This window comes from Phocoena phocoena, chromosome 5 (assembly GCF_963924675.1).
Source record: "Phocoena phocoena chromosome 5, mPhoPho1.1, whole genome shotgun sequence".
Lineage (NCBI taxonomy): Eukaryota > Metazoa > Chordata > Mammalia > Artiodactyla > Phocoenidae > Phocoena > Phocoena phocoena.
The window spans coordinates 102346100-102413671 of record NC_089223.1 but is presented as its reverse complement, the minus strand read 5'-3'; the positions used below and the strand labels follow the sequence as shown (position 1 = coordinate 102413671).

At 52.0% G+C, this 67572-nt stretch overlaps 1 protein-coding gene across 1 annotated transcript; it reads right to left on the bottom strand.

The window, feature by feature from the left end:
- Positions 1-31514: 31514 nt before the first annotated feature.
- MSX1 (msh homeobox 1) lies at positions 31515-35720 on the bottom strand. The gene is made up of 2 exons (XM_065877725.1): positions 35018-35720; positions 31515-32673 (listed from the first exon to the last, which is right to left on the bottom strand). Exons 1-2 carry the CDS (start codon positions 35484-35486, stop codon positions 32231-32233), a joined length of 912 nt encoding a protein of 303 aa, XP_065733797.1. The 5' UTR covers positions 35487-35720; the 3' UTR covers positions 31515-32230.
- Between the last annotated feature and the right edge of the window lie 31852 nt (positions 35721-67572).

The following is a 67572-nucleotide window of genomic DNA, read 5'->3' as shown; positions in this document are numbered from 1 at the left end:
AGCCAGTCAGGTGATCACCAGGGGCCTCAAAGGCATTGTTTGGGGGCAGGGGCTCCAGAGGGGAGCCACTTGGATTCAAACCTGGCTCTGTGTCTCCTTAGCTTGTGTGACCTTGGGCCAGTTCTACAATCTATCTGGACCCTATTTTCCTTGCCTATAAAGTGAGAACAATGCTAAGAGCTAACCTGCTGGTATGAGAACTCACAAGTTAAGGCCTATAAGCTGCTTAGAACAGTTCATGACACACAGTGACTCCTGGGTCACCGTTGAGGGTAGTTTATGAGGACTCTGGTCTCTGGCGGTAACTCAGGGAGACTGCTGGGGTTGCGGAAGAAGGCAGTTCATAGCTAGCACTGAAAAGAGGTCTCTCTTGGTTTTGGAGTCCCCCGAGAGCATAACCCGAGAAGGGTAGTTCACTGGGGGTGACCCAGGATGCAGGGGGAGGAGGGAGACAGTGGGACAGGGGAGATGGGGAAGCTGCTATGAGCATAACCAGAGTGGCTGCTGCAAGCAGCAGGAATTCCATTCCTCCAGGACCTCCCGAGAAGGGTACAGAGGCCTCCAGGCCGGACTGAAGGGTGTCCCCAAAATTCATGCCACCTGGAACCTCAGAATATGACCTTACTTGGAACTAGCGTCTTTGAGATGTAATTACTTAAGATGAGGTCATACTGGATTAGGATGAACCCTAAATCCAGTGACTGGTGTCCTCATAAGAGGCCACGTGAAAGCACCCAGAGAGCAGAAGGCATGTGATGACAGAGGCAGAGATTAGAGGGATGTGTCTGGAAGCCAAGAAACACCAAGGATTGCCAGGAGCCACCAGGAGCCAGGAGAGAGGCTGGGGATGGCTTCTCCCTCAGAGTCTCCAGAAGGAATCAACCGCACCAAAACCTTGATCCCCAACTCTGGCCTCCAGACTGTGAGACAACAAATTTCTATTGTTTTCAGTCACTCAGTTTGTGGTAATTTTTTATAGCAGCCACAGAACGCTAAAATAGTCTCCCAGAACTGCCCACCCCTGGGGACAGGAGACAGGGCATCTCTGCAGAATTCCCCACTCTCCCTGGGTGAGTGGGGCTGATAACTTTCCTGCACCTCTGGTTTGCACTGCAACAGAGCCAAGGGAGGTGCCAGGACACTGGAGAAGGCCCTGGATGGATGCAGAAAGATTCCCAGAGCTGACCGGAGCAGGGATGCCTCAGAGCGAGGTGAATCTGAGCTTGCAGAGAACTGGGGGCTGTGGACAAAATCAGGAGGCCGAGGGCAAGTGATGGGACTAGCCATCCGCCATAGCCACCACCATGACTGAGCGGCTGGGGAGGAGCTGCCCCTCCTCGTCCACTCATACCTCCTGCCATGACTTGTCCAACCTTGTCCGAGATTATTTTCATTCACTCATTCAGTGAGCACAGACTCCCTAAACTTCTGCTCTGTATTAAGCATGGGAATATACAGATGGACAGACAGATCCAGTCCCTCAGCTCAGTGAGCTCCCAGTCCAGTGAAGGAGATGTTCAGACCTTCACGACACAAAGGGATAAGCCTCGATTTATGGAAGTGGAGTAGGTGGTGGGAGCACGGAAGGCAGACCCAGCTTGGCCAGGGCTGGGGGCTGCAGGCAGGGAGAGCTAGGTGGGGATGGGCAGAATGGCTTCCAAAGAAGGCTGTGGAGGCAGAGGGAAGAGCATGTGACAGCATGAAGGCTTTGGGGAAGGACACATTGGTGTGGTGGTGGAGAGTGCAGTAGGACAGACAGCAGGTGAGTGATGGGGTCCTATCATCTGCAGCCCTCCAGCGCCCCACCCAACCCTCCTTCCAGAAACAGCAGCCTCTCTTCCCTTGCAGACTGTCCTTCCCCTGCTCCACAGGGTCCTCGTGGGGCTTGAATCCTGGTATCCCACACCCCTGGCTAAGGGGTGGGCCCAGGGATAGACACTTGACCCAAGATGGGCCAATAGAATCCTTGCCTGAGACCTCATCTGGCTTGCCAGAGAAAATCTCTCTCCCTTTTATCTGACATGGCTGGAGCTAGGAGTGGCCTGTGACTCTGCTTTTTCCCTCCTACTTAGAGGAAGCATAGGAAGGGGCCAAAACACAGAAAAAGGCAAAGGAGAGAAAGAGAGAGAAGGGTGTTGCCCCACCATGTCTGAGGTCTGCTCTGCTCCTGGCCTTCCCAGTCTTATGTCAACTCTTTTTTTTTTTTGCAGCACAGAAAGGCTTATTGCAGGGCCAAGCAAGGAGAATGAGTGGCTTGTGCTGAAAAACCAGAATTCCCCGATGATTTTCGGGGAGAATTTTTTTTTAATTTTTGATTTTATATTCACCTTGTTGTGTTATAATTCAAAAAGAGTCATGTATCACCATTTTCATTGCAGCTCTATTTACAATAGCCAGGACATGGATGCAACCTAAGTGTCCATCGACAGATGAATGGATGAAGAAGATGTGGCACATAGATACAATGGAATATTACTCAGCCATAAAAAGGAACGAAATTGAGTTATTTGTAGTGAGGTGGATGGACCTAGAGTCTGTCATACAGAGTGAAGTAAGTCAGAAAGAGAAAGACAAATACCGTATGCTAACACATATATATGGAATCTAAGAAAAAAAATAGAACCTAGGAGCAGGACAGGAATAAAGACGCAGGTGTAGAGAATGGACTTGAGGACACGGGGAGGGGGAAGGGTAAGCTGGGACGAAGTGAGAGAGTGGCATGGACCAATATATACTACCAAATGTATAATAGATAGCTAGTGGGAAGCAGCCACATAGCACAGGGAGAACAGCTCGGTGCTTTGTCTCCACCTAGAGGGGTGGGATAGGGAGGGTGGGAGGGAGACGCAAGAGGGGGGAGCTATGGGGATATAGGTATATGTATAGCTGATTCACTTTGTTATGAAGCAGAAACTAACACACCATTGTAAAGCAATTATACTCCAATAACAATGTTTAAAAAAAATGTTGCATTAGTTTCAGGTGCACAGCAAAGTGATTTAGTATACATATTCATATATTTATGCTTTTTCAGATTCTTTTCCCATATAGGTTATTACAGAGTGTTGAGTAGAGCTCCCTTGTTGATTATTTTACATTCAACTCCTTTCCTATGTAAGTGAGTTGGTGTTGGACTTCAGACCCCTAAAACAGAAAATGTCCAGAGAAATTTTTTAATTTTTTTTTTTTTTTTTTTTTTTTTAGTTTTTTGCCATACGCGGGCCTCTCACTGTTGTGGCCTCTTCCCGTTGCAGAGGACAGGCTCCGGACGCGCAGGCTCAGCGGCCACGGCTCACGGGCCCAGCCGCTCCGCGGCATGTGGGATCTTCCTGGACCGGGGCACAAACCCGCGTCCCCTGCATCGGCAGGCGGACTCTCAATCACTGCGCCACCAGGGAAGCCCCAGAGAAATTTTTTAAATGAAAGAGTAGTGGGTTGGATGCTGGCCCATAAAAGACATGGCATGGGGCTTCCCTGGTGGCGCAGTGGTTGAGAGTCCGCCTGCCGATGCAGGGGACGCGGGTTTGTGCCCCGGTCCAGGAAGATCCCACATGCCGCGGAGCGGCTGGGCCCGTGAGCCGTGGCCGCTGAGCCTGCGCGTCCGGAGCCTGTCCTCTGCAACGGGAAGAGGCCACAACAGTGAGAGGCCCGCGTAACGCATAAAAAAAAAAAAAAAAAAAAAAAAAAGACATGGCAGCCCAGAATGTCAGAATGTGACCTTATTGGGGGTAAGTGTCTTTGCAGATATAATTAAGTTAGGGATCTTGGGATAAGATGATCCTGGATTAGGGTGGGCCCTTACTCCAATGACAGGATGATACGTAGAGAGAAACACAGTGGGGAAGGCCCTGTGAAGTCAGAGGAGTGAGGCAGCCACAAGCCAAGGACTGCCTGGAACCACCAGAAGCTAGATGTGGCAGGGAAGGATGCTCCCTTGGAGCCTTCAGAGGGAGCACGGCCCTGCTGACACCTTAATTTTGGACTTCTGGCCTCCATAACTGTGAAAGAAGAAATTTCTGTTGTTCTAAGTCCCCCAGTGGTGGTATCTTGTTACGGCAGCCCCAGGAAACTAACACAGTGGACATTATGCAAAAAAACAGGGAAGGACGTTGAGCAGCTGAGGGCAGGACCCAACTGGTGTCCTCTGTCCGCCTCCCCCCCCACCCAGGGAGTCTGGTTAAGGCTGTGCGAACAGCTACCAGACATCACGGTTAGCGATGGGGAGGACGACGATGGAGGGAGGACGGACTTTGCTGTGTTGACTCATCTCCTCTACTGATGTTCAGGGCCCCTCCCGTGCACTTGAGATGCTCGTGACTCCCCTGCCACTGATCCCAGCCATGGCTGCATGGGCTCCGCCCAGCCTTAGGATGCAGAGACCTGACCGCCTCTGACCCCAGGGGTTCTCTATTGATGCTGGGCTCTTGATGCCACGGGAGCACCCCCTGTGCCCACACATTCCAGCAATTTGAGGAATTAACACCGCATGGGTTAACCTTTGGCCAAGGCGGGGTCAGGTGCCAATGGAAAATTGCTCTGCTCTCTTTCCCCTGGGAGATCCTTCTCACAAAATAGTTGGAGTTCGGGTCACCAGTCACCCTTAATGTGGTCAGCGCATCTTTCCGCCCAGCTTCACTCGCTGCCCCCTGGGATCACGCTCCCCAGCAAAGTTGTCACACAGAAGCCTTTTGTCTCAGGTACTGTTTTCCGGGAATCCAGGCAGAGGCAGGACTTACGCATAGTTGTAAACAGAGACTGCATTTAACTCATCTCCATATGCAAGTGTTCTTCACAGCGAAAGCCAGTAAATAGCCAAGTATTAAATAAAATGCTGATGAAGCCATTTTAACAAGCAAGCTTCAAGTACAGTGACTTCAAGAAGAAGAAGTTTAGTTTTTGCTCTCGTAAGCCTCTGGGTAGAGAGTCCAGGGCTGGTGGGTGTCAGGAGCCAGGACCCTTCTGTCCTGTTCTCTGCCATCACAACAACCTGTGGTCAAATTTGCTCCCATCACCTTCCTGCTGACAGGAAGAGGGAAGACGGACAGGAGGTATGCCTGCTCCCTATGACGGCATGCAACCCGTCACTTCTGGTCACATCCGCTCGACCAGATTTGGTCACATGGTCATTCTTGCTACAAGGGGCAATTTTAAAAAGTGGTTTTAGCTTGGCCATTAGGTCCTCAACTGCTATGGACTGAATGTGTCCCCCCCCACCAATTCATATGTTAAAACCCTAACCCCCAATGGGACAGTATTCAGAGATGGAGCCTTTAGGAGATAATTAGCTTAAGATGAGGTCATGAGGGTACGGTATCCAGGATGCCCTTACAGTGTCCTTGAAAGGAGAGGAAGGGACCAGGGCTCTCTCTCCACCAAATGAGGACACAGCAAGAAGGCCATTGTCTGCAAACCAGGGAAAGGGCCCTCACCAGGAACTGAATCAGCCAGCATGTTGATCTGGGACTTCCCAGGCTCCAGAACTGAGAAGCCCCCCATTCTCTGGTAATTTGTTAGAGCAGAACACACTGCTTAAGACACCAGCCGATACTGGGAGACTCCAGCAGCAAAGGGAGTCAGGGAGGATGGATGCTGCGAGACAAGGTATCCTCTGCCACAGATAAAACTGCTTTCTGGAAGAGACTACTATAGACCCTCGACCACACAAAACCAACCAACATTTAAAGGGGACCCAGTGAACACGAGTGACATTGATTTAGGTTCTCCTGGGCTAAATCAATGACACGGCTATGTCTTTCAAGTTCTGGATCAACTAGAAACCTCAGAATAGTTCTACGAGGCTAGGGCTCCATCATCCCCATTTTATGGGCGAGATAAATAGGCTTAGAGCACTAAGCAGCTTTTCCAGGACCAGGAAGTGCCATAGTTGGAATCTAACCCAAAGCAAAGTTCTCAGAGCCAATGCTTTTGATTCTCACATCACACTGCCTCCTTGGAGTCATCTCCATATCATCTCTTGTTTGTTCTTTGTGGAGAACAAACTCTAGGGTGCCCCATGATCTGATGTTCATGCTCTTGTGGGAGCCCCTCTCCTCGAGTGTGGGCAGGACCTGTGATGCACTTCCAGACATAAAGACTGTGGAACAGGTGATGGATATGTGCGGTTAGGCCCATGTGATTACATTACATAAGACTGTGACATCTGTCTTGCTGTGTGTGAAGAAGCAAGCTGCGTGTTGTAAGCTGCCCCATGGAGAGGGCCACGTGGCCATGAACTGAGGGCAGCCTCCAGCCTCCAGCCAAAAAGAGAACGGGCCCTCAGTCCAGCAGTCTGCAAGGAACTACCAACAGCCACAGGAGCTTGGGAGCAGGTGCCCTCCCCAGTCAAGCCTCAGATGAAGCAGCCCCAGCCAATACCTGGATTGAGAGATCTGCAGCAGAGGACCCAGCCAAGCCATGCCGGACTCCTGACCCACAGAAGCTATGAGATAACAAGTGTGAGTTAGTTTAAGCTGCCAGTTTAAATGAGTTGGTAATACTGTTACACAGTTATACACAACTCATGCTGTCTTAGTTCCTGCTCTGAAAATGGGCACATACACCACCTCTCAGATGTTAATCTCAGCCTGCAGGAAAGGAAGCCCTTCCCCTGCACCCAGCTATATTACTTTTCCATGAACGCATAACAAAGTTCCTGGCTGGAAACAACGCGAAGTTATTCTCTTACAGTTTTGGAGTCAGAAGGACAAAATCCGCCTCACTTGTTCCTTCTGCAGGCTCTAAGGGAGAATCTGTTTCCTTGTCTTTTCCAGCTTCTAGAGGCTGCTGCGTTCCTTGGCTCATGACCCTCCCTATATCTTCAAGACCGTCGGCTTTGATCAGAACTGTCTCAGGCTTCCATCTTATGCTGTTTCTCTCTTTTCTGCTTCCCTCTTCCACTATAAAGACCCTTATGATCACACTGGACCACCCAGATCATCCAGGATCATCTCCTCATCTCCAGGACACTAAGGACCTTAATACTATCTGCCATCTGAACTCCTCATCTTAATGCCATGAAACCTGACACAGTCACAGATTCTGGGGGTTAGAACATGGACATCTCTGGGTGCCATGATGCTACTTACCACAAGGTGATACACCCGGTGCTAGCATTTTGAAATATCATCTCATTTCGTCCTCAGAACAACCAAGTAAAGTAAGTACTATTATAATTCCTATTTTACAGATGAGAAATGGGGGCAGGGAGGGTTTAAGCAATTTCCCCAAAGTCTCGCAGTTGGCAGGAGTAGTATTTGAAAGTAGAAAGTTTGGATTCAAAGCCCGTTCTCTTGGCCATTGCACTGCATTGCCTCACAATAAATGCCCAGTGTGTGTCAGGCACTGTGCTATATATGTGTTGATATAAAGAAACCCTGAACTCTCAAGATTGCAACGATGGGGAGAGAATCTCCATTGCCGGATGGGGTGGGACTATCACAGTCCCAGTGCTCCTTTCTTCACAGACCTTGTGCTGGTCTCGGCTGCTCCTACCCTGGTCCACCTCTCTGGTCTGGCAGAGGTTGGGTGGGCAGTGTCCCCCTTAGACACACTCACAGAGCCAGGCTGAGAGCCAACAGCTGAGCACTTTCCTGAAGCCCACCCACAAGAGGGGCCAATCATCCCTGGGGCAGTAAGATGGAGGGAATTGTGTTTACAGAACATCCCTCAAGGGAGGAGGGTCTGGAAAGAATCCCCACGTGGGCTGAGGAATAAGACCCCCCACCAAAGGTAGGCCCGAGGACTGACAGATGGTTGCTAAACTCTAATCTAAGTAGGGCCCAGTTATCTGAAGAAGTTTTGTTTTACTCTGTGAAGCCTGCAAGTTTGGGCCAGAGCAGAATTGTTCTGACAGCAGAGGCGATGTCAAGACAGCCACCAGGGGCCTCCTTCTCCACGCCTGCCACCCTCTCGCCAAAAATATTTACAAAGTAAATACTTAGAGAACATCAGTTTGAAAGGAAAATTGTTAGCCTGCTCAGGGGTCCCACACATTGTCACCCTCTTCACAGAAGTTCTTCCCTTGAATATCCAGTAGCCGATTTCTATCCAGATTTTTTTCCCTAGAGACTGAAGGATTTCAAAACGGGAATAAATATGGGGAGTAACATATTTTCTCAGCAGGCTACGTCATCCTGGCTTCTGACCTGCTTCCATCTTGGTACCCACTGCCTGGAAGACCACCCTGCCATCTACACCTGCCCTTCCTGAATGATGATCTGAAGAGATACGGGCAGTCTCTTCCCCCATCTTCCCAAGGCTCACCCTCCAAGGTCCAGCTTCCCAGCTGAGGACCCAGCTCACACCACACTCACACACACACACACATACACCAGAAAGAAGAAAGTGAAGACCAGAAGATGATGTGATTTGCCCAATCCATGCTACAACCGGTAACAGGGTCACAATTTGAATAAATGTTTTCACACAGCAGAAACCTCACTGCCTCCCTATCAGAAAAGAAAAAAATAAATAAAAATAAGCACATACAAGTTTTCTTGGCCTGGCTGCCCCACACCCTTCTCATGTCACCACTTAATATTCAAATGTGGAGAATTTCCACGCTGGAGAATAAAAAGTCAAAAGATTTTCCCTAGAAGGCCTCGGAGCTTGATTTCTCACAAATGGCCCCAGGGATGGAAAAAGTCTCCCAAATTGAGACTGGCAGGAGAGCAGGGCCCACTTTGTCTGATATTTCTTCTCTCCTTTCTTGGCACCAGTAGGCTTGACTTGCGCCAATGGAAAATTCCCAAGTGCCAAGCAGTTCTCAGATAATCTGCATGCAAGAAAAAAAAAAAAAAAAAAAAGCCTTTCAACTGAGACAGCTCATGAGGGATTAAGGTGGGGCTCCAGCCAAAACATTGTTTTTTCAGATTCCTGACATTTTTTTTATGTCCATCAGGAGGTTTGCACCCAGCCTCAGTCTGTCACTAGGACCAGCACTGGGTCACATTAGAACCTGGATTACAGGCTCCCAACGTCCCCAGGCCTGGGCTTGGAAATGTCCCTGGGGAGGAATGGAGGATGCCTGGAGGACCAAGGAGGAGGGTCCCTGCTTGCTCCCATCAAAACTGTGGCCAGGAGAGGTTATGGGCAAGCTTGGAGATGATCAGACCAAGAAAATGCCAGTGGCTCTGGGCCTGCCGGAGAGGTCAGACTTGAAGACGGAAGGATGGACAAAGGTAGAGATTCAGAGAGGGTGGGAAAGAATGAGAGAGTTGGATACGTAAAATATCCTAGCGCATAAAGACAAAATCTAGTACGTAAGGCTCTATCCGTAAGACAAAAGATTTTTTTTGAATCCTACATCATGCCACCTCATATTAACAATAGTGTTAGTATATTCATTTAGGCACTATTTATTAAGCACCTATGTGTCAGGAATCATGTAGAAATGGAGGATTCAGCAGTGAAAAGAACAGCCACAGCTGGCCACTGATGGCAGGGAGTTTTTATCCCAAGGATAAAGACAAGCATTAAAACTAACAGTAATAGAGCTAAGAGGTGCTGCTAGAGCTCTGTGAGTGCGTGGGACCAGGAAAGCTGCTGTTTATTTGGCCTTGATGATTTTATGACGTATGTTCACCCAGGGTCATTTTCAATCTTTTAAACAACCTTGCGAGGTAGGGATGACTGTTATAATCAGTAGGTTTTCCATGTTAGCAATGAAGAAACAGACTCAGAGAAGTTAAGGAGTTGGCTGGGGGTCACACAGGGCAGCCCAGAACGCAGATGGGCCTTCCCCAGGTCTGAGATGCTCTCCCTTGGAGCAGGGCTGGGGGGGCCTCTGCTTCCAGGCAGATCCAGGTGGAGGTACAGGCCTGCCACAGCTGGGGCTGGCCGACTCCACTATGTGGAGAGGCTGCCTACCTGGCACCCCCTTACTCAGGCTTCTGCTGGCCCCAAGACTTTAGCAAGTTCTGCCTTTTCTGGGCTCAGTGTCTCAGTAACAGGGCTGGGTCTCTAAGGACCCTTCCAACCCTGACCTTCTCTGAGGTCAAGAACAGACCAAGACTTCCTCCGGGCCCTACTGCATCTCTCTTGGACATTGGGGGGTGCCAACTCTGGTTTCAGAGCTGTGATTCTTCAGGGACTGTGTTACCTGAGTCTTGCATAGAACCTTGTTTAAAATGCTCGTGCTTGAGCCCCATGTCAAGAGAGGTAGCTCTGGGAAGGAGACCAGGTGACTACCTACAGTGAAAACTACAGAACCTGCAAGAAATGAGCCAAGCCTGCAGTGCAAAGAAACGTCAACCCGAGACTGGTGTGCGGGTCTCCGGAAACCATGACCTGCTTCCCGAGATATCCACTTCTTTATACATGGGAGAATTCTGAGGCGCTCTAAGTGATACTTTCACTTAAAAAAATTTTTTTCCAATGGCATATATTAGTTTCCTGTGGCTACCATAACAAATTACCCACAAACTTGGTGACTTTAAATAACAGAAATTTGTTCACTCACGGTTCTGGAGGCCAGAAGTCTGAAATCAAGGTGTTAGTAGGGCTCAAATAACAAATGCTGGAGAGGGTGTGGAATAAAGGGAACCCTCCTACACTGTTGGTAGGAATGTAAATTGGTGCAGCCACTATGGAGAACAGTATGGAGGTTCCTTAAAAAACTAAAAATAGAACTACCGTACGACCCAGCAATCCCACTCCTGGGCATATATCTGAACAACACTATAATTCAAAAAGATACACGTACCCCTATGTTCATAGCAGCACTATTCACAATAGCCAAGACATGGAAACCACCTAAATGTCCATTGACAGATGAATGGATATAGATGTGGTATATATATACAGTGGAATATTACTCAGCCATAAAAAAGAATGAAATGATGCCATCTGCAGCAACATGGATGCAACTAGAGATTATCATAGTAAGTGAAGTAAGTCAGAAAGAGAAAGACAAATACCATGTGATATCACTTATATGTGGAATCTAAAATATGGCACAAATGAACCTATCTATGAAACAGAAGCAGACTCAACAGACATAGAGAACACATTTGTGATTACCAAAGGGGAGGGGGAAAGAGATGGACTGCGAGTTTGGGGTTAGCAGATGCAAACTATTACACTTAGGATGAATAAACAACAAGGTCCTACTGTATAGCACAAGGAACTATATCCAATATCCTGGGATAAACCATAACGGGAAAGAGTATAAAAAAGAATGTATATATGTGCATAACTGAGTCATTTTGCTGTATAGCAGAAATTAACACAACATTGCAAATCAACTATACTTCAATTAAAAAAAAGAAAAAGAAAAAGAAGGTGTCAGTATGGCTAAGCTCCTTCCAGAGATCCTAAGAAAGGATCCTTCTTGTGTATTCCAGCTCCTGGTGGCTGTGGGCATCCCTGGGAGTATGGCCACATCACTCTAATCTCTGCCCCCATGATCACATTGCCTCCTCTGTGTGCCTCTTATGAGGACACTTGTCATTGGATTTAGGGTCCACATGAGTCATCCAGAATGACCTCCTCATCTCGAGATCCTTAACTTGATCATATCTGCGAAGACTATTTTTCCAAATAACACCCCATTCACAGGTTACAGGGATTAGGACATGGACGTATCTTTCTAGTTTTGTTTTGTTTTGTTTGCGGTACGCGGGCCTCTCACTGCTGTGGCCTCTCCTGTTGCGGAGCACAGGCTCCGGACGCGCAGGCTCAGCAGCCATGGCTCACGGGTGCAGCTGCTCCGCGGCATGTGGGATCTTCCCGGACCGGGGCACGAACCCGTGTCCCCTGCATCGGCAGGCGGACTCTCAACCACTGCGCCACCAGGGAAGCCCAATGGACGTATCTTTTGGAGGGCTTCCATTCAACACTGTATGTGGCATATTTGAGTTTTCAACTGCTTTTATACTTTATATAATGGAATTGTACTGGAGTGGACCCTCCGTGATGCCTCCATTTTTAAGATAGGGAAACCGAGGCTCAAGAGGAGACTTGATATACCCGAAGTCACATGGCTAAAAGTTGTGGAAATTAAAGCTGACATACATGTCCCTCCATAGGGAGTGGTTAAATACATTTTGGTAGGTTTTGTTGTGGAATATTGTACTCCCGTTAAAAAGAATGAGGTTGCTCTAATGGGCTGGTATAAACAGATGTCCATGACTGATGGTTGGATTAGAAAAGGAAGCTACGGAGTAATGCTCACAGCCCGATTGTGTGACATTCACCCATTCCTGTGTGTCCTTGTGCACACAGGGCCGGGAGGATCTGCACAGGGCGAGGTTAGGGACCAGGCTCCAGAGACAGACCTGGTCCTGAACTCCTCCTCTCTACTCATCAACACTGGTTCTGGGCAAATTACCTGCCTAGCAGAGCTTCCCTTTCCTCATCGGTAGTATGGGGACAAAATAGTGCTCAGTTCCTGTGTCATTATGAGACAGCGCCTACAAAGCACTTCAACAGTTTGAGTGATGGACAGTAGTTATTATTATCATCAATGGATTTATTATTATGTAAATGTCTCAAGAAAGGTTTCTATTTCCATATAAACACTGCAGATGAAACACATTTATTTCCACTTCCTCTAACAGTCCACTACAATAACAATAAAGGGATTTTTTTAAAGGCATTCATCTATGAGAACAAAGGGTGCAGGAATCAAGAGATGTCCATAAGGTTTGGGAAGATGGTGAATGAATGGGCAAGTGATACACAACCTGGCAGAGCCGGCTCAAGTGAATTCCAAGTCTTAGAGGAGAAAGTCTACACATGAGCTGGTCATACCCAGAACCAGAGGATAAGAGCTCAGAATGAGAGGCCCACGTGCCTCTAGAGATTGGGTGAGGGACGGGTGGAAGCAGAGGAGGACTGGTAGAAAGTCCTCCCTCACGTGCATCAAGATGTACACTCGTCTCCCATTCTAGTGAACCACTAGAGCTTTCTTTAGAGAAATGGACCCAAACCGGCTCTGAATTCCAAGATATCAGATACATCTGAAGGAGGCAGGCTGACACCTGCCTGAAAACAGCATGAGGAGAAATTCTGCACTTACAATAATAAGACCACTTGGTGCCTTCCCTACTCAGCTCTCAGAAACCTATTGGCCAGGCTCTACCCTCGAGGTCTTTCCCAGGGAAGAAACTGAAGTGATTCTCTCTGGGGAAACCCACCAGTTTAAGGGGAAAGATCCACAGAAACAGTCATTTGGGCTGGATCACTGCCTTACTGCCCACCCAGGTAGCCCACCTGTCCACAAGACACGCCCATGCCCACAGAGCCTGTGGTCAACTTTTTTGTGCAAAGATGACCATCCCTTTGGGAAACACCTCTTAATGGGAAAGAAGAACTTGGAGAAAAAGAGAGACAATGCAGCAAGCAGAAGAAAAATTTTAAAATATAATTCAAAGCCTCAAACAGAGAAAATACTGCATCTGTGAAATAAGAACACAGTAAGATGCTATAAAAAGGGGACATTCACAGAACACAGAAGCGGTCTTAAATATTACATGCATAACACAGGAATGAAAACATCAAGGAAAAGAATGAAGGATAAAATAGAAGAAATCTCCTAGAAAAGCACTGTAGAACCTAGGTGAGGAAAGATTAAAAAAAGATTTTTAAAGTGTTAAAGTATCTCTACAGTTATCAAGACAGTATAGTACTGGCACAAAAACAGAAATATAGATCAATGGAACAGGATAGAAAGCCCAGAGATAAACCCAGGCACGTATGGTCACCTTATCTTTGACAAAGGAGGCAAGAATATACAATGGAGAAATGACAGACTCTTCAATAAGTGGTGCTGGGAAAACTGGACAGCCACATGTAAAAGAATGAAATTAGAACACTCCCCAACACCATACACAAAACTAAACTCAAAATGGATTAAAGACCTAAATGTAAGACCGGACACTATAAAACTCTTAGGAGAAAACATAGGAAGAACACTCTATGACACAAATCACAGCAAGATCCTTTTTGACCCACCTCCTAGAGAAATGGAAATAACAACAAAAATAAACAAATGGGACCTAATGAAACTTAAAAGCTTTTGCATAGCAAAGGAAACCATAAATAAGACGAAGACAACTCTCAGAATGGGAGAAAATATTTGCAAACGAAGCAACTGACAAAGGATTAATCTCCAAAATTTACAAACGGCTCATGCAGCTCAATATCAAAAAAACAAACAACCCCATCCAAAAATGGGCAGAAGACCTAAATAGACATTTCTCCAAAGAAGATACACAGACTGCCAACAGACACATGAAAGGATGCTCAACATCACTAATCATTAGAGAAATGCAAATCAAACTACAGTGAGCTATCACCTCACACCAATCGGAATGGCCATCATCAAAAAATCTACAAACAGTAAATGCTGGAGAGGGTGTGGAGAAAAGGGAGGGAACCCTCTTGTACTCTTGGTGGGAATGTAAATTGATACAGCCACTATGGAGAACGGTACAGAGATTCTTTATAAAACCTAAATATAGAACTACCATACAACCCATCAATCCCACTACTGGGCATGTACCCTGAGAAAACCATAATTCAAAAAGAGTCATGTACCACAGTGTTCATTGCCACTCTATTTACAATAGTCAGGACATGGAAGCAACCTAAGTGTCCATTGACCGATGAATAGATAAAGAAGATGTGGCACATAGATACAATGGAATATTACTCAGCCATAAAAAGGAACGAAATTGAGTTATTTGTAGTGAGGTGGATGGACCTAGAGTCTGTCATACAGAGTGAAGTCAGTCAAAAAGAGAAAAACAAATACCGTATGCTAACACATACATATGGAATCCAAAAAAAAAGAGGTTCTGATGAACCTAGGGGCAGGAAAGGAATAAAGATGCAGACATAGAGAATGGACTTGAGGACTCAGGGAGAGGGAAGGGTAATCTGGGACGAAGTGAGAGAGTGGCATGGACTGATATATGCTACCAAATGTCAACTAGATAGCTAGTGGGAAGCAGCCACATAGCACGCGAGACCAGCTCAGTGCTTTGTGACCACCTAGAGGGGTGGGATAGGGAGGGTGGGAGGGAGATGCAAGAGGGAGGAGGTACAGGGATATATGTATACGTATAGCTGATTCACTTTGTTATAAAGCAGAAACTAACACACCATTGTAAAGCAATTATACTCTAATAAAGATGTTTAAAAAAAAAAAAAAAGAAAGAAAGAAAGAAATGCGGGTTAGGAGGCCATGAGAAGCAGAGATTGCAGTGATGCAGCTACAAGCCAAAGGATGTCAGGGATTGCTGGCAACCGTGGAAGCTGCTGGAAGAGGCAAGGGAGGATTTTTCCCTCGAATCTTCAGAGGGAGTGTGGCCCTGCCAACATCTTGACTTCAGACTTCTAGCCTCCAGAACTACGAGAGAATAAATTTCTGTTGTTTAAAAAAAAAAAAAAGTTAAAGTATCAATTTAAGCAGGTTAACAACCAAATGATAGGACATAATAGGAAGTCTGAAAGAGAAATGATCAGATTAACAATTCAGGTGCTTTCTTACAACTGAAGGCCATAGGTTTCCGGATTGAAATTACTCACCTGGGGCCCAACACAAAGAATAGAAAAGAATCACACCAAAGTACATGATGATGAAATCCCCAAGCAACAAGAATAAGGGAAGGATCCCAAATGCCTACAGAGAGATAAAATAGGAATCAGAATGACATCAGACTATCAGTAGCTGGAAGTGGGAAGACCACGGAGAAATGGTTCCAAGGTTGCTGGAGCAAACGTACAGGCAAACAAACTATCTTTGGAATGTGAGAGTGAAATGAAGACAATCTCAGTCATGCAAAATTTTGAAAAATTTACCTTCCATGCACCCTGCCTCAGAAAGTTACTGAAAGAGATCTACACCAACACAGGAAATAAACCAAGCAAAAAAAAAAAAAAAAAAAAAGCGTGAAACTCAGGAAATCAGGGATCCAACCCAGGAGAGGGGCAAAGGGAACTTCCTGGGTGATGGGAAAGAGACATTCAAGGCTGACAGTTGTGTAGTGGCCTAGATGGCAACCAGTGGTAAGAGGGTAATTCTCTCCAAGAGAAATGACTGCAAAGGGGAGAAAATGGATCTGAGACATTACCTGGTATGTGTGAATTTGCCCAGAAGAGTTTCCATTTCTGAAAAAGTGAGAAGATGAATTAACTACAGACACATAGGAAATTAAATAAAATGTAAAGGCAATTATCAACCCCAGAAAAAAGAAAAAGCTATACAAGACAGGAAATGTAATTAAAGTTAGCATACTATGTGGTATGATTGTGAACACAATTTACATGGTCATAATAATAAACACTGAATGTTGATTTAACAAAAAATGAAATTAGACTGGTGGGAGGATAATTGGGGGAACTAGTGTAAGAGCAAATTTCATCTTGGTAACAGAAAGTCCATTGATAATGTTTGATACAGAAAAAATCAAGAATTATTAGTGGGTTTCCCTGGTGGCGCAGTGGTTGAGAGTCTGCCTGCCGATGCAGGGGACACGGGTTCGTGCCCCGGGCCGGGAAGATCCCACATGCCGCAGGGCGGCTGGGCCCGTGAGCCATGGCCACTGAGTCTGCGCATCCGGAGCCTGTGCTCCGCAACAGGAGAGGCCACAACAGTGAGAGGCCCGTGTAACGCAAAAAAAAAAAAAAAAAAAAGAATTATTAGTGTAGAGATATTACTTAGAAAGAGGGAAGAAAATGCCAAAAGGAATAACTAAAAGTTGAAAATGGTTGCATCTGGGCAGAAGAATTGAGGTGGGCAGGATGGAGGCTGCTCTTTGTCATTATAAGCCTTTTAAACCATTTGACTGTAAAAACTATACAAACTTACTTCTTTAATAAAAAGTCAAAATTAATTCTAAAAAGTTTAAAAAACCTATCATCTCTGGGGAGAAGAGTGGACATATGCTCTATACTCTGAGTACTCTCGTTTATTTTTCAGTGGGAAGGGCTTATAGTAAAACAAAAACTAATTGTTTAGTGGGAACAAAAAAGGATCTGGGATTTGAACCCAGGACTCTGACTCTCTGTGAGGAGCAAGGCTAGCCTCTAAGATGGGGGAGGGGAAAGTTGGACCAGCAAGACACATAGGACTTGGAACAACAGACAGACAGTGAGGGGAGGGGGGCGGAATTCCCACTTGGGAAAAGACACAAAATATTTGGCTCAAAACAAGAAACCCACACAGAGATTTTGGTTTGAAGCTTTGGAAAACATTTGTTTTTGTTCCTCGTAAAAAGGGGATGACGAACCGAATTATTTGAAATGCGGTTTGAACAAGAAAAAAAACTAATAACATTTCATTAGCATTCTCTTACCAGGCTGTTACTAACAAGTCCAAAGACTGATTTTAAGAGTTCTGGTTCTGTATCATCTCCAGTGAAAACCATCGACACCAGGAGAGAGTTTGGGGTTTGTTTGTTTGTAGTTTGCTTTTTTCCCCAACATTCTTTCTTCTTATAAGTGTTTTACTTGATTTGTATTTTTGAAACCATATCCAGTGCTCTCAGAGCTTGCTAATGTGTTTAAAGGCACTTAAAGCAAGCGTGGCTGGATTGCATGGACATGGGCATTCCAGTCACACAGAGCTTAATTTGAATTCCAGATACAGGCTCATTAACTGCATGATCCTGAGCAACTGACTTACCCACTCTTGGCTCCAGTATTCCCTGAACAACTGGGACAAGATGCCGTGTCACATATTATACTAAAGAACAGGAGTAAGGAACCAAGTAGGTGCTCAGCAAACAAAAATCATTCTTTCTTTACCCTAACGACATACAGAAAAGTACCCAAATGCTAAGGACTTAAATATCCATATCTTAATTTCATCCTAGCAGAATTTCCTACATTCACCTGTACTTTAAGAACTTCTGGGAAATCCTTGTCAAGAGTGATCTCACAGACATCACAGACTGAGGGCAAAAGCTTCTGTGAGAGCCTTAGCATTTAGTGGCCATGCCCTGGCCTGGGATCAGTGGTGAAACAGGGTCCAACTTGCTGTTATGTCTTCAGGCTCCAGCTCATCCAAGTCCTGAAACAACTAGAAAATAAAAAAGGCAGCCAGCTGTAATGCAGAAGGCAGATGCTAGGAAAAGCAGTCCAGTGTGAAAATGTGATGGGAACAGAGCACGGGTCCAGGAATCCAAACATCCGGGCTAATTCTAGTCCATTCCTCCCTGTGCAACCTTAGGCAAATACCCCAAACTTTCTGGCCCTTGGTCTCCTTGTTTGGCACAAGGGAGTTATAACTCCTGCTTTGTCAGCCTCGCTGATTTGGGGTGAGAGTCTACAAGAGGAGAGCGCAGCTGGGGGACATATCTGTGTGTCTTTTCCCCCGGTATTTCTCCTCCTCTCCTTTCTCTCCCACACTGGCTGATGTTACAGCAGGGGTGGGCAGGAGAGCAGGAACCAAGCCTCAGGCTTTCTGGCTTCTGAGTCCAGGAACCTGATAGTAGTGGTGAATTTTGAGACCTTACTAAGTCCCTGTCACTATTCCAAATATATCACATGCATTGACTCATTTAATCCCCATACTGGTCCCATGAGGCAGGAATTACGACACCCATTACACAGATGAAAAAACTGTTAACTAGAGAAGCAAATAAACATGCCCAAGTCCACGTGGTCGGTTAGTGAGCAGCCAGCACTTGAACCCGAGCTTCCTGGCTTCAAGAATGGCTCTCAGCTCCATCAACATCAACTCCGTGTGCACGCCAAGCCCGTCCCTCCTTTGAATCTCAAGGTGTCCTGCCTTCACTCTGGACAGGGACGTAGCAGGATGTGAGAGCTGCCAGGCCTGCATGGGAATGATGGCCTTTTCCTCCTTTACCATTTTCCCCTAAATCTGTGTTCCCGGGGCTGTCAGATGGGAAGCTGCTGACTTCTCAGCACCCATCTTCTTGCCTCCTGGCTATCCAGGTTTCCCAGGGCCTCCTCTGAGAAATGGGCAGCAGTGTGGACAGAGACCAAAACTGGGCTCATTGTTCAGGGGCCCAGCTTGCCAGCCAGCTGCTCCCCCAGACCTGCAGGGCCTAGAGCTGCCCACAGAACCTCTCAGGGCTCCTCCTGTGTATGAGACGAGAAATCTTCATTTAATTAATAAATACTGAAGCCTTACTATGCACTGAGCATTGTCCCAGGTGCTGGGGCACAGTCACTGCCTCATGGTGTTGAGAGTCAAGTTGGGAAGAGACAGGAAATACATAAACATGTAAACATACACTCTGCTCTCAGGTAGTGATTTATATGAAGAAAAACAAAGCAAGCTTAATCATGATCATGCAGTGAAGACAATGCAGTTTTAGACAGGGGGAGTAGGAAAGGCTTCTCTGAGACACTGGAGCAGAAACCTGAGAGAGAGAAAGAGCCTGCAGGCATACAAATACCCAGAGAAAAGCACTGCAGGCAAAGGCAACAGTAAGTGCAAAGGCCCTGGGGCAGGGGTATGTGTGCTGCGCTTGAGAGACATCCAGAAGGCCAGAGGAGTTACCATCGCAAGAGTAATTGGGAAAGTCATAGCGGGCAGTGGGGCAGATCATGTAGGGCCTTGTAGGGTAAGGACTCTGCACTTCACTGTGAAGGAGATGGGAAGCCTTTGAGGCGTTTAGAGCTGGGGAGTGAAATGATCAGATTTCAAGTTTTTAAAGGTCCCTTCTGCAGCTGCTATGGAGAACTGGGCAGGATGGCCCAAGCAGCAAGCTAAAGGGTCTTAGAAACCATTATATCAAAGCTCACTGAAGGCAGGGGGACAGCAGGGATGTTTGCTTTGGACTTAAGCTGGACAAGATGACCTGAGTGCCTGACCTCACTCTGCTCCTCCGCCCAGTGAGACCCCCAGACTGTCACCAACTCTCTCTGGGCCTCAGTTTCCTCCTATGGCCCATCAGGACCTGCACCCATGACTGGCTGTCTCCGTGTCCAGCTAGCTCTCTGATTCTGAGCCTGGAACTCCCAGAATATGGCAGACACGTCACCCCTGAACCGAAGCAGCAGTTCCTGCTGGTGTGCTGCCAAGAGCACCTCCTTGTAAAGCTGGGGTTCGTGTGGGAGGCGGGCATCCCATTTTACGAAGACTTGATTATTAGCTGAGAGGTTGCTCTTACCTCTGCCCAGACCCCTGGAGGAGCAGCTCTGCGGGTCGGGTGAGCGATACTGAGCCTCCAGCAAGAAAAACCCACGAGCCACCCGGCACACGGGGGCAAGACTGGCTGCATAGTTTGTGGGGTCCAGGTCAAAGCGAAAATGCACAGCCCCTTTTTCAAAAAGCAGGGGTGAAAGTGTGCTAAAGGGGCTCACGTAGAAAGTGTTTGCCTCTCCCTGTGGCCTCTCTCTTGTCCTGTAGAGGGGTTTCCTATGTGGTGTCACCCCCTTGCATTCACAGGGACACTGGCAGGTGTCTGGGGGGCCCCACGTGTGACCTGGCTGCAAGTGCCCACTCCACCAGCTGCCTGGCTCCCCCATCCTGCCAGCCACCAGACCTAACCAACGATGGGGAAGTCGAATCGGTCAGGTACCTCCTCTTCCCTCGGACCCCCTGCCCCGACCCTTGGCAAACGGGTGATCCCCAAGGGTGTTGCAATCTCTATGCTGGAACGTGCTGGGCTCCTGGATCAGGGTGGACAAGAGGCTCACCCCTCCCAAGTTGCCCATGGGACACGTTCGCCCACCATGCCCCACCTCCAGATGCCCTGGCATGTCTGCGCACCCTGGCACACTGGCCCCTGCCAGATGGAGAGAAGCAGCAGCAGTCACTGGGAGGGAGCAGAGGAGGAGGCTGGGTGGGTCCTGAGTTACCAGGAAGGAGGGGAGCAGACAGCCAAAAACTGTCCCGGGGAGGCAGCTGGAGACAGGTCCAAGACCCCAGCACATAAGACATCACTTACAAAATGTAAACTCAACGGTCAAATTCCTAAGGACTTTGAGATGGTGACTGCAGCATTAAACCCCCAGCGTGGGACCCTTCTGAGAGTGGGTCCCAGTGTGACCACACTGGTCACAGGCCCATGAAGCCGGCTCAGCATGAGAACAAAATCAGAATGGCCCCTGCAGGCAGGGGTAGGGGGTGGGCTTCATTCCATCAGAGAATTTCAGAGCTCCCATTCAGTCCTGGTGAGGTGGGCCTGAATGCAGTGCTCGACCCACCCAGCTGCAGATGGAGACCAGTGGTAGGCACACCCTCCGAGGTGGAAACAAGGACTCCCCAGGCAACTTAGAATTCCACCCAGGAGGAGCAGATTTGACTCAGGAAAATGAAGACCCCCCAAGATCAATGAACATCTGTAAAATTGTAGATCTTCAGGCACCAAGACTTCCTGAGCCTCTCCAGAGGCCACTCAGCAAGACAGTGCGCTCTCTCTCTCTCTCTCTCTCTCTCTCTCTCTCTCTCCCTCTGCTGCATGCTCTGATACCTTCAGCCGGCCCATCCAAACCGCATGCCTCGTCCTTCCTTAAATGGATGTGCTGGTGGGAGGCGGACGTAGATCTAAGCAATCACCTGAAACCAGTCCATCTGGAGTCAGCTGGGGTGTCATGGAATGACTCAGGTTTGCCTTCTCACCCCAGATTTACCCTGTCATGCACTGAGGGGCCATGGCAGGGCACTGGGCCTCAGTTCCCTCATCTGTAAAATGGGCACAGTGAGAACCTGTCCCAACTGCACGCTAGATGATGAAAATCAAAGGAGACCAGATTTGTGAATTCGGTTTAAAAGCAGAGATGCCGGTTTTCCAGACAAATCATGCCAGTGCCTTTCCACTGCCAAAGGATGCTCGAAGCCGCAAAATTCTACCCACGTCAGTGATGGGGGACCTTTGCATTTCCTGGTCCCTTGGCCTGGAGGTCCTTTATTCTATTAAAATGTTCCCTACATCCCCCGTCAGGGATCCCATTCTCCCAGTCACATCCTCATCATACCACCTGGCTTGACAACATCTGTTTTCATGTCATTGTTAGTGCCAGCAGCCTCCACTCTCATCCCGAGCTGCTCAGGGACCAGCACCTTGTCTTGTCACAGCATTGTCCCCAACAGCTCTCCCGGCTTGCCTGACACAATGAACACTCATCAAATGAGTGGGTGGCCCAGGGTCTCTAGTGGTCACTTTACACCTTTTAACATAAGAAATTATCTTAATCACATTGAAAATAAAAGGTGAGAAAGGGAAAAGAATTGGGGCAGGGTGAAGGAAGGGTAAGAAGAACGTCCTTTCAGGGTCCTCACCACCTTTCCCTGCCTCCTCCAGCCCGGCTCTCAGGGGACCTATGGAGTCAGACTGAGGGCTCCCCTTCTAGCAATCGAGGCCAGGACGCAGGCGGTGCACCTGCCCCAAGCTCTCATCCACGAACCCAGTAGCGTTTACTGGGCCAGGGGGTCCGCTGGCCGGGCCTCTCGGATCCGCCGCCCCATCCCCGGACCCTGAGCAGTTCGATTTGACCTGGATGAGCCTCAGATATCAGCCGACAGGCATTTTAAGAGAGCAGAAATATTCGCAGGGCGCCTCCTTGCGTCCCCCGCCCAAATCAATGCGCCGTGAAGTTTCCAGCTCAGGCCTCACCTCACAAATTTCTCCTTCGAAACCACCTCCCGCCCCCAACGCTGCCCGGTCCCAGCGTGGAGGAAAACTGGCTATCCCGGTCAAGAGTCCAGGTTCCTGAGGGTTCACCCGGAAGCTGCTTAGTGACCTTGGACGGGTCACTTGACATGTGTGGAGCACAACTGACGTGTCTAAGAAAGGGAGTAAAGACAATCTTTTCTTTGAAGGTCATAGGGTGAATTAAGTGAAATAGCGCGTGTTACGCGCCTGGCACAGCGTCTGGCTCAGAGTAAGCGCTCATTTAGGGGATGCGGCACTTTCTTCCCCACGCGGGGCTGTACTGGGCGCTGGCATAAAACAATCTATCAAACCACAGCCTGCCCTCAGCTCACAGGAGGAAACGATGTTGACAGATGTGCTTGGTGCAAGGCTTGAAGCCTGAATAAAGTGGGGGTCAGGGCAGGGAGCTCAGGCTCCGCCTTTGTTAATAACACCAAAGGAGCAGATATTATTCAGATAATTGAGGTGGGGGTATCTTCACTCTCTGGACATGTAGTCCCTTCCCTCCATGTGCCCACCCTGCACTCACACAGCCCCGAGAGTGAGTGCTTCCCCAGCTTTTGCGCCCTGCGCACCTGGCTTGACTTGCCGGGTGTGGCTTGGAATCTTGTCTAGCCACGTGGCCCTGGGCAAGTACCTTCACTTCGCTGGGCAGCAGTGTGCTGCTGTGTGCAAAGCGGTAACGGTAAGAACCCTGTCGTCGGTTCGTGAGGATTAAATGCGACCGTGCAAGGCAGGCGTTGGGCGCAGAGTCATGTACCCGCCCCTGCCCAATAGCAGGCAATCCTCTTCCTTCGCTGGCGTCCAGGCCTCAGTCTCCTAAACTGCGAGATGGATCCAGGGCAGGCCCTGGAGGACGGCTGAGCTCCGGGAGCGCACTCCGGGGCGGGACCTCACAGCTGGCGCACAGCTGGGCCTCGGGAGCCAGGCCGGGTGTCAGAGGGAGGGGCGGGGGAGCGTAGTTTTGAGCTGCGGTCGCCGCGGGGGGTGTCCGCGGCGGACTCCGCCCCACAGCTGAGGCCCAGCTGGCTCTAGGGCTGGCGCGGCCGGGTTCCAGGGACTCCAGGGCGGGACCAGGGCGCCGGGGGGCGGGGTCTCGAATCTGAATGAGCTCCGAAGGGAAGAGAAACTACAGTGGGGCCTGGGGCTTGCCTCACCCCGCCGGGTTGCCAAGCTTCTCCAGAAACTCTCTCCGAAGGTGTCGGAGCAGGGAGAGGCGCAGAAGAGAAGGAAGGTTATCAAGAAAAAAGCATCTCTTCAGCGGTCACCCTGGTCCAAGTCGCCGTCACTTTCCCTCTAACTGGGGCCCGCGGTCCCTCCTATTCCGCCCCCACCGTTCTCCTCGCTAACATCTCCCAGAGCTTCAGAAACTGCAAAGCGGACCCTGTAGGCCTCCTACTCTTAATTCGACAGAGGCCAGTTTCAGCCTTGGCTAGCCTCTTCCCGCCTCAGGGCCTTTGCACTGGCTGGTCCCTCTCCACGGGAGATACTTCCCTTGGCTCCTCTTCGCCCTTTGGGTCTTAGCTCACAGGTCGCCTCCGTAGAGAGGTCCACCTTGACCGTTCCCATCGTGCTTCCTGTCGCTGTCCTGTTATCTTCTCCCTTCAAAGCATTCATCTCTACCTGAAGTTCGTATTTGTTAGTGTGTTCGTCTTGTTCAACCATTGAATGAATTAATGAAAGTACACTGGACACAGACTTTCAGTTTGTGACCTTGGCCAAATAGCACGACCCCTTCGAGCCTCAGTTTTCTCATCTGTACATGAGGACATTGATCACATTGGCGACAACGGCACATCTCTAAGGCAATGTCCAGAATGGTTTCTCCAAATCTGACATGGGTTTAGGGAGGCACCGGGCACCTAGAGCAAGGCAACATGGTCAGTTCTGACTGTGGTCCGAGGGGGATTCTGCCAAGTGCTCTGGCCCAGGTGCCGGTGCTTCCTGGTGGCTTTGTTGCCATTCAGATGAGTTTCTGCATTCACGCTGGAGGTATCGGCAGTGGTTGATGGAAAACACTGATCCGGTCTTAGGCACTTGTGTGACCCTTGGCAAGTCACTTACCCGCCCTGTGACTTGGTTTCCTCACCTGTAATATGGGTTAATAGTGTGTCTGAGTCTAAGGGAGAGGATTAAAGGATTAATTCTGGGTTCACAGTGGTACAGAATCTTCCATCCTTCCCACCACCATCTGAGGACAAGAACACCCCTGCCACTTTTCACCCACTCATCCCCCACCCTTAGGGCCACCCACCCATGCCCTTGGGGGATCCAGGCATCCCGACTTCCAATTGGCCAGCCATAGCAGCCACAGAGGGTATCACCACGACCAGCGCAGAGCGTGATCATGGCCATCCCTCCACTGTGCTGCATGCCTTCCTGCTCCCCAGGCACGTTCTAGGTCGAGTCACCCCAGCTTCCTCTGCATTAGCCTGAATGCGACTCCATTCCCAGGGCCAGAAAACTGAGGCTCAGAGAACTGAGAGTCTAGGTGACAGCACCCAGCAAAGGCTGCCTCATTCAGAAGCTCTGCTCCAGCTCTCATTAGCTGTGTGCTTTTTCCTGAGTCATTCGATCTATGCTGCAGTTTCCTCGTCTATGAAATGGGGATACCAATGGTGCATGCCCTCCTGGGAGTGAGGATTCGTTGACATAATCCACGTGGAGTGCCTGGAATGGTTCTTGTACATGCAAGGGCTCTACGCATGTTACCACAGTCACATCAGGAAGGATAGGTCCATCGTTATTTCCCAGCCCCAGCTTGGGAACGCAGGTGATATAACAGACCAACAGACCTGGGGAGAGCTCTTTCCCTTTAGCTCTCTCCAACCCTCCCAGGAGTCATTGCTGTGCCCACTTAGCAGACATGGAGCCTGAGTCTCAGAGAATCGGGGTGGGGGCGTGGGGTGTCACTCAGCCTGCCCCAAATATTTACTTCCAGTAGGTGTGGCCCTGACATTGGCCACTTGTTTGGTAGAAGAGCCCCAACTGCCACCGGAGGACAGAAACAGGGAACCGGTCATCAGAGAGAAAACGGGGTATACTTTTTTAAGTAGCATCCCCAAACGCAGAGTTCAGCCTTCCCTCGGGGTAGCTCACCTGAGTGTCGACAAAGTGACAGGGGCCGAGGAGTCCTGAAGGTGCCTGGCTGGGGAGGCAGAGGAGGCTTTGAGGTCGCGCCCCCATCTACCAAAATCTACACCACCCAGCTCCTGGTAAACAGGGCAAAGACAGCCTGCAGCGCCCCGCGTGCGTGCACGCACAGACTCGCAGCGCCGAGCACGGAAAACCTCACCCAGACCTCAGCCCCGCGCGTCTGCAAAACCCGCTTCCCATGGGTGGGGAAGGAGGCAGCCCCTGCGGTCCTACAGCAACGAGTTGGGATCCAGCCACCGCTCGGCGCCCACCTGGAGCCATAGTTTCCCGGCCTAAAAAATGGGCAGCAAAGGGAGCCGCGGCGGGGCTGCTGCCCGGACCCACTCAGCCTCTGGTCGGGGCCGATCATTCTCTCTGCTCCCAGTCAGCCCGTTGAATTCGCTTTTACCACCTGCAAACACAGGTCTTTGTTGCACCCCGCCACGATGCTCTAGGCCCTGTGAGCCAGGCTTTAGGGGCAGATTCCATAGGTTCCAAGAGGAGCATCACCTCGCTAGAATTCACCATCCAGAAAGGCATAAACCTGGATTCCAGCCCCCATGTCTGAGTCGTCAGCCCCGACTCTTTCGGATTCTCTAGGAAAGTACACACGCACACACCTCAAGTACTCATAATCAAGGGTAATTCCTGGCAGTGCGAGGCATCTCACAAGCACTTTATTTCATTTTATACTCTTAATAATTCAAAGGGATTGTTGCCACATTCCACACTTTCTCTATAGGGAAAGGTTCAGAGAGGTTAAGTAACTTGCCCAAGTTCACACAGCTAATAAGTACCAAAACCAGGATTCCTAAGACCAGATGGTCTGACTCCAGCGGTAAACTGGCTGCTTCTAGGAGCACCGCCTTCTCTGTTGGGGGCAGGACGGGGGTGTCTGAATGGCTATTCCAGATCTTGGGCCTGGGTTCAGTGGAGCACATGCAGGATGTCGGATCTGATTCCTGGGAAGGCGTTGGAGACTCTGCGGAGGCACAAGGCGGGTGTGTGAGATGGAGGGTTGGGGGGAGGGTGTTTCCAAGGAGGACCCCCAGGATGAGAAAGAAAAGCTGAAGTCACCCCGGGGTACTTGGGAGTGCCTAGCATTCCTGTGGGCGATTCTTGATGCCTCCCAGGAAAAGCTTTTACATCCTGGGATTGATCCCACGCACACGCGCTGGGCACGTTCCCTCACGGTGTCCTCCACGCAGCAGATGTTCCCCCAACCGCATCCGCTGTGCTCTAGGCTATGCGGCTCGCTCCTCTGTGGAGCCCTGTGGCGCAGTCTCTGAGTGGCTTCTCTCGGCCTCTGCCTGAAGTCTCTTTCTGCGGGCTGGAAGTCTCTCAGTACACCATTTCTCAGTTTATCTCCCCCCAGTCAATGTCTATCAGTGGGTCTCCCCCCCTCAAGATCATGTGTAAATATCAGTGTCACCCGGTGCTAAGTGACAGAACTCCCGTAGGACGTTGGAGCGTAGCCTTCATGTGTCTCTATGAACCGGAGCCGTTCATTGGAATGCGTGTATGTTGATTGTGGGCGTTGGGTGTGTGCTGTGTGTGTTTGGTTGGGTATGTGTGTTGGTTTTATGTGTACACAGTGTGGTTCGGTGTCTGTGTGGCTTGGTTGTGTATGTGTTGTGTGTGTCGAATTGCATGTGTTTGGGAAGTGCCGTTTGTGTGTGTGTGTGTTTGTTGACTGTGTGGGTCTGTGTGCTGGGTGTGTATGGTTGGTGATGTGTGCTGGTTCTGTTTGTGTGTGTGATGAGTGTTGATTGGGTGTGTGTTGGGTATCTGTGTTGGTTGTAACATGTTTTGCATGTGTCAGTTCTGTGTGTGTGTTAGATGTATGTTTTTGTGCTGTGTGTTGGTGTGTTGTATATGCGTTGATGATATATGTTCGTGTGTGTGTGTGCGTGCGTGCTTGCGCGCGCAAGAGCAAGCGCTCTCTGTCGCCGACGGAGCCTAGTCCAGCGTCAGGCTCAGCGCAGCAAGGGACAGGGGCTGGCGAGAGCAGGGGCTGTGGGCCTGCGGGGCCGCGGGAGGGCGCTGTGGAGGAGGCAGGCCAGTGTGATGAGAGGGTCGCCGAAGGCGTGGAGCGGGCGTGCTGTGCACGGCGGCAGTGGGAGCTGAGTGGAGTGGAAGGAAATCCAAGAGTCTGGGCCGGGCGAGCTGGGGTGCTCTGAAGAATGGACACCGGGCGGGGGCAGGTTGAGGTGTTTGTGCCGGCGGCGGGCGGCGGGGCTGGGGGAGTGTCCCGGCCCGGCTGCGGTGTGAGCTGCTGAGAGGGCGGGGACAGAGCCGAGGAGGCTGCACGGCCCCGAGGGCCAGGCCAGGCCGGCGCCAGCCGCCTAGTTGAAAGGCGGCCGCGGCCTCTCCTCTCTGCTTCCCGTTGCGCCCCCGAGGGCTCCAGGCTGGGCGCAGGCCGAGGCCAGGCCGGCCTCACCTCCTCGCCGTGGGTCACTAGGGGGCATCGGTCGGCGCGTGGCCCGGGGCCAGCCTCACAGCGGTAGGATTCGCACTCATGGCTCCCGCCTCGTGCCTCGTGAGTAACTGTCTTCACTGGGTCTCCTGAGAGAGCTGGACCTTCAGCCCCGGGTCATAGAGCAGAGAAAGGAACCCTAGAACTAGGCCCTCTTAGCGCGAGCTCTCCAGCCCCACCCCAGCCTCGCAGGTCCCTGGCCGCCCGGGCCCCGCCGACCTGCACCCAGAGCTAGGAGCGCCCCAGGTCCCCCGCCGCCCGGTAATCTCGGTTCTCCGCGGGCTTCCACGCCATGGGCTTTGGTCTCGCCAGAGTGGTCAGAAGCTGACTTTTGCAGATTGAGACGTCCGTCTCCCCCACAAAACGAAAACGCATTCACAGACAGCGTGCCGGGCAGGTGAGATGCCCCTCTTGTTCCCCAAGGGGCAGCGCTTACTTGTGGTCAGGGCTGGAAGGAGTTAAATTCGTAGAGCTAGGGCCTGAGTTCTGAGCGGCCGGTTTTCCCAGCCCCAAATTGCTGGCCCGGACTCTGTGACCCTCAACGAGAGGGAGCTGGGCAGTACCGGGAAAGCGTGGATCCCCGAGTGGAATCAGTGTTCGGAATCCTTGCTCTCCCCCTTATTGGCTGTGTGACCTTGGGAAAACCGCGTAACCTCTCTGAACCGCAGTGCTCTCCCTTGTAAAAAATCTCCTAGGGTTGCTGGGAGGCGCGGGGGAGGTGGCGTGCGCCTGAACTCCAGCGCACAGTAGGCTGCGTTAAGTGCTGGCTCCTCCTCCATCACTAAGTACAAGCGAGGTAGGTGGCGACTCCTCCGTGATTGACCCCACGTTTCCTGCCGGGCAAGGAAATCGATCCTTAAAGGACCAGACCCGGGAACCCCTGCCCACTCCGCCCTCGCCTGATAAACAAGCAACTGCGTTCCAAGGACTGGGCTGGACAAGAAGCAGTGCCCCAGCCCCGCCTCGAATTCCCGCCGGACCCGGCTGAATCTGGCTCAGGGTCCTCACCCCACAGCGGCGCGCCGCCCTGATCCCGCAAACGTTTATTGAGCACCTTACGTGTGCACGCCCTATCGAGGGAGGGAACTCAGAAACAAAAGCAGGGAGGCAAAGAAAAGGCTGAACGAAAAGAAACAAAAATGGGGAAACCAGGGGACATAGGAGTGGAAGGAGACCCGGACCCAAGGCTTGCAGAAGGGCTGGGGTGCGCGCGGAAGCGGGCTTGGGCGGGGGTCCCAGGGCGGTGGCCGGTTCCATACTGGCTGAGGCGCTGGGTGGGGGAAGGGGGAGCGCCCACTTTGCCTGCAGCTACCGCCAAGCTGGAGCCTCGGTGCGTCTGCTGAGCGCGAACAGTTGCTCATTACTGCAATTATGTTGCTCTAAGGTTGCCTGGACCCTAAATTGCCAAGTTTCGAGGAGCCAGGAGGCCCGGGAGCCCGGGCCGGAGGAGATACCCGATCCTGCCCCGCCATTCCCCTATCCCGCACGGGTGGAAAAGATTCCAGTTTGCCGACGCACCGTGAGCTGAGAAAATTCAGACCGCCCCGTATAACCCGGGCGCCCTCCCGCGCAAGGGCTCGTTGACGCCTCCCCAAAATCCTGGGGGCGGGGGAAGGATTCCCAGGACCATTTCGCAGATGAGAAAGCAGGAATGGAGAGACAGAGTGATCTTCCCTACCCAAAAAGTCAGGCAGCTAGGAAGTGGCAGGGCTGGGATCAACCACATGGGCTTCTCTGACTTCAAGTTCAGTACAACCCCCAAGACAGGAGAGTCGCCAGGGGTGTTCCAGAAAGGAACCCGGAAGATTTGTGGAAGCCAGGGTGTCCTGCGCGCGGTCACTCGGGATGCTGTGTTTACAGAGGGGGAAAATATCCTTTCAGTGTCTGCAAGACATAGTGATGTACCTAAGCCCCTTTAAGGGGCCGCGTGGGCATACGGAGTACAAGACATTTTAAAATGTAACTCCCCTATCTTGGGGATGAAGAGGCCCAACTCGGGTTATGGCCGTGCTTGTGCCAGCCCAGAGGCCGGGGACTGCCTGGTCATCGGAACTGCACTCCACAGCAAGCTTGCTTTCTTTTCCTTGGGAGGGGAGTTGTGACAAGTTCAGGCTGCAGCGCCAGCCGCGGGGACAGAGCCTTTGCCAGAGCTACCTAGACTGCAGGATCCGAGACCCACGGTACCCCGGAACTTGCCCGGCACTAGCCGAGAGCCCACCTGGGGCGCGTGCGCGGAACCCTGTGCTCTCTTGGAATTCGAGGCTGACCTCCCCTAGGGCTAGAAGCCGCGCAGTGCGCCACAGACTCGGTTTCCACATCGTGAGACGTCTCTATCCATGGAGACGTCCACCCTCCCCGATTCCAACGCCAGGTAACTTCGAGTTCTGACAACCCTTGGTTTGTTGGCTTCCCGTCGCAAAGGCTCGAGCAAAGGCTGCCGGGGGGCTGCCCAGCGTGGAGTTTGGAGGCGCCGCCACTGCCGGACAGAGCGGGAGGGGGGGGCGCAGATCTGGTGAGAATTAAGCCAGGGCCCCCAACTCGAAGGAGAACAGAGCGGGGCCTGGAACACAGTAAGCTTTATTTGCTGGAGGTCATTTTCTGCCTTCAACATCCTCACAGAATTGCCCCCAGAAGGCTAAACCTGGCGCTCGTTCAAATATCTTCTCCTGGTAGCCTGAATATAACCTACTATATATAAAAGAAAAACCAAGTTTGTAGGCAGGGCTCATGCAAAGGACACACCAAGGCGGGAAGTATATGGTCACCCTGGGTTTTCGGTAAAGATTTTTTTTTTTTAAGGGTCGTAATAGGAAGTGTGAAGGCGCTCACGTTCTGGGAGCTCAAAAATTAGTTCCGCAAACCGCGTCTACACCGGCGCGGCGATTTAGAGAAGCAAAGCAATGCCTCTCCATCCCCCACTTGGCCTCCTGTGGGAAAAACAGGTTTGCGGGGGTGGGAATTGTCTGGATTAGCTGTCTGCAGTCATCAAACCATTTGGGTGATTCGCTTTGTTTTCATAGACAGGTTAAAAGGGGAGAAAAAAGAAAGAGTCGGTTATGGGTCGCCTGAGCAAGTGTCGATTTCAGCTTAAAGTGAATTGGAAAATTGAGCCTAATTATCCTAGGTAATTGCTTCAATTCTCCACTTGACTTTGCTAACGCAGATCGGTCCTGTGCGTTCAAAAAGACACCCCCCCTCTGTCCCTGAATACCCCGTTGTCACCTTTGAAAAGTTGCTGGCATCAAACTACCATCAAACTGAAAGCAACTGGACATGTGAAGAGATGGCAAGAAGTCAAATTAAAAGACTAAATCAATAAGGATAATTTCTTGTAGCTTAAAATTAATTTATTTAACAAATATAGCTATAATATAAATGATAATAAAATTTCAAATATACAGTATATTACAACAATCCCTTCCAAAGGGAATCTTGAGAGCCACCCAAATGTACTGTTAAATAGAAAGAGGATTTTTATTTTACAATTTCTTTCTGGTACTGGTAAGAGAGAGGTCCTTTCAACCTACCTTTGTCGCGCATCTGTGTATCCCTCCCCCCAAAAGCAAATGTTTTGCTGTTGAAGTTCTCTTAAGTTTTCCAGTGGAAGGACCCGGGATCCGCCTCCCCCGTTAAGTTCTCTTTCTCTCCCACTGTTCTCATTTCCGACATCTTCAGACATGAATTTCTCTGTGCTTTTTCCTGCCTGGTGCAGGAGGCACGGCCTCTAGTTCTGGTGCAACCACTAACTCTGCTGGGGACTGTGGATACATTTCTCAGCCTCTCTGGCCTTGGTTCCCCCATCTATAACTCGAGGGGGTAGATCTAGCTTCTAGAAGAGCGCTATGGGACCCTTCTAGCCGCTTTGGGGGAAGGGATCAGACTTCAGAGAGTGAACTCAGGGGTCAACCGAGAGGAGAAACCAGAGCAGTGTAGGGGTTAAAGGGAAGGAGCCAGGTGGGGCCGAGCAGGGGAGCGCCTTGGGGGAAGGCTCCTGCTGCTTGCTGGAGAGATCGGCTGGCACCACAGGTAGGCGACCCTGGGCCCTCTATGTCAGGTGGTACATGCTGTAGCCTACGTGGGCTGTGTAGAGTCCCACGGGCGCCACGGGCAGCGCAGCGCGCTGGAAGGGGCTGGAGGCACCGTAGAGCGAGGCGCCCGCGGCGGCCGCTACGGCCGCGGGGCCGCCGAGGGGGAAGGACAGACCGAAGGCTGCGGGGGGCAGCATGGGTTTGGCGGCCATCTTCAGCTTCTCCAGCTCTGCCTCCTGCAGTCTCTTGGCCTTGGCGCGGCGGTTCTGAAACCAGATCTTCACCTGCGTCTCCGTGAGGCTGAGCGAGCTGGAGAACTCGGCGCGCTCGGCGATGGACAGGTACTGCTTCTGGCGGAACTTGCGCTCCAGCGCCAGCAGCTGGGCTGTGGTGAAGGGCGTCCGCGGCTTGCGGTTGGTCTTGTGCTTGCGCAGGGTGCAGGCCGGGGGGCTCAGCCGCCCTAGGGGGCCGAGAGAGAGAAACGCAGGAGGTTAAGACACCCGCGCGGGAGAGTCATCGGCCCATAAATGGGAATAATATTAAATTACAACACCCGCTCTTCATTTGCGTGGAGCACCTCAGCGCCAGGCACCATGAGAAGCGCTTGGAAAATATTTTCTCCAATTTCCACCGCAGCCCCTCAGGGTAGATGTTCTTGTCTACCTTTTGCAAATGAGGAAACTAAGATTCCAGGTGACACGAGCGCATGTTCAAGGCCCGAAATAACTGGGGAGAGGCGGGACAGCCCTTAAAGCTAGATGGCCGCTTAAGAAGGCCTTTCTCAGTGGGGCCTTCTCCACCACCACGCCACGCACATTGGGACGGTGGATGTTAGAATGGTGAAACGCACGGAAAGAGGCCCTGCACCCAGCCCGGGATCCCGTTTAGTTTTAGGCGTTGGCCGAACATTTATCTGTGCCCACTAAGTGGTCAGCGCTGGGCTAGGCCGTTCTGTGGCCTGGAATCCAGATCTCTGATTTCTACTCTTTCCCTTGGAACAATGCGTTCCTACAGGGCTCTAAGCTCGGTCCCTGCTGACTGGAGGTGGAGCGACCCCGGATGTCACGAATGTCGCACCACGGCCAAGCCTCAAATATAAAAAGTGCCATGGTTTGAGGAGGCGCTTCATCTTAACGGGGCTGCTTCTTCTGATTGTCTCAATTGTCTCCTGCGCCTCTCCCACCCCCAGTGCCTTGGCCTCTGGTCACTTTCAGATGTGTGTGGGGGGGGGGATGTGCCTCAGTCCGCAGAGATCAACACTGCTGGTGCCGAGATGTCTTTTTCTTATGGCTTCAAAATATACCTCGAGGATGGGCTGTGAGCGAGCACCACCTCAGAGGGCTCATGCAGGTCCGGGACAGGGTCTGCGGGGCCAGTCGACCCCTGCCACACCCAGCAGCTGCGGCCAGTTAAAACAGGGACCAAAATTATTCCCAGGACAACAGAGATCCCGTCGACTTTGGGTCGGGACCCAGGCCCTAAAAGAATCCTCAGGTCTCGGAAAGGACGCTTTGCCTATGCAGCAGCTGCTCTCGGGGGAGCAATTAATTCAAATCGAGAATGTTTCGCCAGGCGGGTTTTGCCTAATTATGCAATGTTTTCTGCACGCTTAAAAAAAAAAAAAGATCCTTTGGGCTCTCAGGCCACCAGGATGTGAGTCAAACGAAATCTCGTGTTAACATCCCTGCTTCTTCCCTGGTCGAGACCATTGAGAGTCCGGGAAGCAGTTGGCCCCTGACTCGCTTTCCGCCGGGCCACCCGAGGGGCGGGCGCCGAGGGAAACGTCACTCCCTTCGGTAGCAACAACCCAGCGCTGGTCCACCTTCTCCGGCCGTTAGGCCCAGGGAGGGGCTGGCCTTTCAAAGACGTTTAATCCCCAGATAAAAATCATTCCTCAGCATCACGCCATTGAATTCGGGTTGCTATTATGCCGCGCAAAATAATCAGAGGAAACGAGGAAAACTTGGGAATTTCCCGTGCTCCTGAAATATCTCCGAGTGTGTTCGCTGCGCAGAGAAGCCAGGGGGCCCGGAGGACTTGGAACGACCCCGGAGGCGTCTTTGGCGGCTGGAGTCAGCTTCCATGACCCAGTCCGAGACATTTGGGAGCTCCCTACCATGTTGGAGGGGGCGCCTCCCACTAACTGACTTGGTGCCCCGCCCCCTCCACTGGAACCTGAGCGCCCCCTCCCCCTAAATGATCCATCCACCCAGAGTACCAAGTGTCTACCTGAAACACGAAGGTGTGGAGGGAGGATTCTACAAGAGATTAGGAAATACTTTGGGCAAAGAAATACTTTGGGGGAGGGGTTGGAAAAGGGGAGGGGGCGCACCAGGCTTCAACTATGAGAAAGTGAAACTCTGAGCACTGGAAAGGTGTCCGCACCCCTAAAACCCACCCGTTGCCGGAACGGCGAAGTAACAGGGCTTAGGGTCTGAAAGAGGAGCCAGGCGGGACTCCTGGGGTCGTTTGGGGGGTGGGAGGGGCAGGAGGAGAGGGTGCCCAGACACCCGTGTCCTACAAGTGGATTCCTATCCGCAGCGTCGCCTAGCCAAGGCAAGGAGCCCGCGAAAGTGGACCGCCTGCTGGGCCTCAGCCAGGCCTCAATCCTCTTCCTGGGTGGGAGTGGGGTGAGGCATCAACCGCCGGCCTCCCCGCCAACCCATCTGCTGCACGGGCCCCGGGTACCGGGCTGCAGGTACGCAGACGCCCGAGACAAGCAGGCGCCGGCGCGCGGCCTGGCGCCCTCGGGTCCCGCACCCCCGCTGGCCCCCTCCCCCGCCGCCTGGGTTCTGGCTACTCACTGGCCGGGGGCGGAGAGAAGCGGGGGTTCTGCAACCACGGGGTCCTCTCGGGCTTCTCGGGGCTCTCGGCTTTGACGAGCGCATCTTCTGGCAGCTTGAGGAGTCCTCCCACCGAGAAATGGCCGAGCGGCCGCGGCGAGGACGGCGCATCCGGGGCGCCCAACGACCCGGGCCGGGAGCCCAGAGGCTGCGCGGAGCCGCCCGCCGCCTGTGCGCCCTCGGAGGCCGCCAGGACGCTGTCTTTGGCCCCGGGCTTCCTGTGATCGGCCATGAGCGCCTCCACGCTGAAGGGCAGAAGCGAAGGGGACACTTTGGGCTTGGCCCCCTCCTCGTCTGCGCCCATGGCGGCCGCCGTGGCCGTGGTGGTGCTGGGGGTCTGGCCCCCGCCGCCCCCCGCCGGCTTGCCGAAGGCGGAGTCCTCCACTTTGACACCGAGTGGCAAAGAAGTCATGTCAGCAGCCGGGGCCATGCAGAGCCGGGCCCCCCCTCCAGCCTCAGCTCCGGCCAGCCGCCGGGCATGAGCTTCGGGCGGGCTGGGAGCGCGGCCGGCCTCTGGGATTGCCCGGGGCCCTGGCCGGGCGGGCCCTCCCGCGCGCGCCTCCCGCCCCTCCCCAGAAGACCAGCTCCGGCGCTCCGGGCCTGCTTATCCGCTGGCGCCGCCGCGCAGGCCGAGTTCCCGGGCGCACCAGCCGGCTCCGGGTCGGGCCGCAGCTCCCCAGAGAACTTGTTAATAAGGCGAGGCCAGTGCGGCGGCGGCCAATCAGAGCGCGAGGGGGCGGTCCCGGCGCGATCCATTGGGCCCCGCTCCGGCGGACTCGATCGGAGGCGCGCTGGGCCTCGGGGCGCGCAGGGCTGGGTCCGGCCCCGGGAGGGCAGAGGAGGGGAGGGGGCGCTCGAGAAACGTTCCTCTGCGCTAAAGCCCGCGCCGCCTGTCCCTGTGTGGTTCCTCCTGGGTCTCTATTTTACTGTGCTCCTGGGGGACTTTCCCTTGTTCTCAGTCCTTCTCTTCTGCTCTTCCCTCTCGTCCCCTTCCTTTATCGCCCCTCTTTCCCAATTCCTCCCTTTTTTCTCTACTCCTTTCCTGTTTCTCTCTCCTACCTCTCCCCTTACCTTTCTGTTCAGTCAGTTGCTGTGTCTGTTTATACCCAGTGGATAGTGAAGGATAGTCCTCCTCCAATATCTGCCTCCCCTCTTCTCTACCACGATAATTTGTGTTGAAGCCATTTCTTATATATTCTTTTTATAGTTTAAAAAATCTGCAGGGTTATTTATTATAGTAGAAAGACATAACATTAATTTCTTCTTTAAGCATTCATTTTCTTCTGTTCCAATCTTCAAAACTTTACCTCTGCGTAAAAGTGGGCCTTTGTCTCCTAAGCGCTGGACTGAAGTTTGCCCAAGAAGCCACGCTCCCGTGGTGCTATGGATGTTAACAATAAGAATACATTATGTTATCTGGAATGGATAATCGAGTTTCATACCCGATGTGTACTTTCCAGCTGTGAACTTTCAGGAGGATTACAGCACCTATACCGACGACCGGCTCGGGGACGAAGCTGATCCTTTTGATATAGAACTTATTGAATATAAAACCAACAGAAACATCAACAAAACACTGATCTGGCCTTAACGTAACCTCGATCAGCGTGTCCGCAAAAACAATAACAGTCCCTATCTCTGGATCGCTGATCTTGTGTGTGTGTGTGTGTGTGTGTGTGTGTGTGTGTATGTGTTGGGGGTAGGGGGAGGCGCATTTGGGAGAGACGGCCAAGAAAAGAGGACTGCTCCTGGGACGGATCCTTGGTGCTGGGCTTGAGAATTTTTATTTTGCCAATTTCGGAGGAAACGTGATTTTATTTTTGCTGTTAAAAGATAGAGGAAAATGAGTTGGGGGTGTGGGGAGACGGAGGATCTACACAAACTCGGGTCGGGGCTCGGCGGTTTTCTGAACCTCTTTTTTATGGCTTCTTATCCCGGGGACCAGGCCGGCGGCTCCCGGGGAGCTGGCGGCAGTGATTGGCGGCTCACCGGGACCGGCCATTGATGGCTGCGGGGTTCTAATCTCCAGGAAACACAAGGGGCTGCCGTGGCCATTTAGGGGTAATTATCCGAGCGCGGAGGGACAGCGAATTCCCTCGCCTTTTAACTGGGCGCAATAAAAGCTGTAGATTAGGGGCATCCAGATTAAGGAAAATGAATTACTAGAGAGGGAACTTTATTACCCGGACGGCGTCCGGGGTCTGGCAGGAAGGGTCGGGCTGCGGACGCCGGGGCCATTGGCAGCCTCCCATCTGTCCGCAGGCTCCATGACGTTAAGGCCTTGGGCGAGTTCGGTAACACTCTCGTCTGTGAAATTTACGCAGCCTCTCCAGACTTCTTGCGCTCCCGAAACTGCAACACAAGCATTGGGCAGGGTCTGGGGCCTCCAGCTCGCGTCCGGCCCAGTTGGAGGAGCGGCTCACGGACGCGGCCTCTCTAAAGGCACCGTACCTCTGGGGGGCACGGAGAATAGAGAGTCCTTCCTCCAGGCAGGGAAACCTAGACCCTGGAGGTTTGCCCGAGGGTGCAAAGGCTAGAAGGCCAGAGATGAGCGACCTGACACTCAGCAAGGCTGTAGGCCAAGCACCTTGCTAGCAGCCCAGACCGGATGGCCGACTTCTATTGCCCGCCTTTCCAATTAAACTCTCCCTGGAACGGGCGAGCCGGAATCTCACTCTGCACTCGGTTGAAAGAGGGAGAGGAAACCGAGGCCCCTAGGCTGTATGGGTCAACATTTTAAAAGCGAGCAGTGTGACTTTCGGTTGGGACCTGCTGTGTTCTGCCCTCATCTCCCATAGCAAAATGTTTGGCTCCCAGATCACTTTGAAAATCTAATATAACTAAGAACTTTCTAACTAGAAAATGCGCATCAGCAAAAGCAACTTCAAAGGCTCTGTACCCACTTGGAGTCCGCCAGATAAGAACCCCTGCTTTAGGGCGGAGCTGGGGCTCGAACCCCGAGAGTGCAGGCGCGCGGCGCAGAGGGGGCTCAGGGCTGTGTCCGGCGGGCGCAGCAAGGCCAGGCCGCGGGCCGGGGACCGGGCGGCCGGGCGGCGGGAGAAGGGCCGCATCGCTAATTGCGGGGATAAACAATCTGTCACGATCCCTCAGCGCGCCTAATAGGCAGACGAGGATGTTGTTTTTAGGCGCCAGCGGCGGCCCGATCAAAGGCAGCAGCCGGCTCAGGGGCCCTTGAAGTCGCGCCCCCGCCTCCTGGGAGCAAACCGCCTGCGCCCGCAGCCCCGGCCCTGCCGCCCGCCCCTCTGCTTCGCGAACCCGTCCCGAACCCCACGGCATCTTTTTAGGTTCGGTCTGGGTTAGTGTCTGTTCTGGCTCGGCGCGGCGGGTTGACCGCAGCACCGGTGCAAGGCGAGCAGAGTGTCTGCCGAGGGAAAGGGGTTCAGAGTGTATTCCACGTGGAGTCCGTGCTCAGAATCGCGCGGGGTTCTTCCACCGATCCGCCACTGGGCTGCGAGAAAAAGATACCCACGGTCTCAGAGAAGGGACTTAGAGAAAAAACCCAAAATATCCATCTGTCTCCCGGGGCGCGTTGTTCCCGCGGGAGGAAAGGCATAAGTTTGGGGCAGTGAGAGGGAGCCTTCTCTGCGTTGATTTTCGTCTGGGCCTTTTCGGATTTCCCGGTTGGCGGGTTCCGAGAGCTGACAGGGCCGGGGGGTGCGCCTGTTATCTCGCCGCCAGCACTAACCCCCAGGCGCTTCTACTCCCGGCATTTCTCCGCGTGGCCGCTGCAGCCAAGAAAGCCGGGCTGTAATTCATGCCTGGCAAGGGCAGGGCTGGCCCGCAGCAGATAAAGCTCCGGGACTGGCGCTAGGCTTCCGTCCTCGCGCACTCCGCTCCCCTCCCCACCTCTCCCGCCTGGCTCCTACTTCCCTCATTCCGGAACATCTTATTAAAGCACTCTCCATGCCCCGAACAGATCACCTCAGCATTTCGGTTCCGAAAGAGGGTGTGTCCTGCGGCCACTCTCTGGGCAACTGGTGGTGGTGTTCTTTTTTTCCCAAAAAATGCCTATTTTACGGGACTGCGTGGCTGCAGAGGAAGGGTGGTGTTTTAAGACTCCCGCCTCGTGGACAGAGATTTGTTTTGAGAGGGATCCCATTGTAAAGACCTCCGTCACTATCTGGGTATTGCGCACGGATTCGAAGAGCCTGCAGGCTGGTCCCGCACTTCGGCATTCGTTGTCACCTCCGTCGGGTTTTTGTTTACGTCCCCTCCCCCCCTTTCCCAATGCATTTTGTGGCCTCGACCCAGGAATCCCGCGAGCATTTTTAAAATGTGCAGATCAGTGGGATCCCCCGGCAATTAGCGAGCCCCAAACAGTCCTCTTTAATAGAATGAATGTGCTATGAAAACCGATTACCCGGAACGATTTATTTTGGTGGGAATTCACCAATCTCCAGGAGGGCGACGGAGGGGGAGAGAGGGGAGGTATTTTGTCCTGGAGGTAAGGGGGGGTTGACGGGTAGACAGAAAGCACCACCCCGGGATCCCCCAACTTGCGGAGGGGGCCTCCCGACCGGAGTTCTCCAGTCTTTTGGTCTCCGTCGCCTAGAAGTGAACGGCTAGGAGTCAGAGGTTTGGGAAACTGTCCGGGAGTCACTGATGGTATCCTTCAGGAGGATTTCACAGCTTTCCAGAGAAAGACTCCGGAGAGCTAAGAACTCCAGGGAGTCTTCAGCTATTGCCTGAATATCCACGGCACAAATTCGGAGCAAAAAGCTTTCTGCTTTCCCGGGACCTGGGCAGAACTTATACCTTTGAAGAGTTGTGGTGTTCTTTTCAATGCGAAGTGGGGGTGGGGGAAGCTACTAGTAAAAAACATTTTCTCCTTCTTGCTCCTTCCTCAGCTTAAGTGGGCCCAACTTGTGGGTGGAACTGCCCAAGAGTGGAGGATTTCACTGGGAGAAATCGACAAGCCCGACTCCCTGTATCTTCCCCCTTCCCGCCCTGCCCTTCCACCCCCTCCCCGCTTAGTTCTTTCCTCCAGAGCCGGCTGGGGCTTCCTTGTGTCTTTAAATTCGGAAGGGGGTGAGGGGGTCTAGATCCGCGAGGGGAGAGAGGGGCCCCCCTTTCAAATGGCCCAAATTAATGTGATCGCGACATGAGGGTGCACTTGGGGAAGATGAAAGCGGAGGCCGGCCGGCTCCTCCTAGAGCTCTATAATTATAGATAATATATCCCATTTCAAAGCAATTAGACCAATCAGGCGTAACGAACCACTTTGCTGCCGACGAATAACAAAGGCGCACGGTTATTTAAGCCTGGAGATGTCAGGCAGACCCCGAGGCTCCAGGGGCCGACCAAACATCTTCCATCCCGGCTCTGCCCACCCTGAGCTGAGGAAGGCTCGCCCTTCTCCCCCCAGGCTCTGCCCAGCCCACCGAGGCCCCCATCTCAGTTCCGGCAGGGGCCTGGACGTGCAAGGGTTGGAAGGAATGGGAGGAAGAGAATTGACTTTTTTTGAGTTGGGTGTTAGGGCTCTTGTCAGAGGTTTCACAAACTTTCCCCGATTTAATCCTCTCTACTCTGGGAGATAGGTATTACTATAGCCTTTTTCCCCCTTCCAGATGAGAGAATAGAATCAGAGAGGTTAAGTGTCTTCTCCAGGGTCACACAGCTAGTTGGTGGTGGCGCCAGGATCTGGACACAGGTGGTCTGAATCCCCAAACCACTCTTTTCACTCGCTGTAGCGGTCTCCTCTCACTGAGCTGTCAAAAGACGAAACGCATTAAAATACAGAGGGTGCTGTCAGGATTTGGCGGCACCGCCTCCCAGTCCCGCCCCCAATCCAGAAAATGGGTTTTGCGTCCATCACTTACTACTCTTCTCTCCTGCTCCTCCCCTCCCCCTGCCCACCACATTCTCGAGTCTTGAAAACTGTCCAGATTTCCCGTGAATTTATCAAATGTGGAGGATCTCAGGTGTGTCAGAGAAGAAAACAGATCCGGGCTGCGAGCTGCTTCACCATCTGAAGGCCATTTTTTCCGAGCCTCAGTTTGTCGGCTTTAAAATGGGAACTCTGTTCCCCAGCTCAGAGACGCTGAGCTTGGCCCTCCCGCCCGTTGGCCATACCGCCGGACTTCGCGCTGTGGCAGGCTCCCAGCGCTGTGAGCACTTGGAGGTGCTCTGAGGCATCCAGGGGGTTCTGGGGCCTTCCTCTCGACTTGCAACTTCCTCCTCTAAGGTGCCTGTGCGGGTGGGAAACCTCGTATTTCACCCGCGGCTCGACAACCCGGGGAAAGAGGCTGAGCGAAAGACCAGACTGGGCGGAGATGGGCAGGAACAGTGAACAACAGACACAGGCAAAAAGACACACAGCCTCGGAGATGGTTGGAGGATACAGCGATGGATACAGCGATGCCGAGAGCCGAGGAGTCTCTACGATCCTGGGACTTTTGAAAGACATAGGTATTGAGTGGGATGGATGGCGAGTTTGGGATGCCCAGGAAGGCCAGAGCTGAGACGGGAAAAGAGAACAGTCGAGGGGAGCCCAGGGAGTGTCCTCCTAAGTGTGGCCCGCACCCCGCCGTGGCTGGGCAGCCGACGGGACTGTGCCGAGTTCTCGGGCAAGGGATCCGGCCCTTCCGCGACCAGGAGGGATCCCTACAATATGGAGAGGAACGGGGGTGGGGCTGCGGGTGGGGCTAGGTGGTCTGGGAGGCCCCCGGGCCCCCTCTCAAGACGATTCCCACCTCCACCCCTCTTTCTCTCCATGGTCTCTCTCCCTTGGGGCCCTGGCTTTTGACATTCTTCCTCTGCATCCTCTTTCCCTCAGTCTCTCTCATCTGTCTCTGGGGTGGGTCTTGGTCTCAGGTGTGTCTCTCTTGGTCTCTTCCGGTGGACCTGGCAGCCTCCATCTCTTCATCTCTCTGCTGTCTCTGTGTCATTCTGTCTCTACTACCATGTTTCTTCCCACCCCTCCCCTCCTCTTTCCCTTTTTCTGTCTTTTTTGCAGCCTCTCGCCTCCCCCCCAGACCCATGATTCAGTAGGAATCACTGCCCTCAAGTCACTCCAAAGCTAATGCAACTCCAGTGAGTTCTTTCTGCAGATAGTTTCCCATTTCTGGAGCAGCAGTTGGCATCTTTGGAGCTGCAGGAAGTGCTCCTCCCTGCCCACCGGGCTCCTGCCTCTACTGCCCATGGTCTGGAGCTAGTAATTGCTCTTCTGAGCCTCAGTTTCCCCATCTGGATCATGAGCGCACAATACAGCTTCCCTCTAGGGTTGTCAGGAGGATGGAAAAGGAGGATGACAGAGTCTGAATGGTGCTCTGTGGGCACCCAGAAGGCTCGGCAGACCTCAAAGTGCCAGCTAAGAGCCCTTCACTCCCACCGTTCCAGAACCTGAGGGAGGAAACGGCGTGCAAATGCAGGGCACGCTGAGGAGAGGGCAGGAGTGGCCGGGGAACCCACGGGGAACAGTGGAGAACAGCAGGCAGCAGGTCTGTAGGGAGAAGCAGTTGGCCCTGCCCCTGCCCTTGACCCAGCGCAGGGCACTTAGACCCAATCCCAGCCAGTTCCCTCCTGGCTACTCAAGACTCCTCCTAAGGGCTTGAGGGGTACGAGCCAGGCCGCCCCAGGTCTCTGTACTCTTACTACCCTCAGCTGTTCGGAAAAGGTGGTGCCTTGCCTCTACCCTATACTGTTCCCTTCCTGCCTTCGCAATCCTTGGACCTCTCTTTCCTTGCCCATGATCATGAACGAGGGATGCTCATCATTTGAGATGAGCTGGGTGCCACCCTCCTGGGTAGGGTGGAGGGCTAGGGGAGACAGTGGCTGGAAAGCCTCCAGCATGCAGTAGGCGCTCAATCAGTGCATTATGGAGCACACGTTCCATAGATAGGGAAACTGAGACCCAAAAAGGAGTCATTTTCCCACAGTCTCTGAGCCAGAAACGGACAGAACTGGCACTAAATGTATGTTGCCCAATGCCTTACCTAGTGCTCATCCTTCCCAGCCCCCAGGAAGGTCAGGAAACCCAGATGTTCCAACTGTGACCAGTGGCTTGCACCTCTGCGACCTCACAGAGGACCCTGTCCATTTTTGAGGACTTAGATGCAAAAGACTGTAAAGTGTGGTGCACCCTGGTGCACTCTGACCCTGGTAGGTTCAGGGAGCGTCTGTCCCCTCTCTCCAGCGAGGGCTGGGGCATGGGCTCGTGGAGCCCTGGGACAGGGTTTGTTTCTTGGAGCCAGGGCGGGATGGAGTGAACCCGCTTTGACTGAACACCTGCTATGTGCTAGGTGCTTTCAATGCATCACCACAGTTAATGCTCACAACAGCTCCCGAGATGGCCATCCCACTTTCCAGATGAGAAAACCGAAGGGACTTCCTTGGTGGTCCAGTGGTTAAGACTTCGCCTTCCAATGCAAGGGGGTGCAGGTTCGATCCCTCGTCAGGGAGCTAAGATCCCACATGCCTCCCAGCCAAAAAAAAAAAACAAACCAAAACATGGAACCAGATGAGAAAACTGAGCACATTCCAGGCCGCACAGCTGGGCATCGGTGACACCAGGACTGGAAACGGCGTCACTGCTCATTTCCACTGCGCCACGCATGTAGAGAAGAGGGGGAGTTTTTGTTGTCCCACTCTCAGCCTCTGCACAGCGTAGATGGGCCGTGGATGTTGTAAATGCCTGCGGTTTTGATTCAGTTCTGTTTTTCCCCCACTGCCAGCGAGTTTGAGCTGGATCCGGACTAGACTTCACACCCACAAGTTCTAAGTGCGCTTGGAAGGCGCAGGGCCAAGACTCCCTATAGGGCCACGCCCCTCACCATGCCATGCCCCTCTGGAATTCGGGGAGCCCTGGCCCTGCCCATGACCTCAGAGGAGGTGGGTAACAGGGTGAATGACAACCCCGGCCTGGACCTCAGTTGCTGCATCCATGTAATGGATGTGCCAAGCCCCACTTTGCCATCCTCCCTGAGGTTGTATGAGGAGGATCTGAGTCCAAGGAAACTGGAGAGCTGAAGAGCTGAATGCCAGGATGAGTGAACCATAAGTCCCATTAATAATAGTTAATACCTATTGACAATTACTATTGCAAAGCACTGTTCTGAGCTCTTAACGTGTCTTAATGCATTTAATCCTGACAACAACTCTATTTTTATCCTTGGTTTACATATGGGAAAGCTGGAGTTAAATTGTTTATGAGCAAAAACCAACATAAAAAATATAAAATGTTCTAAGATTTCACATGGCACCCAGGGGATTCTCAGGGTGCCCTTACTGCATGGATGTGCCTCACCTTGGAGCCTCCCGATCTGGACTCCCTGATGGGGAAGGGGCAAGCAGCCTGCAAAGCCTGGCCCACCCACGGGGCCTGGTGCTTCCGGTTGCTCCAGCTCTGATCCCTGGGTGTACCTTCTGGGGTGGCTCTCCAGAGCAAGCTTGTGTGGGGCCCCTGGCACTAGGACAGGGCCTGGCATAAAGAGGGGACACTTCAGAAGAGAGGTGAATGGATGACGAGCAGGCAGTGTCAAACCTTCAGCACAAGACCCTAACCCAGAGCGTCCCCATCAGGTCAGACACATTAGGGCCAGAGACCTGAGCCTTGGGGTCAAGGGTGAAAACAGTCCATTTTAGTGCTGATCAAATAGTTCTTGAACGACGTTTTCAAAAGAACACTCAGTTGCTGGCCCTGCTGAGTTTAAACCTCCTTTAAACATGAAGTTGAGTTCTAGCTGCCTTTTCCTCTCAAGATAGGGAGTTGAGGCCTAGAGAGATCAAACAACATGTGCTTGGTGTCACTCAGAAAGGCCTGCACGGACTCCAAGTCCAGCGGCACGGATTCCAAGTCCAGCGGCATGTCCCTGGCCAGCTGGCTGCCTCCACCCGGCAGGACCTTCCCTGGCTGCGTGTTTCTCCCTGTGTCAGACGCTGACTGTGGTGACTGCTGGATGCTGGGAGGATGTGGCAATGTGACTTTCATCCAGAGGCCCCACCCTTCCAGGAAGGCCGAATTTCCCTCCCTGGGCCTTCCTGGTGGGGGAGAATTATGGTCCGAACAGCCTTTTCCCCAACCTTTTCTGCAGGAATGAGCAAACTCTCACGGGGGCCCTCCCCAGCCGGGGGCGCCCCCAATGCTCTTGGGCTTCCCAGCCAGGGATACAGGGCAACCCCACCTGAAATGGACCCTTTCCATCCCTGCGGAGACCTCCTATCTGATCAAATCGTGGGTCCTGGGACGCAGCCCAATTAAGTGAAAATAGATCCGGCCTTATCAGGTTCAGGCGTGGTCCCAGCGGTGGTCCCCCGGCGGCCCTGGAGGGTCCCTGTCTGTTTGATTTTCCTGCTCAGACACACTTGTTTAAACAGACCCCTCAGGGCCTCCAGTAACTGGAGCCAGCTCAGAGCCTGATTGCCAGGTAAGGGGAGGCCAGCTCAGATGGTGAGTGGGGGAAAGGCGAGTGAGAGAGCCCAGGCAGAAGCCACCTTCGGCACCTGGAACAGTCTCCTTCTGGTAGTTTGCTCCTTGAGTTCCAATCCTGGCTCCATCCCTTCCAACTTTGTGCCCTTGGAGGAGTTCCTGACCCTCTCCTGTCTCCCTCTCTCATTCTCGGAGAATCTTAAATGAAGAGGAATACCTCCTAAGTGCTCGGAGGGATTTAGTGATCTGGGAGTCGGCTTCTGCCATCACAACAACCCCGAGATGGGTCCTCCAAACCTGGGAGGTGGGCACTGTTGTGCCCACTTCATAGGTGGGGAAGGATCCTGAGAGCTACAGTGACTTAGATGGGCCAACATCTGGAGACAGCATCCCAACCCAGCCCTAAGGCCCCAAAGCCCGTGTTCTTTCCACCCCATGGTGCCCTGAGGACAGTTCCTAACTCAGGGTCAGGGTCAGGGTCAAGGTCCTGGGGTGTGGGGAGGGACAGAGTGCAGTGGCACAGCGATTGCCTCACTTGGGCCCATGGGGCTCTACCTGCTCCGCTCTCTCCTCCCCACATCTCCCCACATTATCAAGCCCCCTCTCCCTTCGCCTCCAAATCTGCTCCATGAGCAGCCACCCTGAGCCCCTTGCTGGTGCCCAGACACTCCTGCCCCAGGACACCTGAAATGTTCTCCCTCAGATGTCCCCATAGCTCACTTCCCTCCCGGTCTCCATTCATGTGTCACCTTTTCAGAGAAGGCTCCCCTGAACACCTTCTCCCACTCATTCACTCGCTCCAGCCTGCTTTATTTTTTTCCGTAGCATGCGTCCCATCCAACATTTTATTATTATCTCTGTTATCTGTCTCTCCCCCTTCAACTTCAGCCCCCTACTGGCAAATGCTTTATTTTGCTCTCGACTGTCTCTCCATCACCTAGCACGGGGCCCAGCATATAGCAATTGCTCAATAAATACTTGTGAACGACTGAATAAATCTCCTGCATAGTTGCTATGATTTTAGGAAAGTTACTGACCTCTGCATGTCTCTATTTTCTCATCTGCAAAATGGGCCTAATAAGTCTACCCACTTTCTGCTGTGAGAAATAAGACAAAGGATGTGCGGTATTTGGTGCAGTGGCTGGCACTGAGGAAGCCTGCACTGAAAGTTTTTTTCTGACCAAAAGAGGTCAGTGGGCTTTCTAGAAGATTCTTGTCAGCAAATACAGTGATGCAAAAGGACCAGCCTTGGTGCCAGGTTTTGATAACTCACCCCAGAAGATAAAACCACTTCCCATCTGTTATTTCATCTGAGCCTTGCAATGACTGTCTGACCTGACCAGGAGATATTGGAGCTTTTTGCAGGTGCAAGGTCAAGTCCCAGAGAGATCAAGACATTGCCGCATTGTCACACAGCTCAAGAACCTTTCACATTCCCAAGAGAAACTCCCTTGTCCTTGCCCTAAGTCCCCAGCCAGAGGCTGGCAGCTCGTTGACTGACATTCTTGGACTTGATCCAGGTGCTATGTTTGGGAGGATGGTGGTGTAGGTTCAAACAGGGTGTTTTCTTCACAGGAGCTGGTGCCAGAAGGACACTGGGGTACAGGGCAGCCTGTGCCAGAGTGTGGGCGTGGGAAAACAGACAGGGTTTGGACATGCTGAGTGGAGGAGAATACGCCGGACCAGGTGGGAAGAGCAGAGGCAGGAGGGGGAAAGGGGCAGGCTGTGCAGCATTTGAAGGTCAGAGAGGTGAGACCCCAAGGCTCTGTGGCAACCCTGCCTACCCTCCAGCATTCCCAGACACTCTGGGCTTTCGGTCAGGGAGGGCATGGGCCAGTTTGGGGCTTCCATGGACTCTGTTTTCCCAGCAATAACAGTCATTAAAGCTGTCTTCTCAAGCCCTCATTATCCTGTGTTTACAACCCTTCTAGAAAAACAAAAGCCAGCCCAGCATGCCTCTCCCCAGATCACAGGCAGGCGTGTTAGTTCTCTTTTCTGAGTGCAAAGAGGAAAAGCCTTCCCTGAGATTCTCCTGAGGCTGGGTTGCCTGTGAGGCTGTGTTGTAGACTTTCCAACTTGGAAGGCAGATTTGGAAGAATTTTTTGGACTACTGTTAAGATTTTACCCTCATGCTGCAGAGAACGGTAATGAGAAGGGAAGGCAGAGAAGTAAGTGATATTGGCTCTGTGTTAAGTGCTTTAACTATCTTATGCACCCAGCAGCCTTAAACCCAGGCACCAGTAACCCATTTAACAGATGGGAAAACAGAGGCACCAAGCAGCTGTGGTCTGAGGTGAGGGGCTTAGTGTTTGCTTCTGACCTCAGGCACATGGAGAATATTAATGATGGAGTAATCACCACCATGAAACTTGCCAAACACCCACGATGTGCAGGCACGTTACCTCATTTAATCCTCCTGGCCACATGGGGTCCGTGCTGTGGTCTCCATTTCACAGATGACCAAAGCGATGAGGGTGATGTGATGGGTAACTTGCCCAAGGTCACTCAGCTACTGGGGGCTGAGCAAGGACTTGAACCTCGCAAAACTTGGCAGTTGTCGCTTTGGGGGGAAGACTGGAGAGGCTTGTGAAACCCAAAGGAAAGGAAACCAATGTTTTTCATGCCCTCCCTGCCCCCACCCCTCACAGGAAGAGTCCCCCTTGCCTTCTCCCTCCCCACACGTGCTCCGACATCAAAGGTGGGAGCAGCTGGTCCCTCTGCTCAGCTGGTGCATCTGGGGCAGAACAATCCCTAGCCAGTGGCTGGGTCTCAGCAAGGGCGGGAACCCAGAGAAAAGGGAGAGAGGGAGGAAGAGGGGCAGGAAGAGGAGGAGATGAGGGTCCATCAAAGAGGCTCCTCCCGGGCTTCCCTGGTGGCGCAGTGGTTGGGAGTCCGCCTGCCGATGCAGGGGACACGGGTTCGTGCCCCGGTCCGGGAGGATCCCACGTGCCGCGGAACGGCTGGGCCCGTGAGCCATGGCCACTGAGCCTGCGCGTCCGGAGCCTGTGCTCCGCAACGGGAGAGGCCACAGCAGTGAGAGGCCCAGGTACCACAAAAAAAAAAAAAGGTGGGGGCTCCTCCCACTTGCTCTGCTTGGGTGTGCTGTGCATGTGTAAACCCCCGGGGTGGGCTGGGCTGGGGGTCTTCAAAGAGGAAACTTTGAGGAGCTCTGCCTCCTCCTGGATGCCAGGGCCCTCCTGAGTGGAGACGCAGGGCTTCCCAATGAGAACTTAAAAAAAATAAAAATCAATGCTACGGAATCATGCCATGGCTTCAATAATCCCATCAACTGTGCTGACACGTCACAGACTGGATGCCACGTATTCTTCATGTCTGACTTGCAACGTGGCCTCATAGCCCCGGATTTCTGGGAGAATGGGTTGAGTGATTTGCTGAAGGTCACTCGGCAAAGTGGTATCCCCACTGTACATCAGACTTTGATCTGAAGTTGTCCTATTAGGGAGTGTATCTGTTTCCTAGTATTCGTTTCCTATGAAGTACCCAGAACACAATTTGTTTTCTCACAGTTCTAGAGACCAGAAGCCGGTGATCAAGGTGTCAGCAGGGCTACACTGCCCCGAGACTCTAGGTAGAATTCTTCCTTGCCTCTTCCTGGCTTTGTGGTCGCCAGCAATCCTTGGCATTCTGTGGCTTACAGCTGCATCAGCCCAATCTCTGCTCTGTCTCCTCCATGTATGTCTTCGCATTGTCTTCCCTCTGTGTGTGTATCCAAATTTCTCTCTTCTTAAGAGGACAGCAGTCATATTGGATTAAGGTACCACAATCCTCCAGTGGGACCTCATCTCGATCACTTCTGCAAAGATGCTATTTTCAAATAAGGTCCCATTCACAGGTATGGGCGGTTAGGACTTCAACATGTCTTTTGCAGGGACAGAATGCAACCCACGACAGGATGTATGTGTGTCCTCCTCTTTGCCCAGGGAGCTCTGTGGTGCTGCTGGACACCCAGGCTCTAAAAGCAGTAAACTCAGAGCAGAATGACGGCAATAGCGACTCCTGGGTCCCACAGCTCCTTGAAAGGACACAGTGCCTCCATGTCCTTTTTCAAAGCCCTTGCACAATTCTGTGCGTTAGCTGATGGGCATCCTTTTACCCATTTCACAGATGAGGAAACTGAAGCTTAGAAAGATTCAGAAATAGTATCTGTGTGACTCTAGAACTAACCACTGTCCCCAGGGAGTGGGGTGGGCAGGCAAGGGTTAAGGCTAAGGCGGGGCAGGTGGGCCCAGTCCAGGCCCTGCTGACTTTCTGGGCCTTAATACTGCTACTCTGCTCCCTGTGGGCACGGTCAGTTGCCTGGGAGCTGATTAAGATGTCACAGAGGATTATGATGTCAGGTGCAAGAATCACGCTCCAGGAGGGGTGACTGCTGGGCCCGGAGGGAGGTTACCCTAGCAACAGAGACAGGACATCCATGCAGAGGAGTGGCACAGCCTGGTGGGAAGGGCATGGGGCTTGGGGTCATGCTGTCCTGGGTGCGAATTCTAGCCCCTCAGCTCTGCAGCTGGGTGACCTTGAGTAAAACACCACACCTTCCTGAGCTACTGCCTCCTCATACACAAGATGGGGGAGAATAATTCCATTCCTTTGTAGATCAAATGGAACAGCCGAAAAAAATCCCCTGGCCTCTGCAAGCATCTGCCTAAGCGCGGTCCCCAGGGAACCCAGGCATCAGCTCCAGAGTCGGGACTCAGGCGTGGGCAGGCTTGCCAGAGGTGGCAAAGAAATAGTGCCAAACTACCTCGCTGCCAAGAGCTGAGGCTGCTTAGAAAGCACTGTCACCTGGTGACGGGGAGCCCTGTTAGCGGCCTTCTTTGTGCCAACCAGCAGGAGGGGAATGGCTCTTCCCCGCAGCCTCCTAACCGTTCTGCTCAAATAATGCTGACCACAGCATGCATTCACCGCCTGTTCGCTTGTTGCTTTCACTATTTGGCCATGAACCCCGTTTATTTAGATCCCTAGAGCCCAGCATAATGCCGAACAAATGTTTGAATAAATGAAGGGAAAAAAGAAGGTGTTTTCTCAACTTCCCTTTTTATTCCTCGGAAAAAATTTTTCGTCTTTGAGGAAGAAATATTCCTCCTCCTCTGCGAAGGTACCCTCCCCAGTGTCCTTAATTCTAATCCTCTTATTTCCCTAGATCCTGACTTTCATTCATCTACTCACTCATCTACCCACCCAGGTATTCAGCAAGTCATCCATCCATCCCTCTATCATCAATTCATCCAACCACCCATCCTGTCACCCATGTATCTATCCATCCATCCCTCCATTAACCACCCACACATCCATCCTTCCATCATCCATCCATCCATCCCTCCATCATCCATCCATCCCTCCCTCCATCCTGTCATCTATTTATCTATCCATCCATCCTTCCATCAGTCATCCACCCTTTCACCCATTCACCACACACCCATCAGGGCAGCATACATCAAAGGATTTACCTCTGAGCCGTGTCCTATGCTAGGTCTGCGGGGCCCACAGGGTCAAGTCAGATGAGGATCCTGGCTCTAAGGAGTTCTCAGTCTTGCAGGGCTGAGAAAACATGAATGGAAGTACCCCTGATGCACGAGAGAAAGGGAGAGTATTTCAAAGAGGGGAAGGCCAGGTACTGGTGGCCCACAGTAGATGGAGAAGGGATGCTATAAATGGGAATCAGGGAAGGCTCCTGGGAGGAGTAAGAGCAGAAGTGGGGGGGGGTTCTTGGGGGAGGGGAATTTGGGCGGGAGAGGTGAGCGAAGGGGCAACTGGGAAGCAACACACTCTTCCACAGCCCCTACCACGTGCTGATGTCTCCTCCCCTTTGTGGAGCCTTCACACAGGTTCAGAGAGATTAAGTAACTTCCCCCAAGTCACTCAGCTTCGTGCGTGGTAGAGCCGATTTGAGAGGCTCAAGTCTCAGCTCCTCAGAGAGGCCTTCCGGGACCACTTCTGCACGTCACACTGTGCCTATTTCCTTCACGCCATGTCCTTTCTGTGTCTGATGTCTCTCTCCCCCACTGGAAGGCCAGCTCCATGAGGGCAGGGACCTTGCCTCGCTCCCTGCTCTGTCGCCAGCCCCTGGAGCATAGTTGGAGCTCAGAGACGTCTTTCCTGAGATGCCGTGACTCTACCAGTCCTGGGTCAGGAGATGGTTCCCTGGTCCCTGACCTCCTGGCCACTCTTTGAAGCGCTTTTCTCCCTGGAAGCCTCCCTAATCAGCTGTCTTCTGACTCTGGCCAGACTGGCCTTTCAGGTACTCAGGGCCCATCTGCCAAACGAACGCTGCTCTCAGGCCTCCTCGCCTCCTGGCCCGGGTGGGCATCCACCCTGCACATTTTTGATCGTCTTAGGAGACGAGCACTGAGCAAGTAGATAATTGAAAAGATTATCCCAGGATGGGACTCGTGGAAGGCTGATTTATCGCGCGTCATCCCTACTTCAGGGTTTTTATTGGAAATTGAAGAATGGCTTCCCAACTTGAGCCTCGTGGCTGCGTTTAACCTCCACCCATCATGCAGACCCCCACTGGCTCCCGGGCTGTCTGCAAAGTCACTGTGCCTCAGAGCTCTGGATGTGACCCCAGCAGCGGCCCTGTACTGAGACCCCGCCTGCCCCCTCCCCTTCTTCTCTCCTCCTTCCAGCTCCAGCTCCCCCCTCCTCCTTTCACTCCTCTCTTCCCTTCCCTCTCCTTTCTGTACTTGGGGTAGTTGAGGGAGGTGGCTGATAGGAAGGGAGGGGGCTTTACCAAGAAAGTGGAGGGTCCATAACAATGCTTAAGTCGAATCCAGCTTTAGCCATCCTCCAGGACTCAGCTCAGATGCCTTCTTCCATGAGGCCTGCCTTGATTCTCCTTTCGAATGTATTTCCAGAACTCCTGGCTGGTCCTTCTGTTCATGGGCGTGTACCCTTCCCACCCGGCACCAGAGAAGCCTCCATCTCTGAAGGGCAGAAGTTCTGTGGGAGTGGGCTTGACCCCGGAGAGTAGGGGCAGGAGGGCGGGCACTGAGGTGGGGCAGCTAATGTGTTGGGGGTCGTTGGCCAACAAGGAAGATCAGGTGGGGACCGGTGTCATGATCCAGGTGAGATTATAACCCAGGTGAGCTGTGCGGCTTTGGGCAAATCACTTTACCTCTCTGAACCTGTCGTTTCTCATTTATACTATGGTGATAATGACACCCACCTTAGTACAATGTTCTCACCTGGACCAGCATCATCAATACCGCCTGGGAACTTGTGAGAAAGGCAGATGCTCAGGCTCAACCCTCGACCTGCTGCTGAATCAGGAAGTCTGAGGTGGGGTCCAGCAAGCCCTCCAGGGGACTCTGATGTCCAGGAGAGTACTGCTGAAGCGATACCTGGGATAATGCAAGGGAAGGCGTTGGCATAGGGAGGCAGTGGGGACTCCTCGTCCCTTCCTGCATGCTGAGATGAAACTGTGGGTACTGTTCTGACAGGAAGATGCCGGCCAGAAAAAATGTGTGTGATCTGGGGTCTGTAGCAGCAAATGCTGACAGATCCGACAGATCTGCAGAACGCCCTCCCTTCCCAAGGCATCTGTGAGCCTCAAGGAAGGAAACAGCCCCTGGGGCAGGCCCCACCCTGGGGGAAGGCTGGAAGATGCAAGCAGAGAAGGAAACAGGCCTGGGTTCAAAGCAGACCCTGAGGAAGCCTCTGCGTGAGAAGCAATGCAGCGGGTCATCTGTGCTCTCCTGCATCCAGGCTGTGTCTGGCCACTTCTCTTAGAGAGAGATGGGTGGCACAGTTCCTGCCTGTAAGGAGGGCTGGGACGTAGAGCTGTGCAGGTAACTGACACCGGACATGTGGTGGGGGGGGTGGGCTGACAGTTCCTACTGTGAGCCGGAGACCCTGGGAGAAGGCCCGGTGACGACGGAGGCAGAGATGGGGATGATGCAGCCACAAGACAAGGAATGCTGCTTGCCAGCAACCACCAGAGGCTGAAAGAGGCCTGGAACAGCTTCTCCCCTGGAGCCCTCAGAGGGAGCACGGCCCTGCCGACACCTCGATCTTGGACTCTGGCCTCCAGAACTGTGAGAGACAAGGTTTCTGTTCTTTGAAACCTCCGGTCTGTGGTACTTTGCTAAGTCATCCCTAGGAAGTGAATACAGACTTTGTTTTAGTCCCACAAGAAATGCTCTGAGGAGGGCGTATTACTCCCCATTACACAGATGAGAAGGCTGAGGGTCAGAAAGGTCAAGTGCTTTTCCCAGGGTCACTCAGCGCCCGGGGGTCACCAGGATCCCAGACAAGATGTGTCTGCACCCAAACAGTGTGTGTTTTCCCAGTGTAGCTTTGCTGCGGGCAAGTGCCCATCCATGGGCATGACTGCAGCTTCTTTCTCTTTGCTCCTGTCTTGGGCTCCCCGTGGGACAGGTGCTAACACCTCTGACCCCAGGACCCTCTTCCTTCTCACTGTCTCCCCCTGCCTGCTCCCCAGGATCTCACTCAGGGGTCCTTTCACACTTTCCTGTTCTTCTGGTTGAATAACTTGGAAACTCAGTCCTGAACAGCTCCCATCCTCTGGACGGCTGATTCCCCCACTACTCCAGGTATGGTCCCCAAACGGTGGCAGCAGCCTCACTTGGAATGGTCAGCAATGTCTAGAGCTCTGCCAAGATAGAATCCACATTTGAACAAGATCCCCAAGCACCCTGACCAGCACTAGAGTCTGCAAACTTGAGTTTGGGTCTGTACAGTCTTTGGCACCCATGCCCCCTGGGGCGTCCATGCAGTCCCCTGGCTCGGGAAGGGCTGTGTGGGGCAGTGAGGAGAGCGCAGGCTATCAAACCAGAGCTCGATTTGACTCCTGGCTCTGCCACTGGTCAGCTGTGTGACTTTGGGTCAGTTTCTCAACCTCTCTGAGCCACATGTCCGTGTTGGTGGATAATTGAACCAAGCGCCTCCACAGAACCACATTCAGTGGGCTCACTCAGGTGACAGCTCAAGTACGCCAAAGCAGGGACTTCATGGAGGCTGGGGCTGAGCTCGAGGAATTCCTGGGGCTTCTGGGGAGACGGCCTCTAGTCCTGCCCACCATCATCACATCACCGCCCCCCCACCCTGCACATTCTTCTGCCCTATTTCTTGGGAGGTACCTTGAGGCCTGGTCGCAGGACCCTGGGTCTGGGGAGGGCAGCGGTGATCAAGGCCAAGGGCAGTGGGTCCTCCTTCCTCCCTGCCTGGGCTGGGGGCCCTCCTCGTCCACACCTCCCACCATCTTCAGATGGCTGTGCTCTTCAGCCCCTTTGCCACCTGCCTTCTCAGTCTGGTCCCAGCCCCCCTTTTCTCCCTCCCTGCCTCTCCTGTGTGTCTTCTCCCATCCTCTTCTCTCCCTTCCTTCCCCGCCCTCTGCCCTGGGCACACAGTGGGGAGAGATCCTTTGTTGCCCCCTCTCCCAGGACACCTCTCATCCTGGCCCTCACAAGCCCCAGGTCAATGCAATCCCTAAGATGGCGACCCCGCCCAGTCCCTAGCCCCTCGGCTCTTCTCTGTTTTCTCCTTCCTGTCTCCCTGTCCCCGTCTCTCCCTCTCTGTCCCTTTTCTTGCTTCTCTCTGTGTTTGCCTGTCTGGGTCTGTTTCTAAGTCTCTCCCTCCTTTCTCACCATGGAAACTGATTTTAATTCTGACCTTATCCAAATGATTACAAATAGGAGGGGAAACCACAGGCCTGAAATCTCTGCAAGGAGGCTCCTTCCTCGGGGCGGGGCCGGGGGCCCCTTGCAGCCTTCCAAAGGGCAGCCTGGGATGCCCTCTCTCAACACCCCTCCCAGGCCTGAGCCCCGGTGGAGGAGGGGCTAGGACACACCCCAAGGCCCTGGGGTCAGAGGTCCACGTGACTCAGGCTGGTCTGGGAGGACTGGGCCGCCCTGACCTGGGCTTTGGGGCTGCACTTCGTCTCTAGGCCTCCTTGTATGCAGCAGCATCAGTGGAGTTTTATGGTGAGCAGGCCCGGGATCTGAGGAAGCTGGAGGTGGGGAGCCTCCCCGAGGCAGTGCACAGCCCGGACAGCTCACCTATCAAGACCTGTTTGCCTGATTCTCGCTCCCCTGGGGGCTACTCAGAGACACGGTGTGGGGCAAGGGACTTAATCCGGCCTCTTTCATCAAAGGAGACTTGCCTCTCCCTTCATCCTTCCCCCTCCCCAGAGATAGACCCACCATCACCTATCACTTCGGTCCCTTAGAGAGAGAAACACCTCTGTCCCCACTCCTCATATCCAGTCCTGAGGTTTAGCCAGTAAGGAAGGATGGGGATTTGCAAGATAGGGGATAAGATTACATTAAAAGGTTTGATTAAGGAAATAGAGGAAACGGGGTTTAGTGTTTCTTACCTCTGTTCTGGGTCTTAAAAATGCATGCTTTTATTCCAGTTCTGAGGCAATCAGCCACAATCTTGGGCTGCAGCCTCCAACTTTACTGTTGAATGCCCTCCGTGCACACTGGCATGTTCACTCGACATGGACACACACTCACATCCACGCACACACAACTCATACGCTTGCATACATACTGAGCGCTTCTACACACTCACGCACACAGACCCACAAGCTTATGCACACTCACGCGCGTGCGCGCACACACACACACACACACACAAACACACGATTTCCCCAGCTCTAACTGAGAAAACATACAGACTCCCAAGACTGCTGATGCTACAAGGGAACCTCAGAGGCCCTCCGGTCCAGGAATGGCAAACGCACTTGGCCCAGGGGCAGGTTGACCCCAGCAGGGTGGGACCATGCCGACCACCACAGCTCTGGTCCCCTGGAGAGGAGGAAGCCAACACAGCGCAGCAGCTGGTGCCGTGGGGGTCCTGGCCGGGGCTCACCCAGCCTACTGCAATTTTAAGAGATGCTAGAGACCCAAACTTTTATTAGGAATTTCCCAATGTAAAAACGCTGGCTAATGTCATTAACTAAAAGCAACAACAGCTTTTCAGGCTCCATCCATCCTGGATGGATTGAGGTCCTCTTAGCAGGCCCACAGTGCCCATTTCCCAGATGGGGAAACTGAGGTTCAAAAAGTTCAGTGGCTTCTCAAGGGTTACTCAGGAGAATTGACACAACCAGGAATAGAGCTAACATCTTTTGGGGTTTCTCAACAACTTGAACCTGATAAATCCAGATTATTCACCAAAACAAAGAAAAGTTTATCAAAGCAGTCGCTTCCCTTAACCTAAAGTTAATATTCCTCTAACAGTTCAAATGTCACTTACCCAGAGTGTCCCGTTTAGAGAACCTCCTGCCCTTTGCACTCCCTTCTCTTTACCCCACAACGCTGTTTTTGTTTCTTTCTAGCAGTCATCCTGATTGTAAATGAGCTTCCTTTGCCAGGAGTTTATTTTTAATGGTAGTCAGCGGCCTGTTCTCCCTGCCCTCAGGCATATGGGAGGTCCCCACACAGCCTTTCCTGGCCCCTCATCAGTGGATGGGGCCATGTGACTGGTTTTAGCCAGTGATCTGTGAGCAGAAGTAACTTGTGTCATTTCCGGTGAAAGATTTCATAGCTGTTGTGCGATCCTACAGAACACCCCTCCTCCCGCGCATGGTGACTAGCAGTGTCTTGGAGGTAACTCCTCCATCAGTCTGTTCCCAGTGATGAGCAGTGGCCCCCAGGTGACCCATGGTGGATGTGCAGCCTGAGAAAGAAAGAGGCTTGTGTTAAGCACGGAGACTGAGGTGTTGTTTGTTACTGCAGCATAGCCTTTCCTATCCTGACTGCTACACTTTTAAAATGCCCAGTTCCCACTATTGCAATGTAGGCAGAAACCTTGCCTGTTTGTTCACTGTTGGTTCACACCGCCTAGACCCAAACCTGGCACTTCGTATGTACCTAACGAATGTCTGCTGAATAAATGGATACATCAGATGGTGCAGTGAGTGACAGCCCAGCCCTTTGAAATAAGACAGACCCAGGCTGAAGACCCAGCTCTGCAGAACGACTGTGAGCAAGTGACAACCTGTCTCAGCCTCACTTTGTTCTCCTGTCAAATGGGGCCGCAATGAGCCCCATCTCACATGGGTGTGCCACAGGTGGACTGAGAACACTGTCCTGCACTCCCAGGACTGTGTCTGGATCTGGGTAGATGCTCACGAACGAGAGCTGATGATATTCTCATTAACGTGATTGACGGAGCCCGGGGAGTAGCTTTCGGAATTTCTCCAGATGCGTGGTACAACTCCTATGCCAGGGCCCAGTCCTAGAGGGTCTAGTCTGGTAGACCTGACCCGGAGCCAGAAATCTGCATTCTAAAGGAGCTTCCTGGGTGACCTGATGCGATGGCTTCAGAAGCCTCACCTGCTTTCACTGAGCCTGATCTATCATCAGTTCTGGGAAGGTGGAAGGCTTGATCCGCCTGTGTTTAGTCTGACATCTGACAGGAGGGCTCGTGGTTTTCTCACAGCGATAATACTGAAAACAGTTTGAAGCACTTGCCATGCACCAAGCTCTCTGCCAGGGTGGCTAGCAGGTCTCCGCTCATAGGGACCCAAGAGGAAGATGTTGCATCCCCACTTTACAGATGAGGAAACTGAGGCTCAGAGAGGGATGGGTCTTGCCCAAGTGCACCCAGCTGGGGAGTGGTGGAGACTTTGGGGAACTCGGTTTCACGTTCTGTGATGTAATGAGTGACCCAAACTGTAAATGATATTGATGTGAGTGAGGAGGTTTGTATGTGGAATCCTGCAGGGATCTCCAAAAAAGAGAGGATTAACAAGATGAAGTATAGTGCAGTTCAATCTAAACGCTGATATTTACTTAAAACAATTCTATTCAGGTATAGTCAAATACAATAAGATATACGTATTTAAAGGGTACGATTTATTAAGCTTTGACAAATTTAAACACGTACGAAGACTTCATCGTAATGGAGATCTTGAATGTGATATTTGTCTTAGTCACGTCAGGCTGCCACAACAAAACACCACACACCGGGGTCCTTAAACAACAGGCATTTGTTTCCTCACCTCTTTGGAGTTTGGAAGCCCGAGTTCAGGGTTCCAGGATGGTCAGGTTCTGGTGAGGACCCTCTACCTGGCTTGCACATAGCTGCCCTCTCCCTGTGCCCTCACATGGCATAGAAACAGAGGCAGATCCCTCTCTCCCTCTTCTTATAAGACCATGAACGCTATCGGATTAGGGCCCCACCCCATGAACTCATTTAACCTTAATTACCTCCTAAAAGCCCTATCTCCAAATACAGTCACATTGAGGGTTAGGACTTCAATCTGGGGGGAAACATAATTCAGTCCATGGCAATAACTAACTTTTAAAACTTCATTGGTTATCCAAGTGTGGATAAAAATTTATACTCATAGAAGTTTATTGCAGAATTATTATAATAGTGAAAAACAAAACCACTTAAATGCCTAACCGTTGGAGAAAGGCTGGAAAAATTATGGTGTGTTTACAAAGTATATTATGAATGTAAATCCAGATCTAGGGCAGTACCTGACACTTAGTAAGTGCTTAATAAAAAAGTTTAAAAGCTATGCTTACTAAGAGTTTCCAATGATATGGAGAAATGCTTTAGATACAATATTACGTGAAAAAAAATCAGGATTTTAAATGGCATTAGAAAGCTACTTCTAACCACATATACGACAAACAGAGAAAAGACTAGAAAACATAACAATTTTAAGAGAGATTGTCCTGGGGTGATGGGGTTCATGGAAATTATATTTGTTGCTTTAAATAATACTTTTCTTTAGTTTCCTAATTCTTTAAAATCAGCACACACTACTTTTATAAAGAGGAAAGAAACCTGTATTTGCCGATTAGAAGTGGCACTGAAAAACGGGAATGGGAGAGGAGAAACCCAGCTTGACACACGTTCGTGAAAATGACCACAAACAATTCAAAAAATAAGAGAGATTGGGTTTGTGTCACAGATGCAAACAGATGTGTAATTTGGGGGCGGTTCACTTAGATTTCCTTGGAACTCAGTTTTCACATCTATAAAATGGGTACCATAATGGGCCCCTTGGAAGGATGCTGTGAGATTAACTGAGTATGTGTTTTATCCTTGCTTTTCCTGCCTCCATCCTCCCTGATTGCTTTCTTTCGTCTTTTGTCTGCTCTTTACATTGCTGATTCTTTCTCTTGTTTATCCAGTTAACATTTGTTGACACAGTTTTTTCCAGGCGTGGACTAGCTCCTGGGGTTGCAAAGATAAATCAGACATTTACTCCTCACCTTCCAGGAGTGGGAGAATGTCCACAGTGGGCCAGGGACAGGCCAGGCTTTCGGGGCCAACCACTTCTTGTTGTCATGGTAACACGGGCACCCACTCACCTGCCAGAGGAAACTGTCTTACATGGACTGACCCATCCGTGAGAATAGGTTTACCTACCCATGAGGGGCTGGCCCACAGGGGCCCTCTACTAGCAAGTTCTGGACCCATAATCCTACTTCCGCCTAGGGAGAAGGAAGGCTGCAGATGGGATACATAACCCTGACATCAGGTGGACTTAAGAAAGAGCAGACATCTGACCCAGGCCTGGAAGGGTTAAATTGGAGCTTAACAGATTAGGAAAGTTCAGGGCAGAGGGAAGAGCGTTTTCAAAAGCCTGGGCTTTGACCTGCATTGTGTGCAACGTGACTCATTCCGGATGGAGTGGAGTATAGACCATGAAGGCAGCAGTTGGAGAGGCTAAGGGGGTAGATAGGGGCAGGAGCCACATCCCAAAGGGCTTTGTAGATGGGGCTGGACAGTTAGATCTTTAACCCAGAGGCAACGGGGAGCCATTGAAAGGCTCAGGCACGGGGAGGCACCCAGACTGACTTCCTTAGGTAGAGACGCCTGTGGATCCCTGAAGAGGGTGGAACAGGAGAGAGAAAGGAAGCAAAAGCAAGTTTGAGAGCTGTTTTATGATATAGGGAGGGCTGTGGGGACGTGCTGGGGCAGGCAGGGGTGGTAAAGTCTGAAAGATACAGGGAAGGGAGAGCTGACAAAGCTTGGTGACTGCCTGGATGTGGGTACGGTGGAAATGGAGTGTGTAGGGAAGGACTGCCAAGCTCCTGGAGGCAGTGACTGGGGACAACGGTGGTCCCTTCAAAGGCAGGAAAGCCTGGGAGAGAGAGGGAGGGGGAGGAGGGGGGAGAGGTGGGGGAGGAGGCACTGATTTCCTCACTGGGGCAGGGGTGGGGGTGAAGGAACTCTGTCTGGGGGAGCCAGCAGTCTCTTCTCCAGGCCCTTGGGTGACCTTCCTGCCCTTCAGAGGCCCTGCCAGGCTTAATAAGGGCCTGTGATGTGTGGAGACTATCAATTAGTGAGATGAGTTTATTTTGAAGTCCAAGATAGGAATGGTGGTGTCTCGACCAGGTATGTGTTTACACCTCCAGGTCGGTGAGGCCAGAAATAAACACTTTGTCACAGCGTCAGAGCTGAGCCCAGGCCCTAGAAAGGTGCTGTGCCAAGGTCTGCCCTCCAGACTCTGGGTCCTGGGGGAAGGAGGCCACACTCATTTATGGGGCCCCTGTTGTGTGCCAGGCAGTGCTGAGAGGCAAGAATGATGCAAAGGGACCTTCACCCTGGAGACACTTGTCTGGGGGCAACAGGCGGGTCCAGGCAGTGACAATGGGACGCAGTCAGTATTGGCAAAGAAGGACTTGGACTTGGGGCTGGGGGCCGGGGGGGCCATCTTTGCTGAGCATTGGAAGAAGATAGTCTGGGGGTGGTGCTGTGATGGGGTGGGCAGGGGGCTGCACTGAACTGTGTGTTCGTGTCCTGTGGCTGCTGTAACAGGGAACCATTGCTTGAGGGGCTTCAGACAACAGGGACTTATCCTTTCAGAGTTCCGGGGGCCGGAAGTCCAAAGTCAAGGTGTCAACAGGGCTGTGCCCCCTATGAAGAATCCAGAGAACGATCCTTCCTTACCTCCTCCCAGCTTTTGGTGGCTGCCTGCAGTCCTTGGCTTGTAGACACATCACTGCAACCCCTGTGTCTCTCTTCACACTGCCTTCTCCCCTGTGTCCGTGTTTCTTCTCTTCTCAGAAGGACACCAGTCATATTGGATTAGGGTCCACCCTAATCCAGTCTGACCTCATCTTAATCACATCTGCAAAGATCCTAGTTCCAAATAAGGTCACCTTCACAGGTGCCAGGTAAAGATGAATTTAGGGGAGACGATGTTCACCCCAGAGCAGACTGCGAATGGTTCATTGCGACTTGGACTTTCATCTGAGATAGGCGAGGGGTGCTAAGCAGACCTAGCTGGAGAGGGGAGGCACAGGCCAGACCGTGGGAGCCTATAGGCTATGCAAAGAGCCTAGGTCCCGGACTGCAAGGTCAACAAACACACGTCCCCTGTCCACGGAACACAGGTGGGAGACCCGGAGTGGAAATCCTTGCAGAGTAATGCAGAGAGGGATCTTGATTTGCATCTCCGATTTGCATCAGAGGACTGTCTAAATGCAAGGGGTTCTGGCTTCATCCTCACCAGCACGTCTGCAGCCCTGACACTGCAAGTTTATTCCTTGGCAACAGTTAAGGTGGAGAAAGGCAGCCACACCAGGGGCAGCCCCTCTTTCTGGTGTCTGGGATTGGTTTCCTTCTTCCTACAGCAGCCCTGTCTCCAGAATTTGATGCAGCCACCACTCTCCCTCCAAGGAAGACCCCCTGCTTTGTCAGCCTGGGCCTGGTTCTCCCTGTCCCAGATCTTCTTGGGCTCCCTGAGCGCCGTCACTTAGAGTCACTCGTGATACCTGGTGCCCAGGCTGCATCTCCTCTAAGGACGCTGGGAGAATGGGATGCTTACTTCTCACTTCTTGGGTACCAGGCATTATGCTCACCACTTTAAATTCATTTCCAATCTGAGGGCTCCCACTCACTGTGAACTTGGTTATCCTCATGTTACGGAGGTGGGTGCTGAGGCCCAGAGCAGCTCAGCCGTCAGCCAGTGAGAGGTGTGATGGTTAATTTCCTGCATCACCTTGGCAAGGCTACGGGGCCCAGCTGTTTGGTTGAACGCCATCCTAGAGAGTACTGTGTAGGTATTTCTTCAGTGTGATTAACACTTGAATCAATGGACTTTATAGACAAAAAGACTGTGTGATCTCACTTGTAAGTGGAATCTAAGAAATACACAACCAACTAGTGAATATAACAAAAAAGAAGCAGACTCACAGACATAGGGAACAAACTAGTGGTTACCTGTGGGGTGAGAGGTATAAACTATTGGGTGTAAGATCAGCTCAAGGATGTATTGTACAACACGGGGAATAGAGCCAATATTTTGTAATCACTTTCATGGAAAGTAACCTTTAAAAATTGTATAAAAGAGTTTAAAAATAAAATCAATGGACTTTGAGTGAAACAGATGACACGCCATAGTGTGGGTGGGCTTCACTCAATCAGTGGAAGGCCTGAGGAGCAAAGACTGAGGTTTGCAGAAGAGGAAGGAACTGCCCTTAAGACTGCATCCGAGGGCTTCCCTGGTGGCACAGTGGTTGGGAGACCGCCTGCTGGTGCGGGGGACACGGGTTCGTGCCCCGGTCCGGGAGGATCCCACATGCCGCGGAGTGGCTGGGCCCGTGAGCCATAGCCGCTGAGCCTGCGCATCTGGAGCCTGTGCTCCGCAACGGGAGAGGCCACAACAGTGAGAGGCCCGCGTACTGCAAAAAAAAAAGGCTGCATCTGAGAAACCTTCCCTGAGCCATCTTTCTCTCCCTCTCTTTCTCTCTCTCCATATATATATATATATATATATATATATATATATATATATATATATATATGCATGTATAAAAATATACGTACATATATATAGTATACATATGATAGATACATAGATATAGATGCACACATAGATCTAGATATATAGATAAATATCTATATCTTTCTGTCTCCCGATTGGTTCTGTTTCTCTCGAGAGCCTTGATTTTTTTTTTTTTTTTTTTTGGCGGTACGCGGGCCTCTCACTGTTGTGGCCTCTCCCGTTGCGGAGCACAGGCTCTGGACGCGCAGGCTCAGCGGCCATGGCTCACGGGCCCAGCCACTCCGCGGCATGTGGGATCTTCCCGGACCGGGGCACGAACCCGTGTCCCCTGCATCGGCAGGCGGACTCTCAACCACTGCGCCACCAGGGAAGCCCGAGAGCCTTGATTTACACAAGCAGTGAAGCGGTGATTCAAATGCTGGGCTGCCTGACATCAAGCTTCTCTCCCACCCTTTCCGTTGCAGGGCCCCCTGGATGAGATGCACCAGGCACACAGGGGCGGTGTCTGAACCCTCGCGGAGCGGCAGCATTTCAGCATCACCTGGGAGCTGGTTACCAGTGCAGTTGAGAAACCAGAGCCCAGTCTGATTGAACCAGAAACAACATCCCAGCAAGACCCCAGGTGATGCAGAAGTGCACTGCAGTGAGAAACGCCACTGGGAGGGCCGGTCCTTCTCCTTCTCTAGGCAAGCCTTCCACCTCCCTCACTGTCCCAGCTGTCCTGCTGTGGCACACAGTAGACACTTAATCAATTCTGATTGGCTGATGAGTTGACCTCTGTCCAGCCACTGATATTTAGAATTTGCCCTTCCAACCTCTGTATCTTTTATTTCCTCTCCAGATTTCTTTTTTTAACTGGGGTAAAATATACATAAAACTTTCCATTTTAGCCATTTTAAGGTGTACAGCGCAGTGGCATTAAGTATATCCACAGTGTTGTGTAACTGTCACCACCATCCAACTCCAGAACTTCTTCATCTTCCCAGACTGTAACTCTGTCCCCATTAAAGGTCTTCTTGTTTCTCCTGCCCCAGCCCCTGGCACCCACCGTTCTACTTCTGTCTATGAATTTGACTCTAGGTGGCTCACATAAGTAGAATCATGCAGTATTTGTCTTTTTTGACAAAGTCATGCTCATTTCTCTTAGCGTAATGACTTCAAGTTTCATTCATGTTGTAGCATGTGTCAGAGTTTCCTTCCTTTTTAAGGCTGAGTCATGTTCCCGTTGTATGGATGGACCACGTTTTGTTCATCCATTCATCTGCTGATGGATTTTAGGTTGTTTTCCACTTTTTGCTTATTGTGAATAAGCTGTGAACACGCGAGTAAAATATCTGCTTGAGTCTCTACTTTCAGTTCTTTGGGTGCATATCCAGGAGATGGAACTGCTGGATCATATGGTAATTCTGTTTAATTTTGTGAGGAACCGCCATCCTGTTTTCCACAGCAACTGCATCATTTTACATTCCTACCAGCAGTGCACAGGGTTCTAATTTTCCACATCCCCGTCAATATCTGTTACTTTTCTGTTTTGTTTAACGGTTTTGATAGCGGCTATTCTAAGGGGGTGAGGTGATATCTCGTTGTAGTCTTGATTTCAGGCTCCGTTTCACACCTGGTACCCCGAGAAGGCACCGCGTTTTATCTACGTGCATCCCCGCACTTACTCAATGCCGCACAGAGCAGGAACCCAGTCACGACGTGCTGAATGAGTTAGTTACTTGAGAGATTTCTGGATGAATTCTGGAAGCCAAGCTCGGTGTAAAAACCCTCTACCTGATCAGAGTAATCTGCCTCGCGTTTCTTTGCTACAGTTCGCACAGCTTCTGACCGGGAAAGCAAATCACATCTGCTCCCACCATCCCGGGGCCCTGGAGAAGCTGAAGGGCGAGCGCAGCCTGGCCGGCCCTCCCTAAGCTGGTGAGTGTAGCACACAGGTGAAGGGCTCTGATTCAACGAGGGCTTTTTTCCCTGTTGTAATTTTTCCCCAGCGGACCCATAATTTCACTGGCAATTCATGATGTATGTTGGTGCATGCAAGCGCGCGTGTGTGTGTGCCTGTGTGTGTGTGATGTATTATACCCCAGAGCAGCCACCGTGGTTCACAGAGGAACCAGCACCAGCTTTGCACTCAAACAGCTGGCATGTGAATTCCAGGGTTGAGATGTGGTCTCATGAACCCTCAGAAGGGGCATCCAACCACTGGGAGCCTTGGATTCCTCTTGGAGTGTAGGCTGGGGACACCAGGACTCTCCTCATCTGGTGGTCCTGAGGATATTGAATAATAAATACTTATCAGCTGCATCCATGCTTTACATAGATCAATGCATTTGAGTTGGGTACCGTTATCTCCATTGTTCAGATGAGGAAACTGAGGCTCACAAAGATGGGTGACTTGCCCAAGGCCATGCAGCTCAAGAGTGACAGACCTGAAGTGTAAACCCTGGTGTTGTGGCCCCAGAGCCCACACACTTGACCTCTGGGAGGTGCCTGGGACAGGAGAAAACCTGCGAGGTAGAACTTGTCAGCCCGAGACTCAGAGAGGTTGAGTGACGGCTCAAGGGCACACAGCTGGACCAGGGTTCAACACAGGTGGCTCTGATGCAAACAATCTTGAGTTCTTGGCACTCTGCACAGGAACCATGACCGTGAACGATAACTAGCAGCCACGTGGACGGGAAATTTTACCCACATTGCTCTTTCACCAGCTTTAAGAAAAGGGTCATCCTTGAGCTGTATGGCCTGTTGGCTTCCCAGCTGCTCTCCAAGATTCCACGGTCACCAAGGCCTCCGTGGATGGGGCTGGCGGAGCAGGCGAGCAGAGGGCGCTCTCTGTGCGGGGAGCCCTCCTCTCAGCAGCCCGGGCTGGGATTATCCCCACTCTGGCCTGGAGAGCCCAGAGCCTTGTCCCCACCAACAGTCAGGCTGCCTCCCTCGCCACCTCCCGCCCTCTGGGGGTTGTCACAGCAACTGCTTGGGCATCTCAAAGGCGTCTCCTTCAATAATCTGGGCCTCTGATCTCCGGCAGGCCGGTAATGAAGGGACAGTTTGTTAGCGCTGACATAAACACTGGGTTCCCCGAGCTGTCTATTTCATGTCGTGTAAGAAGTCAGCTCAAGCCGGCCGACAGCCGAGCAAACTGTGAAGATATTTATTTGTTCAGCTTCCTACGGTGAAAACCAATGTTTATGAAGCCAGGATTTTTTTGTAGTCGTTGATTTTTTTTTTTTTTTTTTTTTTGGTAAGGAAAGAATAATATCTCAGAAAGTGATCACGTATGTTTTTTTCCTTCAGTCGACCCACGGCTAAGGCAAATGGAACACCAGTGAATAATAAACACAGGAGATAGTAGTTGCTCCAGACTGTCTGGTTTACAAAGCTCTTTCCTGGGCATTCCTGCTTCGGTGACATGTCAGTTCTGAGAGGAAGGAAAGGGCATCCACGCTTGTCCCCATGCACAGATGTGGAGAAGGATAGCAGAGAGGTTTAGTCACATATCCAAGATCACACCACGGATGCGTGATGGAGTGGCGTAGGAACCCACCCCGGGCTTTTGAGGAAAAATCCACAGTCCTTGCAGCTACGCTGTGCAGTAGTGCCTTCCTGCAAGGCATCCAAGGAACTGAATGTCTTTAACCCAAATTCATAGTAGTGACAGGTGTGGGAACATGTGTCCTAGATCTTTCTGCGTCGTTGTTGTTTTTTTTTATTATCATCAACTTGATAGTGTTTTTTTCAGAAAAGGAATTATAAGAACGGACACAAAAACAAAACCTGCTGCTGTTGGTTCTATATTTCTTCTTCTTAGCAAGTCGGCCCCTTCATCAGGGCTGGGGGGAAGAGGGAAGGGTTCAGATTCTAGGAGCTTGGCAGTGCCCGGTGACCACCAGGGCCTCACCAGGAACCCCAGGGGTTGGGGCTCCTCCATCTGTCGTGTGCTTCAATCTTGGGGCCCCGTTCTACCTGGCTGGCAAGGTTCTAGCCCTTGCTCTGGCGCCCACTGGCTGTGTGAAGTCAGGCAATTTTCCTAGCCACTCTGAAACCCAGTTTTCTCTTCTGTAAAACGAAGCTGACAATCCCTATACTTTTCTCACGGGTCAGGATTCCACATGGAAAAGAAGCACTTGCCAAACACTTAACACGTTTAGTTCTTGGGCGGCACCACTATAATAAGGAAAGAGCCCTGGGTCCGAGTCAGAGGTTCTGATTCCGAGTCTGTGTGATCTGAACGGCTTCTGTTACCTCTTGGGCTTCCGCTCATTCATTGCAAAACCAGAGGGCATCTTGAGTGCGGTGCCTACCCCCTGCTGGGCTCAGCATCCCGTCAGTGCTGTGCATTTTTTGCATCCATCGCTTAAAACTCTCCGAGCACATGCACCCTTTTGA

What these genes read in the sequence shown, in the direction of transcription:
- MSX1 (XM_065877725.1), bottom strand. Translation starts at nt 35,486, where the DNA reads ATGGCCCCGGCTGCTGACATGACTTCTTTGCCACTCGGTGTCAAAGTG. An exon ending in CTTCTCTCCGCCCCCGGCCA is followed by an intron (nt 32,674 to 35,017) that starts GTGAGTAGCCAG and finishes TCGGCCCCCTAG; the next exon opens with GGCGGCTGAGCCCCCCGGCC.